Source organism: Meles meles, chromosome 7, assembly GCF_922984935.1.
Source record: "Meles meles chromosome 7, mMelMel3.1 paternal haplotype, whole genome shotgun sequence".
Taxonomy (NCBI): domain Eukaryota; kingdom Metazoa; phylum Chordata; class Mammalia; order Carnivora; family Mustelidae; genus Meles; species Meles meles.
This window is the reverse complement of record NC_060072.1, coordinates 6,063,925-6,125,866: the sequence shown is the minus strand read 5'-3', so window position 1 is coordinate 6,125,866 and position 61,942 is coordinate 6,063,925. Positions and strand designations below refer to the sequence as shown.

At 53.4% G+C, this 61,942-nt stretch overlaps 1 protein-coding gene across 7 annotated transcripts; it reads right to left on the bottom strand.

Moving 5' to 3' along the window:
- Nucleotides 1-33,096: 33,096 nt before the first annotated feature.
- A4GALT (alpha 1,4-galactosyltransferase (P blood group)) lies at nucleotides 33,097-59,024 on the bottom strand. Of its 7 annotated transcripts, none has more exons than XM_046013323.1 (3): nucleotides 57,992-59,024; nucleotides 36,370-36,751; nucleotides 33,097-34,946 (listed from the first exon to the last, which is right to left on the bottom strand). In XM_046013323.1, exon 3 carries the CDS (start codon nucleotides 34,898-34,900, stop codon nucleotides 33,839-33,841), a length of 1,062 nt encoding a protein of 353 aa, XP_045869279.1. In that variant the 5' UTR covers nucleotides 34,901-34,946; nucleotides 36,370-36,751; nucleotides 57,992-59,024; the 3' UTR covers nucleotides 33,097-33,838. The 7 variants fall into 7 exon arrangements, with proteins under 7 accessions (XP_045869279.1, XP_045869274.1, XP_045869278.1 ...); XM_046013318.1 differs by having other exon boundaries at nucleotides 36,610-36,751; nucleotides 57,992-59,022; XM_046013322.1 differs by lacking the exon at nucleotides 57,992-59,024 and adding an exon at nucleotides 55,480-55,568 and having other exon boundaries at nucleotides 36,610-36,751.
- Between the last annotated feature and the right edge of the window lie 2,918 nt (nucleotides 59,025-61,942).

Here is a 61,942-nt window from a genome sequence, read left to right as displayed (position 1 = left end):
GGGTAGGAGTTTGGAAATGAGGCTTTCAGGTTGACTGCGGGGCAGAATTTCAGGGTCCAGGTTGGGGCCCTCTGATCCCCGACAGTGCCCCTGGTCCCTGTGACCTGTGCAGGACCTAGGTTGCCAGATTTAGCAAATAAAAATACAGGATGCCCGATTTATTGTGAATTTCAGCTAAACCATGAATAATGATTTTAGTATAAGAATGTCTTATAATGTATAATACTGTATGTATGTATGTATGTATACTATAATGTAGTATAAGATTTAGTATAAGAATAAAGTGCTTAAAACATATACTAAAAATAATACTAAAACCTCATGATGTCTGGGATGTTTGAACTCACTCAAAGGTTGCCGATTAAGATACATGACACCTGGGATGCCTGGGTGGCTCAGTGGGTTAAGCCTCTGCCTTTGGCTCAGGTCATGATCCTGGGGTCCTGGGATTGAGCCCCGCATCGGCTCGCATCGAGCTCTCTGCTCTGCAGGGAGCCTGCTTCCTCCTCTCTCTCTGCCTGCCTCTCTGCCTGCTTGTGAGCTCTGTCAAATAAATAAAAAAATAAATCTTAAAAAAAAAAAAAGATACATGACACCCAGTTCAATTTTAATTTCAGGGAAACAATCATTTTTAAACTCAGAGGTAGGGAATTAAAACAGGTTTGGCAGGTGTTATCCGATGCAAGAAGTGAGGCCGGTGAAGTTGGGGCCTGCAGGCCCCGGAGGTGTTGTCCTTCTGAGAGTAGATGACAGCCCTGGGGGAAGGGGCTTAAGCTTGGAGAGCCATGGCCAGACAGTTCTAGAAATCTCCCTCTGGGGGCGTCTGGCTGGCTCAGTTGGTAGAGCATGCAATTCTTGACCTCATGGTCATGAGTTCAAGCCCTATGTTGGGCGTGGAGCTTACTTAAAGATTTAAAAAAAAAAAAAAAAAAAAGGAAAGAAAAGCCTCCTCTGGCTATGGGGCAGCGGGAGCTTGGGCAGAGGTGAGCAAGGTTAAAGGTCAAGGACCGATCCAGGGGCCGCGGCGGCGGCCAGTGACATGTCAGGAGGTGTGGGCCAATGGTCAAGGGATGAAAAGAACATTCAGGAGGCAGGACCTATGGGGCCTGAGGCCCAGCGGCTCAGGAAGGTGGGCAGGAGGCTTCTGCACTGGCGTGGGGGAGGGTAAGTTTGGGGCACTGTGGGAGGGGGCAGGGAAGGCCTGAGAGGCAATGGGGTCGGGCACCTGTAGTTCAGCAGGGGCCAGGCCCAAGGAGGAGAGTGTGGCCGTGGGGCAGGGAAGGAGGGACACGGGGCTAGGGCAGGCTGGGGGGCTGCACAGCAGTGTCTGGGAGGCATCGCCGCCCACATTGGGTCCCCCAGTTTGTTCCTGCCTTGGAGGAGCTAGCTGGACTGCAGGGCCCTGGAAAGGGCCTGGGGGAGCCCAAAGCTGCCAGACCACCTGCCTCCTCCCACCCCTAGCTGAGTGTCTGGAGAGGCCCTGAAATGATTTGTTGGGAGCTCATGTATTCCTCTCCTGGGGCGTCTGCAGTGTGGAGAGAGAACTTACGGGGGTTCTGGAGCAGTGGGAGTAGCAGCCGGGACTGGAGCAGCTTCCCGGCCAGAGGCGGAAGCGTTCCTGGTGGAATCTAGGCACCTGCTTGGGTGCTTCGATGGCAGGTGGGGGGGTGCAGTGGGGGCTGCAGGGACAGGAGGTCAGTTCCAGGGTCGCCAGGCCTGTTCTAGAAGCCAAGCAGCCACAGCTCTGGCACAATCTTCATGTGGGCAGTGGGAAGGATGATGACGCAGGAACTGGTGTGGTCAGTGCTCTGTGTGGTAAGCCCGTGAGGAGTATTCAAGGACAGTCCTGGCCTGGGGAGCCCCAAACCCACACAGCCAGTGGAGCGGGGTGGGCCGAGGGGCCACCCGAGCTTGAGAGCAAGTCATCCCTCACCCCGGGCATCCCGTCCCCATCTTATAGAGGAAAGGTGTGGCTCGGGGAGGGAAGAACTTTGTCAGAGGTCACCTGCCACACAGCTGATGGGGGTTTGGGCTGGAGTTTGAACCCCAGGCTATTTGCTTCTGAAATTCAGCTCTCCCCATGACCGCCTGGGCCAGGAATCAGGCATCTGTTTTTTCCTCTTCCTTGTTGGCCCAGGCTGCCTTGAAGCGAAGGGCAGGGACTGAATCCAGGGTGGGGAGGACTCTGGGTTGCTCCCCCTAAAATACTGCTTCCTTTAGACCAGAGATTTTCAAAATCTGCCTCTTGCCATGTGACCCCGGGCAAATCACTTTCCTCTCTGGGCCTGTTTCCTCGCCTCTAAAATACAGGATTCTCTAAAATCTAGACAAAATCTTGATGGAACAAAGGTTGCAAACTGCTGGCCAAGGATGGCATCCAGACCGTGGAAGAATCTGTGCTGGGTTTTGGCATCGTTTGAATTAATTGCCAACAGAAGATCTCCGGCTTCTTGTGACAAATCCACGGTTCTCCTCGGATCAGCTTCTGGTGTGGGGGCCCTTCAGTTACTGGATTTGCAGCCTCTGGGGAAGCTGATTCAAAGATTCTCCCCAAGTGCGCCAACATGCCAGCCATGTGAGCAGGCCATCTTGGAAGCAGATCCTCTGCCCTGCCCCCGAGTTGAGCAGAGCTGAGCCGCTGCCTGCAATGTGTTGTAATTGCACACATGTGAGCCAGTTAGAAATCTTGTTTTGTTTTTTTTTTTAAAAGATTTATTTATTTGACAGATAGAGATTACAAGTAGGCAGAGAGGCAGGCAGAGAGAAAGGAGGAAGCAGGCTCCCAGCTAAGCAGAGAGCCCGATGCGGGGCTCGATCCCAGGACCCTGAGATCATGACCTGAGCCGAAGGCAGAGGCTTTAACCACTGAGCCACCCAGGCGCCCCAGAAATCTTGTTGTTTTATACCACGACGTTTTAGAGGGGCTGGTTACACACTAAGGGTTCCCTGGAACGAACCTCATGAAGACAGTCTCCCCATTCCTGATCACTAAGGAGAGTCAGTGTCCGGCCTTCCCCAAGGAGGTCGACCATACTGCGGCTGCCCTGAGGGACACGCCACACAGGCACCCTCGGGAGAGGCTCCAAGGGTCTCGGTGGGTAGAGCCCAGGGCGTTCCTGATGGAAAAGCGGGAGTTTCTGAGCTCCTCCTGGGTGCCGGCTGCTATTATAACTCAGACCGCACGGTCAGCCAGAGCGGGCTCGGATGGGGAAACTGAGGTCCTGCGCTATTCAGCGACACACCAAAGTTGACAGAGCCCTCGGGTGGGGCCTGGCTTCGGAGTCCTGGTTCTAGCGCCTGTGATGGGCCTCCCGGGCGGAATCAGGATTCAAACCCGCTGGACAGAAGGGATTCACTACTAAAGGAGCAGGTCGCCAGAGTATAGGAGGGACAGCCTGCGGAAAGGCTGGGGAGGACCAAGGCCAGGGCTTCTCTCCTGCACACGTTTGTCTCTCCCTTCCAGGGAGCCTCATCTCTCCGGTACCGCGGGGAACCTTCCCACTCGGATGCACCTCCAGCACCCACACCCGGCTGGTTTGAGGAAAGAAATCCCAGGGAAGGACCCTGATTGGTCCGATTTGTCCTATGTGCATCTTTGGGAGATGGTACTCTCTGATTGGCTCAATTTGGGTCAGGTGCCTCCGCTTAGCCAATCATTCTAGGGAAGGAGACGGAGTCAAGTGGGAGGTGGAGTCAAGTGGGGGTGGAGTCAAGCGGGGGTGGAGTCAAGCAAGAGATGGGGTCAAGTGGGGAGGGGTGGGTTTGGTAACTCCCCCTGGAATCATAGGGCAGGAGAGAGGTGCCTACAGGAGAGTCCCCAGGAGAGGGGTCAGTTCAAGTGCCTCTGACCACTGGGCAGTTGAACTGAGCGCCTGACACCCGGTGGGGGGGGGCACCCCTGGGTCCCGGAGCTGCAAAAGTCTCCATCCCCGACTTGCTGTGTGTGACCTGGGCGAGGAGAAGACGGGGAAGTGCTCTGAAAACCTGGAAGGGTGTGTGATTGGCTGCAGACCGAGGAGGAAGGGAGCCCCCGGGTGCCAGGCGCTTTGCCTCGGTGGGGAGATAGGATCAGAGATCTTGATCTGGGCTCTGTCCTCTCCCTGTTTTCCCTGTATTTTCCTCCTTCCTCTTCCCTGTTCTCGCTGCCCCTGAGGAAGGGCTAGGCAGGGCTCCTGCTTCCAGCACCCTGTCTGGAGCAGAGAGAGGACTCCCGGCACAGACAGCTCCTTGAGAACACACAGAGGGATAAAGGTGTCCAGCCCTGATCAAAGAGGTGGACTCAGGGCTGGGCGAGTGGCGGGATGCTAAGGGAGGTGTGGAGATCCTGGAACCAAGGGGCCTGTCCTCCCCTTCCACCCCCCACACTCGAGCCAAGGGGCCTGTCCTCCCCCCCACCCCCTGCACTCCTGCTAGGCCCATAGGATGCCTTGGTGAGTTAGAGACGGGAGCCCCCTCTGGGAGATGCCCCTGCTCTGGGATCCAGGGCTTAGTGGGTGCCCAGGCCAGCTGTCAAGCTGGGTTTAACACTCCCCCGTCTGCTTGGTTCTTGCACGACAGGCCAAGACGATTCTAACTGCATCTGCTTCCTGAGTGGGCCGCACTGCCAGAGCCAGACCCAGGCCGTCTCTCTAGAAAAGTCCCCGGGCCCCATAGGGTTGAGGAGGCCGCCAGGAGCTGCCCAATTTCAGCCAGCCCGTGCTGATTTGTGAAGACAGGCGTCCCGGCAAAAACCTGTGGACCAGCCCCTCCCAGTCTGCCCTGCCCAAAACTCCTGAGACTCTTAGAGCCAAGCTTGTGTTTTCTGCCAGCTTTGTGTTACACACTGATACTGCCTTTTAGAAAACAGAAACCAGTGTTTCTTGTACCCCCACGTGTGTGGCGTGAGGTTCGTATCCACTGCACACCAGGGACCTCACCTTATCCTCACATCAACCGATGTGGCAGGAAAACCTATCTTCGTCTCAGAGGTGGGGACCCTGGAGACAGACTCAGAGAGGCCCCGGGGCTGCCCAGAGTCACACAGCCCCACGGCAGTGGCTCACGCTACCCAGTCACTCATGCGGTCAGTCAGCCTCTACTTCCGCCCTCTGCCTCTTTCCCCCTTTTGACAGTTTTACTGAGTGCCTGTTATGCCCCTTATCCCCTGTGAGGTCCAAGGGCACATAGCAGGGAACAGGCCAGACGGGGAACAGGCCAAGACTCCCCCGGGGAGCTGAAGCTTCCCCTTGACTAGCTGTATCATCAGAACTTGGCCTCTCTGAGGCTCAGTTTCCTTATCTGTAAAATGGAGACAACATGGGGTGCACCTAAGGGAGATTCAATCACATCATCTATCCTGTGGGAGGAGGCTTCTGGGCACCGCCTAGCTTGAGCAGGAGTTTCACTCATCTCCCTGAATGTGGGCATCTACATAACGTATTTGAAATTATCCTGCCTAGGGTGCCTGGGTGGCTCAGTGGGTTAAGCCTCTGTCTTTGGCTCAGGTCATAATCTCAGGGTCCTGGGATCGAGTCCTGCATCGGGCTCCTTCTCTCTCTCTCTCTCTGCCTGCCTCTCTGCCTACTTGTGATCTCTCTCTGTCAAATAAATAAATAAAATCTTTTTAAAAAAAAGAAAGAAAGAAAGAAAGAAAGAAGTTATCCTGCCTGGGAGATTTGTCCCCTCTCCCCCGTTCATTTATGTGGTCAGTCGTTTATGTATCAATATGGACTCATGGCTATATATATATACATATATATATATATATATTTTAAGATTTTATTTATTTGACAGAGAGAGAGATCACAAGTAGGCAGAGAGGCTGGCAGAGAGAGAGAAGGGGAAGCAGGCTCCCTGCTGAGCAGAAAGCCGGATGCGGGACTCAATCCCAGGACCCTGAGATCATGACCTGAGCAGAAGGCAGAAGCTTTAACCCACTGAGCCACCCAGGCGCCCCTCATGGCTATATTTTAAAAGAGATTTTCCTACTTTTCCTACTCCCTCTGGCCCTCTGCCCCACTCATGTTCCCTCTCACTCTCAAATAAATAAATAAAATCTGTTTTTTTTTTTTCTTAGAGTAATGCTGCTATGCACATCTGTGTGGAGATTTTTGTATGGATGTGTTTTCGTTTCTCTTGGGGATAGACCTAGCGGTAGGATTGCTGGGCCGTGGCGTAATTCTATGTTTACCTTACTGAGAACTACCAAACTGTTTTTCAAGGTGGCTACCCCTTCTCCCACTCTGACCAGCAACGTTGGAGGGCTCCAATCTCCCCACGTGCCTGCCAGCCCTTGTCATTGCATGTCTTTTCGGCAGCCATCCAGTAGCTGGGAGGAGGCGGTATCTGGGTGTGGTTTTGATTTGCATTTGCCTCATGATTTTTTATTTTTTATAAGATTTTATTTATTTATTTGACAGAGAGAGAGAGAGAGACAGCGAGAGAGGGAACATAAGCAGGGGGAGTGGGAGAGGGAGTAGCAGGCCTCCCGCAGAGCACGGAGCCCAAAACAGGGCTGGATCCCAGGACCCTGGGATCATGACCTTAGCTAAAGGCAGAGGCTTTAACCCACTGAGCCACGCAGGCGCCCCTGCTCCATGATTAACGATGTTGAGCATCTTTTCTTGTGCTCGTTGGCCATTTGTGTCTCTTCTTCAAAGAAATGTCTATTCAGACCCTATGCCCACTCTTAATTGGGTGGTTTGCCTGATTCCTGCTTTTGGGCACCCCTCTCCATGAGGGGCTGGAGGAGCGTGCCTCTCTCACGTCAACCAAAGCCCAGCCTTGACTGAAAGAAAAGAATGGGGCTCCATGAAGTTCCGTAATGGGGCATCTCGTGCATCCCCAGAGGTGTTCGTGACCGGGTGCAGGATGAATGGGGCTGAAGCCCAAGGGGCCCTAAGTCTGGGTGGGCGGGTATCCTGTGTCTGAAGGGGAGAGGCCAGCACTGGGCACCAGCAGAGGGGACCTGCCAGGGGTACCTGTTTATGCACAGACCCTGGGGGAAGCAGGGAAGGTTCCATCCCACTGCAGCTATGAAGATGCTCCCAGAGCCCCCACAGCTGACACAAAACCGAGCCAGAACCTGCTCCCGGCCGTGGCACCCCATCTCTCCCTGCTGCAGGGCAGCCAGAGTGCCCCCTGGGCCTCTCTCAAGGCCACCCGACCGGAGCGAGAGCCAGGGTGTTCGTCCCCAGACCAGGTTGTGGCAGTTTATCCTGGAGACTGTAAGCCCTGATGGAATTAAGTGTTATGTAAGCTGTTGCAACTGGAGGGGGAAGCAGAACAAGGGTTGTGGTTTCCGTGAGAATAAACTTGAACCCCACCGGAAAGTGTGACAGAAGCCAGTGGCTGAAAAAACGGAGGTGAGGGAGCGGACTGCTGCATTCAGGAAGGAAGTCTGTGTGCACGTGGCTCGTGGGGTCTCTGGGGGGTCGCGCTCTGCTTTGGGGGCGGCCACGCCTGGATGTCGCAGGTGCTGCCCGGCGGGTGTGGGTCAGCAGGAAGCACGGTCCCATCTCCAGCAGCCGCCCCAGGTTCCAGAAGGGTCCAGGTCCTCGGGAGGGGGTGTCCGCTGGCTTGCACTTGCTCAAGCGAAACGTCGAAGGCGCGTGTGCCCCTTGTTACTCGCGGTGCTCTCATTTAGAGAACTTCCTCAGTAACTGACCATCCACGGTCCTGCTTGCGGAGGTCGTGAGAGCTCAGCTATGTGACGGCGTCCCGCGCTCCAGGTACGGTGTGGGGTGACGGAGCCCCCTCTGTGGAGAAGAGGAAAGCTCATCGTGGGAGGTTCCCAAGAAGTTGGCCTCTAGGATTCAGGAGGATTCAGATTCTTTTTTTTTTTTTTTAAGATTTTATTTATTTACTTGACAGAGAGAGATCACAAGTAGGCAGAGCGGCAGGCAGAGAGAGAGGAGGAAGCAGGTTCCCCAGTGAGCAGAGAGCCCAATGCGGGGCTCGATCCCAGGATCCTGGGATCATGACCCGAGCCGAAGGCAGAGGTTTTAACCCACTGAGCCACCCAGGCGCCCCGGGAGGATTCGGATTCTTGATACAGCTGGAAGCAGGCGAAGGGAAGGACACAGGTTCCAGGCTCGGATGGAGTTGGGTTCAAGGGTCAGACCCCCTACCCACTCGCCGGCTCTGCGACCTCAGACACATCCATTGGCTGGAGTCTGTTTCCCCACCTGCGGTGTAGACATGACGATGTACCCCGCAGCCCGTCTGTGGGGCCGCATTCCCTCCTCCGTGAGGGAGCACCTCGCAGGGTTAAGGAGCACGTGGACCAGTGGTGAGGGGTTCGGAGAGAGAGCTGCCCGCCAGACCCCTGGCTCTCAAGGACCACGCTGTCGGCCAAGGCATGAGTTCCCGGCCCCAGTGAAAGAGCCCAGACTCCAGGAAGCAAGGCGTGGGCATGGCGGGTGAGGATGGCGGGGAGGGGCAGAGTCCCATCCAGTCAAGGGCCTTTCTCTGTTGTGATCGCTTTCCCTCTCGGGACCTGTGTCTCCTCAGCCCGGCAAAGGGGACGATACCCCCGGCTAAGGGCAGCGACTGGGGGGTCGGGAGGGCCAGCGGAGTGCCTTCTCCATTCCCTGAACTCGATGCTTTCCAGAGTATTCCGAGAGGTCTGCTCCATCTGAGCCCCACCTTCTGTCACATCCTTGAACTGATTCACTGTTTTCCTTTAAAAAAGACTCTGTCACCCCAAGTAGACAGCAAGTGTCATTCATCAGGAATAGTCAGTAACCCTGAAGATAAGCACACTGGAAATAACGTGATTAAGTTCTAGCTGGATAGTGTTGCCCCAAGGCCTGCGGGTGGGACCGGGCATCCTGGTCTTCCCTGAAAAGGGTGCTCGCCCAGGAAAGGCCATCCTCCTAATGGGAAGGCTGGGAAGAGACTTGAAAAGGCCGGAACTTTCTCTCCATGGGAGTCCCATTTGGTTTACTGCTGTGTTCACAAAGCACTAGATGGCCCCAGGCCCCCCCAGCCCCAGTGGGACGCACATGCACTTAGGGGAGTGGCAAAGGACCTCCTTGGTGAACCACAACTGCTTTGCACACAGTAGTGTTGGGCTTGTGGCCGAAGGCCCCCCACCCCCCGCCGCGGCTCCCCTGGGCTGGCCAGACCACACAGGTAACCGTCTGTGTGAACTAGTACCTGCCTTCTCTGGGTTCTTGGTCAGGTTTTTTGGAGCCTGGTTAGCAGAAAGCCAAATCCCACGGTCCACTTCCAGTCCCCCTGGGAATGGCAGGGGCAGAGGCCCCAACCACAGATCCCCTGGGGTCCCATCCCCCAGAGGCCCCGTCCTGTCTGGACCACACCACGACCCACAAGGAGACCTTGTGCCGTTTGTGCGCTCAGCACACTGTATGGAGGCCTCCATGGGCTGCGCTCAAGGAGCTGAAGGTCTGGGGGTCTTGGGTCCAGAAACGGGGGGTTAGAGAGTCAGAGATGGGGGGAGCACCAGGGAGGAGGAAAGGCCGAGCATCTCCCGTGATCCTCTGAGTGAAGGTGAGCCCCCAGACCCCTCGCCCTGTCTGGGCCCTAGTTTTAGAGCCAAGGAGGAAAAGGAGGAATTCTGGAAATGGAAGAGGTGCAGGAACACGGCCAAGGGCCCAGCTGGCCAGGTGGGAGGCCAGCGAGGTGGGAGCGCCATAATGCCCAGGTCCAGAAATGCCACCTTGATTAGCACAGGTGTGGCCTCGCACACTCGGGACGGGGGAGAGTGAGCCAAAGATGACACCTGGAGGATTGTCCAGGCTCCTGGGTGGGTGGGGAGGAGCTGCAGGTGAGCAGGCAGCGGGAGGGAATCCTGGGGCCCCCAGGGAGATGTCCTAGGCAGCCAGGGAAGAGAGCTCTGCGAAGCTCAGGTCCCAGCTTTGCTGTCCGGCGCCCCCTGGCGGACAATTTGAGAGTGGCCGGCAACACTGAAGAAGGAGAGAGAAGACTGGTGTTGCCCTTCCTCCCCACCCCCACACCACTTGTTTGCTCTGGTGAGGCTAAGGTGGCAGGGTCACTCTGCAGGTCTCAGAAAATCTGCAGGCCGCTGAAATACGGACGCTGCGGTCGGCTTGACCTCTCTGCCACCCCTCCCCCAGCAACCCAGGGTAAGCTGCTTTCGTCCCTCGGCCTCAATTTCCTCATCTGTAAAATGGGGTGAATGGTCTGTAAAGCACTCAGCACTGAGAAGACTCTGTCTTCTTCCAGGTAGGGTGACTCTGAGGATTTAATTACAGTAAGCTAATTTTTTAAAAGATTATTTGTTTATTTATTTATTTGAGAGAGAGAGCAAAGCTAGCAAGAGAGAACACGCATGGGTTGGGGGACAGGGAGAAGCGGCTGAGCAAGGAGCCCAATGTGGGATTCTTTTTTTTTTTAAAGATTTTATTTTTATTTATTTGGCAGACAGAGATCACAAGTAGGCAGAGAGAGAGAGAGAGAGAGAGAGAGGAGGAAGCAGGCTCCCTGCTGAGCAGAGAGCCCGATGCGGGGCTCCATCCCAGGATGCTGGGATCGTGACCTGAGCCGAAGGTAGAGGCTTTAATCCACTGAGCCACCCAGGCGCCCCCCAATGTGGGATTCTATCCCAGGGCGCTGGGATCATGACCCGAGCCACCCAGGCGTCCCAGTGTGCCTGCTTTAAACCCACCTCGGCCAAGCCATGCCTCCGCCAGGACACAGCCACGTACTCCTTCCTCTTCTATCAAGCCTGGTGGAAAACCCTTTTTCTTCTACTTTCTGTGACCCTGGGGCTGCTCCCTACCTCTGCTCAGCCTAGGCCTGTCTCCTGTGGCTTGAACCTGTGTTCACGGTGAGACGTGGGCGGCTGCTGACCCAGGCCTGCTTCTCCTGCAGGAGATCAGGGATGTGGGGACCACAGAGGCTACACAGACCAGGGAACCAGGGGTGCTGGTGGTGTCCCAGGAGCTACAAGATCACAAGGATCCAGAACAGGCAGCAGCGAGGGGCAGGGATAAAGGGCACGGGCTCAAAGAAGGAGACGCCGGCTCTGCCACTTGTCCACTCTGTGACCCTGGGCAAGCGACTTGCCCTCTCTGAGCCTTCTTTGCCAAATTGTAGAGAATCCTATCTCTCACCAAATGAACTGACTGTAGGAGAAACCCTGCACGAGCATCTCCATAGATGCCGAGGAGGTCCGACATCATAAAATCCAATATCCATTCCAAATTTAAGAGAAATACTTTATTAAAATAGGAATGGGTTTTATGCTTCAACACGATAAAATATGTATAAATACATGACACCAAAAGCCAGCATTCTAGTCTCTCATGAAACACGAGATGCATTGCCATTCACTTCTGGAACAAGGCAAGGACTTCCTGTACTGCACTTTACTGCTGCTCTGGGGGGCGGGGTGCACAGTAAGCCATGCAATTAGACAGGACACATAAATAAGAGGGATAGCTGTTAGAAATGCAGAGGCCAACTTCCACTATTTTTAGATTATTACTTGGAAAAGCTAAGAGAGTCCATTGAAAAAATTACTATTTAAAAACCAAGTGAAACCGGTCTGTGTGATACCATAATGGTGGATATACAGGATTGTGCATTTTGTCCAAACCCATAGAATGTTCGACACCCAGAGGGAACCCTAATGGACTCTGGGTGACAATGACATGTTAATGCAGGCTCATCAATTGTAAAGAATGTCCCACTCTGGTGGGGAAAGTTGATAATGGGGAGACTGTGTATGTTGGGGGGGGGGGTGGCAATGTATGGGAAATCTCTGTATCTCCTGTTCAATTTTTCTGTGAACCTAAAACTACTCCAAAAAATAAAGACTATTAAAAAAAAATCAATGGCCTATATATAGCCTATATATAGATATAGATATATAGTAATTGGTTAAGATATGTATCTGTAGAAAAGACCTGATTTACAATAGCATTTACAAAAACAAACAAACAAACAAACAAAAAAACAGTAAAATACCAGAAAATAAGTTTAGCAAGGATTGTGTTAATTTCTTTTTTTTTTTAAGATTTTATTTATTTATTTGACAGAGGGAGAGATCACAAGTAGGCAGAGCAGCAGGCAGAGAGAGAGGGGGAAGCAGGCTCCCCGCAGAGCAGAGAGCCCGATGCGGGGCTCGATCCCAGGACCCCGAGATCATGACCTGAGCCGAAGGCAGCGGCTTAATCCACTGAGCCACCCAGGCGCCCCTGTCTTAATTTCTATGTGAAGAAAAGGGACATAAAGGGAAGATCTGAAACAAAAGACAAGCTTTATTCTTGGAGAAACCCAACATCCTTTTTTTTTTTTTTTTTAAAGACTCATCCATTTACTGAATGTAAAGATACATCCATTTACAGGAGGGACAGAGGGATAGGGAGAGAATCCCAAGCAGACTCCATGCTGAGTGCCGAGCCCGATGCGAGGCTTGATCCCATGACCCTGAGAGCCTGACCTGAGCCGGTCTCGAGGGAGGCTTAACTGACTGTGCCACCCAGGTACCCCGAGAAACCCAGCATCATTAAAACGTCTTTTTTTTCCTAAATTACTTATGCATCTAATGAAATCCAAACAGGATATTTTAAAAATTAATTAAATGATTCCTCTAGAAGAGTAAATGTGTGAAAAGAGCTAGGAAAAATTCTGTAAAGGAGGCGTAATGAGGAAGGACTGACTCCATTAGCTATTAAAAGATGTAATACTTGTTATTATAATTATCTAAGTTAATTGAGCACTTAATATGCTTCTGGCTCTGTTCCAAGGGCTTTGTAAAGACGAAACCATTTGATCTTCATTCCAACACTTGAGGTCGTAGATATTAGGGCTTTAGGGGCTCAATACATGTACCCTTTTCCCCATGCCCAAGTTCAAGCCCACTGAGAGAAAGACAGGGAAGTCAGGACATATCCTTCTTCCTGGATCAGGAGGTGGCAACAATGAGATAGTTCATATTTTTATTTTATTTTATTTTTTTTTTAAGATTTATTTATTTGACAGATAGAGATTACAAGTAGGCAAGTAGGCAGAGAGGCAGGCAGAGAGAGAGAGAGGAGGAAGCAGACTCCCCGCTGAGCAGAGAGCCCGATGCGGGGCTCGATCCCAGGACCCTGGGATCACGACCTGAGCCGAAGGCAGAGGCTTTAACCCGCTGAGCCACCCAGGCGCCCCTTATTTTATTTTTTTAAGTAAGTTCTATGCCCAGTGTGGGGCTTGAACTCACAATCCCCAGACGTAGGGTCACATGCTCCCCCAAGAGCCAACCAGGTGCCCCAACAATGAGCTTCTTTTTTTTTTAATTCTTTTTTTTTAAGATTTTATTTATTTATTTGACAGAGAGAGATCACAAGTAGACAGAGAGGCAGGCAGAGAGAGAGAGAGGGAAGCAGGCTCCCTGCTGAGCAGAGAGCCCGATGCGGGGCTCGATCCCAGGACCCTGAGATCATGACCTGAGCCGAAGGCAGCGGCTTAACCCACTGAGCCACCCAGGCGCCCGAACAATGAGCTTCTTAAAGCAGAACTCCATCAAGAGATTGAAAAGATAAGTCAGAGACTGGAAAACCCATTTGTAAAATGCATATCTGATAAAGAACTTGTATCCAAAATAGGCCAAGAACCCTTATCACTCAACAGTGAGAAAGCAAATGAACAACCCCATTTAAAAATGGGCAAAAGATCAAAACAGACACCTCCCAGAAGATAAACAGACTGGCAAAGAAGCATCAGAAAAGATGGCCAAGATCATACATATTAGTCAATTGCAAATTAAAACAACAGTGAGATACCGCACACAACTATTAAAATCAAAATGGCCCAGATCCAAAAAGCTCAAATAAACGAGCTCAGATGCTGGTGAACACGTACAGCAAGAGAAACTCTCGCTCAGGGCTGGTGGAAATGCACGATAGCACAGCCCACTTTGGGAGACGGGTGGGTAGTTTCTTACAAAGCAAAACACGGCCTCATCATTTGATCCGGCAGCCACGGGCCTTGGCATTCAACCGACTGATTGAAAACTTATTGTCCACACAAAACCCTGAACATCAATGTTTGTAGCAGATTTATTCCTAATTCCCCAAAACTGAAAGCAACTAAGACGTCCTTCAGGAGATACAGAGATATTGCAATGTATCGCCACACAATGGAATAGTATTCCGTGCTAAAGAAATTTTTTGCTATTAAGCCATGGGAAGGCATGGACTAACTTTAAATGCATATTGCTTAGTCAGAGGCCGGTCTGAGAAGGCTACACAGCTATGATGCCAACTACAGGGCATTCTGGCAAAGGCAAAACTATAGAGACACCACAGACAGAGATGGTTGCCTGGGGTCTGGGGGAGTGGGAAGAAGGATGAACAGGTGGAGTGCGGTGGGTCTTTAGGGCAGTGAGCCTGGTATCCACAGTGTCATACGGGACAGTACGTGTCCACACCATAATTGTGGACACACAACATCATGCATTTTTCATGCATTTTTCCAAACTCACAAAACTATGCACTACAGATAGCGGACCCTAGTGTGAACTACGGACTTTAAGTTAATTGCGGTGTACTGGTATCGGTTCTACGAATAGTCACAAAAAGTTACTAACCATGGCGGGCACCTGGGTGGCTCAGTGGGTTAAGCCTCTGCCTTCGGCTCAGGTCATGAGCTCAGGGTCCTGGGATCGAGTCCCCCATCAGGCTCTTTGCTCTGTGGTGAACCTGCTTCTCCATCTCCCTCTGCCCCCTTCCCCTCCTTGTGCTCTCTCTTTGTCAAATAAAGAAAATCTTAAAAAAGAAAAGAAAAGAAAGAAAAGGAAAACCAAGAAGAAAAAAACAGAAAAAAGAAAGAAAAGGAAAACCAAGAAGAAAAAAAAGAAAGGAAAGGAAAGGAAAAGAAAACCAACCCAGAGAGGGACAGACGTTCCCCATCCCGCACAGGCCGCTGGGAAAGCGGCACCGACCCTCCTCCCCGACAGAGGAGTGGGAGGAGCCTCTCTGGGGACGCGGTGGCGTGGGGGAGGGGTGGGTACTGGCGGTGTATCTAGGTCCTCACCCTAACTCACCGATCCCGTGGGCCTCTCTCCTCACAAGCCAGCGATCTAAGTGTTGGGGGAAATCCCTTCCGGGTGAGGGAGTTCAGAACGTTTTACCCCAGACTCTGCCGCTTGGGTGCATTGGTTATTTCGAGTTGAAGGCACTTGAGAAGCTGCGGTGGCGTCCAGGGTTCTCCACCCTCCCCCTTTCTACCTAAAAGCTGGTCATCACGTTTCCCGAGAGGAAGATGCTCTCCATGCGCCAAGAAGAGAAGATTCTTATGGGGGGGGGGGGGGGGCGCCAATGCCAAATCCGAGTTGTAGGAACAAACCTGCTAAAACAAGCCATCTCTTCCCAGAGTTTCCCTGTATACTCCCCAGTCCCTGCCCCGCGACTTCCTGCCCCAGCCAAAACCCTTCCTTTGGTCACGTCCTTACAAGGTATCTCATTCTTAGATTTTAAAAAAAATGTATTTATTTGAGAGAAAGACAGCATGAGCAGGGGAAAGGGAGAGGGAGGAGCAGACTCCCTGCTGAGCAGGGAACCCCATGTGGGCCTCCATCCTAGGTCTCTGGGACCATGACCTGAGCCTAAGGCAGATGCTTAATGACTGAGCCTCCCAGGCGCCCCAAGGTACCTCATTCTTTATGCAAAAAGATATATAAGCTTTGGGACCCAGTGGCTTCTCTGGGTCACTTTTCTCCTGAAGATTCCTATGTACGCATAGAAACAGGCCATAAATCAGTACGCTTCTCTCCTGTTAACCTGTCTCCTGTCCGCTAATTCTCAGGCCAGCCCCAGAACCAGGAGAGTACTCAAGGTAGGTAGCAGGTTTCCCCTATGCAGGGAAACAGAAAGGGAGCTGGGGAGGGGCTCCCAACCCCACAGAAAATCCTATTATTGTTCCCATATGGGGAAAAGCGGGTCTGTCCAATGCAGAACAGACATCAATGGAACATTCGAGTCGGGTACAAAAGTAGCATTCACATTAGGAAGGGAGAGATGAATTAGTAAGTGAAGTGGGGAGAGCCTGCGGAGAACCCCCCTCCCCCCAGCCTGTCACTGGACCTAAACTTCCAGCATCACAGCCTCTCGCGCTGGGTGCCGGCGTGGTCACACCAGACTTCCTCAACCTTACTCTTCCGCTGTGCCTGCTTATCCCGTCTGGGCTACCCTAGGGCTTGGCGTGCCAGGGGGGGCTACGTGTGAGTTGGCGGTTGAGGGACCTGGCCCAGAAGGTGGGCACCCCCTTCTTGGATGATGGGGGTGGGCGCCGGCAAGCCTGGTGATGAACCGGGTGGAGTGAGCAAAGGGTGAAGCACACGGAAAGGGCCGTGTGTCTGCCGTGTGCGCGCATGCACGTGCAGGTGTATGCGCGCACGACTGTCGTGCGCACAGGTGCGTGAGCGCTTGCGATGGGCCGAGTGTGCGCCCCGGCACGTGCGTGTGTGCCCACGATGTGCGCGTGCCATCCTGTGTGGGGGCGGGGGGATTCGGGGCGGACAGATCTGCTTGGTGGTAGAGCGGGTATCTGCCGGATGGCGGCTCCCCCTCACCTCTCCCGCTCTGCCCCTGGTGTTTCGGGAGGAGGTGCGCACTCTTCACAGACTCCCCACCGATCCTCCCAGCCCGCGAGGAATCTGGGGAGAGGTGGGGGAGGGCAGGGCAGGGGACACCCCGCCTGAGAGCGGCTGGGAGTGGGGGGCGCGGAGCCGTGGTGCGCACCTGCTGGCAGACCCCGGCCACCAGGGGGCGCCCCGGGCGCGGAAAAGGCTCAGGGGCCGGTTTGCCCGCCTGCGGTCCCTTCCACCCCAAATAGCCACCTGGCGGGTGGGCGTGCGTGTCTGCGGGTCCGCGCGCGCTTCTCCACTGCGTGTCCGCGAATCTCCGCTCTGTGCGTGTGCGCGTCTCCACCGCTCCAGGAGATGTTCCTGGTCATTCGACGTCTGTCCCCCACTACAGACTCCTCCACGGAGAGGAGAGGCCGTCGCCCCCCGAGGGCGGTGCAGGACCCTCGCGCTGTGGGGCGCCGGGGAAGCCGGAGGACGAAGCAGAAACTCTGCCCAGGGGAGGGGTGGACGGGCCCGGAGAGGCTGCACGAGACGGCCGGGAGGACGAGCGGGGGCTCAGCGGGTGGAGAAGGTGCTCCGTCCGGCCCAAGGGCGCGGCTCCAACAAAGGCCGCGAGGTGGAGAGCTGGCGCGGCTGGGGAGACCGGCCAGGGCCCCGGTGAGGGCCGGGGTCGCCCTGCGGACAGCTGCGCCCTCACCCCCGCGCTCCGGACCAGGGCGCCCTCAGACTCCCCGGCAGGCCGCGCAGCCTGGAGGCGGCAACCGCCGGTCCCCACCGCTCCCGACAAATTCCCTTCCCTCCCGCCCCCGCCCCCGCCCCCGCCCCTCCCCGGGCCATCTCGGCCCGGGGCTTACTCCCCGCTGCACTCGGCACCTAGTTCTCCCGCGCCCCAGGGCTTCCGGCCTGGGTGGGACGAAGCGCTAGAACCAAGGCCAACAGGCATCAGCGGGGCCGCGGGGCGCAGAGCCCGTCCCTTAGATGTCCCCACCCACCGGACGGGTTCAAGGAGGTCATGCGCTCCGTGCCGAGGACAGAGCACAAAGAAGATGCTTAATAAATGCTCGTCCTTTGTAATAGTTGTCCCCCCGCAGAGCTCCCATAGGTGCCAGTTAACGTCTCCAATTTCACATTCTGGCAAGTTCTGTCCCTTTCCACCTATCTCCTTCCAAAACGGACTCTGCTTCTTCCCGGGCACACCCCATCTCCTTCCATCTGATAGCGCACTGGTGCTGAGCCTAGTTGGAGCGCGGGGAGGGGTGTTCCTGCGCCAGCATTTCCCAGGGGACTTCCTGCACAGCCTGTGCTGGGCGGATTCAGCCGGAGACGACTGCAGGACCAACTGGGCAGTGGCGACGCGGGCCACGGGGGTCCCTCTGTGAAATCCTGCAGAATTCCAAAGACGGGGGATGTTACTGAACGCAAAGGTGGGGCCCTGACCTGACTTTGACACCGACTTTGACCTTGAGCCCATTACTTAACTCCCCGAGCCTCAGTTTCCTGGTCTATAAAATGAGAATAATTGTACCCATTTGGTCTCTGACAAACTTTTTAATGCCTCCGGGCTTCAATTTTCTCATCTGTAAAATGGAACTAATTATAGCCTTTCCTGTCTGCCTTACAGTTTTGCAATGAAATCCATCCACCCACTCAGCAAACAAGGAAGGAAGGAGGGTGCTTGTTAGATGCTCTCTGTGGCACTGTGTGCACACCTCCCCTTCCTCCCAACCAGTCCGGAGGTAGATAGGTTGTATTACCACCATTCTACAGACGGGAAAACGGGCCACTGGCTCCCTCCCCGGCATCAGGCAGCTGAGTGTGATCCAAACTGGGCATTCCCGCCTGGCGGGCCCCTCTCTGGAGCAGCAGAGGCTGCTGTATGGTAGCCCACGATAGACACTGGTTGAGTGGACACTGCGGAAGTCCCCTTCGGACAGAGGGTCTGGCACACCAGAGCCAGCCTGGGGTCCGGGGTCCACACCGCAGCCTGCTCACTGACACGGATGAGCACTGCAGGCTTCTGCACTGTAACAAGCAAAGGATGGGATTTGCCATGTAGTTTCATCCCCGACTGAGATCTGGGATCGTATGGGTCCCCTGGGTAGTCACAGGGCAGGGTCTTTGGGAGAAAGCTCAGGACCCCTTGAAGCTTTGAAGGAGCATGAGTTCTACCCTCAGAGAGACAGGAGTTCAGGTCTTCTCTGTGTGACTGCCTACGTGAGGCCTCAATAGTCTCATCTCTAAAATGGGAATTTCGGGGCGCCTGGGTGGCTCGGTTGGTTAAAGCCTCTGCCTTTGGCTCAGGTCATGATCCCAGGGTCCTGGGATTGGGCCCCGTGTTGGGCTCTCTGCTTGGTGGGGAGCCTGCTTCCTCCTCTCTCTCTCTGCCTGCCTCTCTGTCTACTTGTGATCTCTTTCTGTCAAATAAATAAATAAAATATTTAAAACAAAATAAAATGGGAATCTTTCAGCACCTGGGTGGCTCAGTCAGTTAAGCATCTGCCTTCGGCTCAGGTCATGATCTCAGAGTCCTGGGATCCAGCCCGGCGTGGGACTCCCTGCTTGGCAGGGAACCTGCTTCTCCAGCTTCTGCTCCCCATGCTTGTGCTCTCTTGCTCTCTCTCTCTCTCTTTCTGTCAAATAAATAAATAATTAATTAAAAATGAGAATCTTTGTTACAACGTAGTAAGGGGGTTCTGTGAATTAAACAAGAAAACTGGGCAAGAAATCCTACAAAGTGAGCAGGAACCATGGTGCAGTCCAGTTTCTCAGGGGAACCATGCTGTGGCTGTTGAGGCAGGACCAGGAAAAAATTAACTTGCCTGGAAAATACCTTCTTAGTAGCTTTCCTTCTTCGCAGCTTCCCGGGGAACCCACCCTGCTTGGCGCTGGGGTCACTTGATTTGCTTAATTAAGCTCTTCGTGGAGACAGATCACTTGCAGGTAAAGAACTTGTTGAATCTGGTGCAGGACGGTGGCAGGACAGAGGCCCTGAACTGCATTTGTTCAAAGATTAATTCAGATAAGCACCGTCCCAAGGTTTGTCCCTGGCACAAAGAGAGCCAAGGTTTTGTTCTGTGTTGTTTCTTTAACTTTCATTCTGAGATTAATTTTGTAACAAAAGAAATCAACCCTGTGGCTAAAAAAAAAAGAAATGAAACTACATACTAGCTTAAATGTTTGAAACTAACAAGCCCTGCCTCTGGTGAATTTCCTCTTCATTCTGCTCAAAACCCTAACAGTTGCTTTTTTAGGTCCTTGGTCCTCTCCTATTTCATGACAGGCAGCTAAAAGAAGACAGCTGGCATTTTCAACGTTCTGCCTGGACAGCCTTCAACTGGATTTGCACTTTCCTTACACACCTTTTCTATGTTCTCCATCACTCCATGCAACAACTGGTCTAAGCGTTGTGGTATAAAGACTAAAATTAAAGCCAATATCGGGTACCGAGTTAACTTCCGGTGAAATCAGAAGACCCTCAAATAGCCTAATGGCAAGTCCCCCTAACCCCAACTCTGCTCCCATGGATGGCCAAGGCCCCAGCTAGGGGCACCTGGTTGCTCAGTCAGTTAAGCGTCTGCCTTTGGCTCAGGTTGTGATCTCAGGGTTCTGGGAATGAGCCCTGTGTGGGGCTCCCTACTCATCGGGGAAACTGCTTCTCCCTCTGTACCTCCCCCCAGCCCTGCTCATACTTGTGCGCATGCGCGCTCTCTCTCTCTGAAATAAATTAGTTTAAAAAAAGAAAAAGAAAAAAAGGAAATCATAGCATATCTCGAGCTTTTCCTATGTGCCCAGGACTGTGGCGGGTACCCCTGTGTGCCAGGCCACAGCGATCTTATGAGGCAGGAACAATTATAATCCCATTTTACAGATAGGAAATTGAATCGCAAGAAGGTAAGTAATTTGCCCAAAGCCGTATGGCTTACAGGAAGAGGGTCTAGAGTCACACCTGAGCAATCATACCAGAGCCAAACTCTAGAGCCCAGCCTTAGAACCAGCAGCAAAGTCCAAAAACCATTATATTTTTATCCCGGGACATGGATTTGGCATTAACAATAAAGTGGAACTGTGCCCAAGATGTTAGCAAGTTCCAAATAAAACAAACTTCGACATTCTTCGTGCTTTAGCATGGTGCGTTCTGGAAAACTATGCCATAGAACGGTTTGTATTTTCCCACAGGAACCCTCTGTGGCAGAAATGGCCAGTTTCTCCCAAATAACTATTCTTCTGTCTTAAAGAGCAATAGACTTTTTAGTTGGGCACCTGGCACCCCACCTAACGACTGTTTTCTCCAGTTCACCTTGCAACTACGGGGAGTGAGATTAAGCCAGTGGGATAAGAGCAGAAGGGATGGCCACCATCCCTGGGTTGCGTCTGCTGTCAGAGTGTGGTGCAATGGCAGGAGCTGGAGCAGTGGCTTTGGACCATGAGATGAAAGCTGAGTGTGGAGGGACAGGGACAGAGCAGGTAGCAGGAGCCTGGGGGTTTGGATGACTTCGAGGGACAGCTAAATCTTCAAGCCCTGACTGCCCACCTTTGGCTTCTTGCCTGAGAGAGAAATAAAATTCTACCTTCTTTAAGCCATTGTTAATTTCAGTGTTTGTTTCTGCATTTGGAATCGTATGGTAACTTACCGGCTGTCTTCAGATGGAAAGGTAGTATTTGTGCGGGCTTGAAGCAGCTGCGCCTGTGGTCTATGGTCCCTCAGGGTCCTGAAATTCTGTGGCTTTGTGACGGGAGAGTATTGGTTGGGTTAAGGACTTCCGGTAGTTTCTAGGCTCTGGACTGGATGCTGATCTTTTCCTTTTTTTCATCATGTGAACGATTTTCCCTCAATCTTACTTTGGCCTTCTGCAATTTGAATGCGGGATTGGACTACATTGAAAGCCCAGTGGAAAGTAAGAAGCTGTTTGAGATGAATTTTCCTTTCGGTGTCTTTGGGAAGCTGGGACAGTTTATGATCATTTTCCAATAGCCAGAAATCATTTTGTGAAGTGCTGTGTGTGTGTGTGTGTGTGTGTGTGTGTGTGTGTGTGTGCGCGCGCGCGCGCGCTTGCTCTTTGCTCTACAAAACATCATGGAGTCATTTGGGGTTTTGTGTGTGTGCATGTATGTGTGTTTCCTTTTACGCTGATGAAAAAAAAAGCTTTGCTTCCCCATCATGGCTAGGATGTGGAGTTTCCTGGTGAAAAGATATTCAGCTGATTGAGCCTCTTGGGGCATGTGGGGACTTCCCTGGGACAGGGATCAGGATGGGGAGACTCAGGAGTTGGGGGAGACAAAAACAGAACTGAGAGGAAGGAAGCATTGCCAGGCAGGAGGGTCTGGAGCCCCAGCCATGGCAAGGCTCAGGGAGAACCCAGAAGAAGGAGAGGGTGACAGGGAAGCTTCGGCAAGGACACAGGTCTCAGAGCAGGGAGTCCGGTAGCTGGTTCCAGGGGGACAGCCCCCATGCTTGGAGCCTCTCTCAGATGAGGTGTCCCTGTCCAAGGGGCTATGCCTGACATGCCTTGTCAGAAGAGTCAGGAGTCAGACTGGCCAAACATGGAAGCAGAAAATTGATTAAAGGTCAACAACCAAATGACGTATCTTGAGTTGGACGATGCTTGGAGATCTTGCAAAGTGGAGTCAATATCGCTCCTTCTTTCGGGGCCCCTGGGCGGCTCAGTTGGTTGAGTATCTGACTCTTGATCTCAGCTTTGGTCTCAGTCTTGGTGTCATGAGTTCAGGCCCTGTGCCAGGGGCCTGAAAAGAAAATCGCCTTCTTCCAAGGGTGAGTGTGAGGATAACGAGGTTGAGAACAAGGGCTCGGAAAATGTGAGTGGCCACTGCCATCATCGTCCCGGTTTTCCCTCTTAAATAGTTATTCGCCGGAGGCAGCAGTGGCCTTTTGTGACTAAGAAAGTCTGTCGTTAAGAAAGTTCCGTGTTGCTGTTGAAACAGTGGGTGGCCAAGTAAGAAAGGCAGTGCAATTTCGCTGTGATTTGAAGAATTTTAGGTTTGGGGCTTCTGTCTCTGAAGCACGGTCAGCAATGACACACGTCTGTTGGATGGGGTCAAGTTCAAGGCTTTGCCACAGGGCTTCCTGATCTCATTGCGCACTTCCCATCTCCTGTTGGTTATCGCTGCAAAACATTAACTGCGATAAAACACGCACAAGGCTTATCCTCTCACACGGGGTAAGTGTTACGTTCAGTTGTGCCAGGCACACCCACACAGTTTCAGCTCGTTATCGTTTTAACTTTATTTTGAATACCATCTTGCCCCATCCTGGGGCTCCAAGTTCATCCCTGTCATCAGTCCCTGTTGTTTCCCCAGGCTCTGAGGTTCTAGGAAGATGCCCTCTTCCCCAGTCTCTCGGCTTAGAAGGGGATCCCACTTGAGTCTTCTGGCTTGGAGGGGGAATCCCACCTCGGTTGGGCCTTTAGATCAAGCTGGGGTCAAAACGGCCTCTGCCCGTCTCAGCCCTGCTCTGCTATTCTGGAGAGCAAGGCTGCATGGACTCCATCCACTAGCGAGGTGGGGGGCGGGGGAAACGCTCCAAGGGCGGGGTAGATCATCATGAAGGCTCTGAGATGCCCTGCCACCTAGAAACAGCTGGTGCAGCAGAATGGGGCAGGGCCCGCTGAAGGGCCAAGTTCTATCTGCCCGTGGGAGGCAATGCTTAGAAGTTGGGGACCTGGGGCGCCTGGGTGGCTCAGGAGGTTAAGCTTCTGCCTTCGGCTCAGGTCATGATCTCAGGGTCCTGGGATCGAGCCCCGCATCGGGCTCTCTGCTCAGCAGGGAGGCTGCTTCCCCCTCTCTCTCTGCCTGCCTCTCTGCCTACTTGTGATCTCTGTCTCTCTGTCAAATTAAAAAAAAAAAAAAAAAGAAGTTGGGGACCTGTCTCGGTGGATACAGCGTATGCACAGAGCCCCAGGCCGACATGTGCCATAATCATGACCAGACATCACGACCACACCCAATCATTGCTCATGGAATTATTGTTTCCCATCCCCGAACCTTGGAGCGGGGAATTTTTTTCCACAGCGGTGGGGGTGGGGCAGAACAGTGTTTCCACTGACTTTGGAAGGGCAGACTGCCAAGTCAGGCTCCCTACCCTCTGAACCGTCCCCAAAAAAGCATGTATTACATATTTAAAACAACAACAACAACATTATTGAGATACCGTAACATCTGCCCAGTGGTTTTGTGTTAGCATACACGCAGAGCTGGGCGTCCCTCACCCATTTTAGAACATTTTTGTCATTCCAGAAAGAAACTGTACCCTATGAGCAGCCCTTTCCCCTCATCCCGCTCCCCCCCGCCCCGCCCCCAGCCCCCGGCAGCCACTCGTCTATTTTCTGTTTCCATGGGTTTGCCTATCCTGGACATTTCCCATCAATGGAATCGGGTGGTATGTGTCTGGCTTGTTTTCGGGAGCATGTTTACAAGGCTCATGGGCAGGACAGGATGTGCCCGGTTCCTGAGAAAGAAGCCATAGTAGGGATAGAAGCAGCCATGAGTTAATGGACATTTGGGTCGTCCCCCGCTTTCAGCTGTGATGAGCAGACGCGCTCTGATCCTTCACGTTCACGGTTTCGTGTGGTTGCACGTTTCCAGTTCTCTCGGGTATACACGTCTGAAGGCAACTTCTGGGTCACGTGATAACTCCGTGTTTAACTTTTGGAGGAACTTTCTAGCTGTTTTCCGAAGCGGCTGCACCATCTCAGATGCCCCCAGCGATGTCCAATCTCTGACACCTTTCCCAGCACTTGTTGTCTTTCTGGCGATGGCCATCCTAGTGGGGTCTTGCTATGGCTTTCACCTTTCCTTCCTGATTAACGGTGTTGAGCATCTTTTCATGGGCTTAGTGGGCCGTTTGTGTATGTTCTTTGCAGAAGCGACTTTCGTGCTTCCTGCCTCCTCCCTGTCTGGCCGCGGGAGACTCAGAGGCTCTGTACCCCTGGGAGCTGCTGGAGGAGTAGGGACAGACAGCAGGTGCAGCAGCCCAGCTGCGGTGCCCTGGGGGCTGTCGAGGCATTCTGCTCAAGCCAGACGGTGGGGGGTGCTGGCCATGTTTGCCAACGGGGGAGGGAGCTTTGAGTTCTGCCTACATTCCCCCTTTAGAGAGTCAGTCCCTGGGCTCTGAAAGCCCTGTGGGATTGACCTGACAGTGGGCTGTACCCGCAGGTCTTGTGACCCTTTCTGCATTCCCCCTCTTAATGAGTCAGAACTTCCTGGGTTTCCCTGGAGGACGTCAGAGTCGCATGATTCCTGGGCTCAGGATCAGACAGACCCAGACCAGGTCCTGGCCCTGCCTCCTACTAGCTGTGGACTCTGGGCAAGGCCTTCTCAGGGCATGGGTGTCTCCTCGGTAAGAGTGGGGACAATCCTTGCTTGACAGGAGGAGGGGACGCTTTGTGAAACTTAAGATCCTGCACCCATGAAAAGGACAAGATTCTGTCCTTGATGCTCTCATAGCCTGGAGGGGAGATGAAAGTGCTCTGTGCATGAAGGGCTGGGGTGGGCAGGGAGACAGAGAGGGAGCATGGGGCCAGGCTGGAGGTGGGGGTTTCTGTACTCAAGATTGAGCTGTTCCAGGGGCGCCTGGGTGGCTCAGTGGGTTAAGCATCCGCCTTCGACTCAGGTCATGATCCCAGGGTCCTGGGATCGAGTCCCGCATCTGGCTTCCCGCTCTGCAGGGAGTCTGCTTCTCCCTCGGTCCCTCTGCCCTGCTCATGCTCTCTCTCTTGCAAACATAAATAAATAAAATCTTTTTTAAAAAGATTGAGCCGTTCTGGGGCGGGCAGGAGCCAGCTGTGTGACTGGGAATACACCAGCCCTCTTGGGCACCTGTCTGCTCTTTGACAAGATCACAGTCACAATCCTAGCCCTGAGAGCTAGGTGGGGCGGTGTTCAATGCACTCCCCTGCACTGCGCCCACCATCTGGGGACAGCTCTCAGGCCTTCACTGCCTCTAGGCTTTGAGGCATGTTGTCTCCTGGCATGGAAGCTCTATAATGATTCTGTGGGCTGGATCCAGAAACTTCCTCCCAGGCAATGATACGGGCAGCCCCACCCCCACACCCCGGCACCTGGGTTAGAGCCCCCGTCCCATCGAGGTCTCACCAGGGGCCTGTGGCCACATCCCAGCTCTAGCCCCTGAGATCGCTTGAAGTTTCTCATCGGTTTGGGGATTTTAGAGCCAGAAGCTGCTTAAAGGCTCCTTGGTTTCCTGCCCCCACTTTGCAGATGAGGAAACTGAGGCTCGGAGAGGATGTGATTTTCTCAAGTCCCATAGGAGGTTTGTGGCCCAGGAACACAATTGTTTCCACTGCTCTGCAAAGCAGCCTTCCAAGGGGTTTCTATGTAGTATGATTTGCACACCCCCGAAGGACTCTTTCAACTTCTTTTTTTTTTTTTAATATTTTATTTATTTGAGAGAGAGAGAGAGAATGAGAGCATAAGAAGGGAGAGATCAGAGGGAGAAGCAGACCCCCTGCGGAGCAGAGAGCCCGACGCGGGGCTCGATCTCAGGACCCTGAGATCATGACCTGAGCCGAAGGCAGTTGCTTAACCAAATGAGCCACCCAGGTGCCCCTCAACTTCTTAAGGTACTATTTGGGGTGAATATCCCCAAGGCCCCAAATCCTAGGGGCCAGCCTAGCCCTTCTGCTCCTGGCTGATCTGGACGCTTAGCCCACCACCACCCCTCGGCCCAGCTCCGTCCTCCATACCACGCAGCCTGGGCTGCATCTGGCCGGGCCTGCCTTGGCTCCCTGCCCGTCCTCTGCTCTGAGAGCATGGGCTGGGCAGGCAGGGACCCGGCCAAGTCTCCAGCATCTCCGCCAGCACCTCCTCCGCCTGGGATTCCTGCGAGGCCTCCCTGACTGCTGCCAACCCTCTTCATAAATGGGCAGGTGCGGCCGGCTCCCTGCCTGTGCCCAAAGGGAGAGTGCCTGGCATGCTGGCGGGGGAGGGGGGGACGAGAGGGCCCCAGCTATTAGCACTGTGAGGCTTCCGTGAGCTCCAGAGGGACTCCCCCTTCCCCACCCCAAGCTCACTTCTTGGACACTGCTGGCTTCCAGTCCTCTCTCCGCCTCCTCCAGCGGCTTCTCCAGGACCCACTCTACGGGGGGAGGCATCCCCCCTAAAACCGGTCTTTGGTCTCCAGGCTCCTTATTTGGCACCCTCCTCTGGGGCCAGCTTATTCTTTCTAAGGCATCACTGGCCCTGGCCTTGCGTTGACTCAGTCTGGGCGGTCGTGGAGCCGGAGCCCCATCTCCAGGGGACCCTCACGTTCAAGTCTCATCTGAGCTTCTTGTCAGCTCATTCTCCCATTCCCGGGGCCCGTAGCCAGGCTGCACCCCAGCCCCTCACGTTGTCCCGTGCACTGTGCGGCACAACAGCCTCTCAACCCTCTCCCCTCCCCACTAGCCTCCGTCTTGCTATTTCAGGGAAGCACAGAAACCGTAGTGTAGGATCAGTGGAGGGTCACAAAGTGACACCCCCATGCGGCCAGCACCCGATGAAGAAACAGTAACCAGAGCCCCAAGCCCCTTCCAAGGGCCGCCACGATCCTGACTTCTAACACCATGGATTATTCTGCCTGTCTCTGAGCATCCCATAGCGGAATCTTATAGAACCGGGATGGGTGTTGTGAGGAGCTGCCCAGGTTCCCCTCCTGGAATGAAGAACTCATTCTGCAGCTGCTAGGAGAGCAGCTGAAACATGGTCCTCAGTTCTTGGTCTTTTTTGGGCTAAAAAAGGGCAGTTTTGTCTAAGGTCGTGTCTTCTGTGGCCAATCTGCCTCCAATGACTAATCAGCATGGGCTGTGAAGACCCGGCCCCTGGCCCCAACTCAGGACAACCCTGCAGGGCCATCCCAGCCCCGTGGGTGCCAAGGCTGGAAAGGAATGGCATCGCAGGGCAACTCGTCCTTTGCAGCTAAGTTGTCCTAGGACTAAGTTCTTGCAAATGCTATGGGTGTAAATATCACCTGTCACTCTAGGGTCCTCCCTCTAACCGACAGAGTGTGTCCCGTTTCCATCTTCCTTATTCCTTCCGGCTGGGATGCATATGTGATGCTGGCACTTGGGCAGCCATACTGGGCTGTGAGGCAGAAGCCATGTGATGTGGGTAGTGGAACCTCAAGTTGACGGGAACCTGCCTGGCTCATGGACTCTGTGGCGTGGCCACACCAGCCCTGCGCTGCCCACCTTGGGTTTCTTTGCAAGCGAGAAAGTAACCTCTAACTCATTTAAGCCACATTTACTTTGTTGTCGCTGTTTACAATGGAAATGAACCCTAACGGATTAATTTCCTTCATGATTAATAAATCTTCCAGGGATCTCAACCAGTCATGGAATGAGTGAGACACCAAAAGAGTAAAACTGTGCTTGGCACCTAATAAAACAGATACAAAAAAAAACGATTTTGCAAAGAGCCTTAGGGTACTGTGAAGTGTGCATGCATTCAGTTACAATGTAGACTTCAGCCCGGAGTCTCCCCCCGTTTACATCATCGCAAAATATTTCCCGAGATCTAATTTTGCTGGTCATGGAACTAAGAAGGCCCCGTCACCGGACTTCTGCTGGGCTATCAGGCATTGGGAGGGGCCTGGCTCTAGAGTTCGACATGTTCAAGTCTCCTCTGAGCTTCTCTGTTGGTTCATCCTCCCATTGGGGCTCTGCCACGTATTGGCTGTGTGCCCTGAGGCAGGTCCTGTAACCTCTCTGAGTCTCCATTCCCTCATATATAAATTGCAGCTGGTGTCCTCCTCCCAGGGGTGAGGTGAATGAAATCGGGTGCAGGAAGGTGTCTACTGTGGGGCTTTGGACAGAGCGGGTAGGCAGCAAGTACCAGTTCCCGCAGAGGCTCCTGCCCGACAGCCATACCTCCCCCTCTTCTTTCTTGCAAAGGGAACGCTGACTTTGTTCAGCCCTCAGGTGGCCTTGTGTTAGAAGAGAAGCAGGGCACCCTTCCCAGGCCTTGGGGGTAAATGTCAATGGGTCTAAGCCAGTCCTTGGTCCCATCCAGTTCTGCAAAAAAGGTGACAAGGCGCAGCCCTGGCCAGGGCACAGAGGCCAGGAGGCAGGGAAGAGGGATCTTCATGCTCCCCTGCTCTGTCCTGAGCCTTTGGATTCGGTTTGCTAGTAACTGGGGTAGGAATGGGCATACGCTGCTTAAGTGGCCAATGAGAATTAGGGGAAATCAGCTGGAGGAGGGGGGTTCTGAGAAAGTTTTCACAAACACAAGAGAAGAACATTCTCTTCTCTGCCTTTTTGCTTTAGCGAATAAGGGTGTGAGGCTTGGAGCATTGGCAACCATCTTGAAGCCATGAGGGGACAAGCTTGAGACCAAAAATCAACTCACGAGATCCTTGAAGCTACGAAGATATTGATGAGCTGACTTAACCCTCGAAGCACTCTGCCACCAGCCTGCTGGTTGTGTGTGACAGACACTGCTGACTGTTTCTCTTTGTCCCTCCCCCCCTCCATCGGTTTAGGAGTAGGACTCGCTGGGTTTTAGCTGGGTGTGTGTTCCCGGGCTTCAGACCAGCCTCGGCAGCTGGGTGTGGCCAAGTGATTAAGTCCAGGCCAATGGGATGCGAGCAGGAGTGATGTATGCAAATTTTGGAATTAGAGCCGGTTGCCTTGGGCATTGTCTTCCCTCCTTCCAGCTGGCCGGACAATGGCCGCAGCTGGACCCTTTTAGATGTCCCAGGTTGGGGCGGTGAGTGGGGTGGGGTGGGGGTGGGGCTGGGCGGCCCCAGGGCCTCAGAGTACTCACCGGGAGACTGTGACCTGAGGCAGGAACAATCTTCTGCCTTCTTTAGGCAACTGTCTTTTGGAATCTTTTCATTATAACAGCTTCCTGGGTTTCTTAACCAATACATCACGTGGGACGATAAATGCCTTGTGGTTTCAATCACCCTGAGTTCTTTCTAGCAGCCGGTGGCCCCCTTTCTGGTCTTGTTTCTCTCCTTGGAACTTCGTAGGGCGGCGGGGGGGGTCTGGGTTCTGATCTGTGTTGGTGGTGGCGCAAGGCTGTGACAAACATCTTCCTGTTTGGGGACCCCCCCCCCCACACAATTCAAGTGAAGACTTTGGTTCCTTCCTACTATGGCCCCTTGCCCAGGGAAGTGCCGGCTCCCTCCACCATAGCCCGGACCACCCTTGAGTCCGCTGCTGGTTGTCAGTTCCGAAACCTGTGTCCAGTCTCAAGCCCAGACCGTACAGCGGAATTCCCAGCTTGCCTTGCACTGGACTGGCCCCTGTTGGGACTAGATGTAGGAGTAAGTGAACCATGAAGCCAGACTTCCAGGAACACACTTCGTACTCACTCATCCCCCGTCTCTGTTAGGTCCTCAGATGGAGGGCATTGCAATTTAACGTTTAAACAAGAAGCTGAATATTGCTACAGAGGCAGGGGAAACATTCCCTCACCCCAGCGCGGCTGGGCCGGCTGCCGGCCTCCTTGCCTGTGCTTGGTCAGCTGGGAAGCTTCATTCGATTATTGACAACACACCTGCCTCAGGCCCTGGGGGACCCCTTGCTGACCCCCCATGAAGGAATGGGTCCTCCTCTTCTTCCCCAACTCCCAGGCAAGAACATCTGCAAACACACCCACCACCCGCCAGAAACAAACGGCAGGGTTCCTAGGATCTGATTACTGTCCCTGGGGCAGGCTTCCATGGGAGCCGGCCCCTCCTTTCTCTTTTCCGAGAACTGGAGAACTCAGTTGCCGGGCAAATGTTCCTGCTCCTGCCACGAAGGGGGATAGCCCGAGGCTGCCAGAGAGCATCTAACAAAGCAAGCTTGGGATGGGGCGGCACCAAGCACAGGGTCTCCAGGGAATGGGGAGAGGCAGAGAAGCCAGGAAGGGGTGTGTGCATGGGTGTGTGGGGGGGGAGGGGTACCTGGTCTGGGGATATTGCACAGGGAGGTCAGGAAAAGCCCCCTCAAAAAAAAAAAAAAAAAAAAAAAAAGTAAGAAGCCTCTCTAGCTCCCGGAGCCTGCCTCCTTCCTGCCTGGAGCCTGGGGCTCAGGACGGCTCAGTGGCTGGCCCATGCAATCGCCACAGTCACGCAAGGAGGCTGGTCCCGTCCATTTCTGCACAAGAGGGAACAAGGCACAGCCCTGGCCAAGGCCCAGGGGCCAAAAGGCAGGAAAGGGGATCCTCACGCTCCCTGCTCTGCCCCGTGCATTAAGACGATTCCTCCCGGCCCCAAACCCTCCACCAGGATGGGCACAGGCTGGGGTCCGCAGGGCCAGGTGGTGAGGGTGGTACCTTGTGGCCTCACGGCAGGGCGACGAATCAGCCTTTCCCTCTCCCTCTGTCTGCCCACACCCATCCCCTCGGGCTCTTTTCTCCGGGACGTGGCTGTTATTTCTAGCCAGCGAGATCCTGACGGGTTCTGTCTGCTGCAGTGAGGGCTGGGTGTGGAGCAGGCTCAGCGAGGTCCAGTCCCCCCACCCAACCGGCAGGTTGATGGAAGGACGGTCCTTCGTGGAACGTGGGAGAGGAAAAAATCACCTCTGTGCCCTCTGCCTTCCCCTGCCTGCCCGCTTCCTTGGAGAAAGGATGCCAGGAACATCTGAGAGTTCTCCCATTCTTGGCCCTGCCTGGCATGATGCGAGGAGAGTCTGGGGCCAAGGCTCCCTCCTGGGCCCCATTTCCAGAACGAGGTCCTCCTCTGAGAAGGTCTGTAAACATTTGGCCAAGCTGTGTTCCTTCAGAACTGGCTTCAGCTCCTCCCGACCGGCCCGGGCCCCTGGGTTAGGAGATGTCAGGGATGGCCAAAGGCCCAGCGATCTTACTGATGCTCCTGGAGAAAGGGGATCCAGAGTTGGTCCCTCAGCTCTGCATGGACTGCTGGGAACTCTTTGAGCCCCCCCCCCCCCCCGCAATGACATGGAGGTGCCCCGCTGGGAGCCTCAGACCAAACCCAAATCCAAGAATAGCCCTGAGAGGGCTCTGGCATGGCTCTGCCCTTCAAGATCTCTGGGGGAACAGGCCAGAACCCCACAGTAAAGGAGGTGCTTGGGGGCTGTGGGGCTGTAGGGAGGGCAGTCAGAGAGGGCTCCCTGGAGGGGACATCAGCCATATGGGAAGGAACAATAAGAGTTTGTTGGTGAAGATGGTTGGGAAGTTCATTGCAGGCAGCCACACAGGCACGGAGGATCAACATGTGGCCACTGGGGGAGGGTCAAGAATGTGCAGTTTAGGGCGCCGGGTGGCTCAGTCCGCTGAGCGTCTGCCTTCGGCTCAGATCATGATCTCAGAGTCCTGGGATCGAGACTTGCTTTGGGCTGTCTGCTCCGCGGGAGTCAGCTTCTTACTCTGCCCCTACGCCAACAGTTTGTCTCAAATAAATTAAAAAAACAAACAAAAAAAAACAACACAAAAAGGCTATGCAGTTCAGCGTGCGTGGAGGGCAGTGCACAAGGCTGGAGAGGGAGGACCACAGCGGGCCTGTAATGCAGCCCGAGCTAGGCTTTGTTCCATGGGCAACAGACACCCACAGAGGCACCGAGGGTGAGCGGGTGACGTTGTTGGCCGCATCTCTAAGTACTGGCGCCTAGTAGGCACGAGTGACTGATTACACAGGGCTCGAGCCTAAGAGGGTGTCTGTCTGTCTTGCTTATGTATATATAGTTAGGGCGCCTGCGAGGCTCGTTAACGTCTGTTAAGGGTCGTTAACCGTCTGCCTTCTGCTCAGGTCATGATCTATGATCCAGAGTCCTAGGATCAAGCCCTGTGTTGGGCTCCCTGCTCAGCATGGAGCATGGGTCTCCCTCCCCCTCTACCCCTCCCCCTGCTTGTGTGTGCACTCTCTCTCTCTCTCTTTCTAATTAGTAAAATCTTTAAAAAAATAGGCGAATGATGCTCTGATTGGAGATATAACTGACGTGTAATCCAATGTTGTCATTAAAATATCACCTGTTCTTGAATACCGCTAGAGCCAGGGAGTTCACTTCCTAACCAGGCTGCCAAGACAGTCTATAGGCATAATTCAGAGGTCTCTGAACATCTCCCTCTGGGCTGCCAAAGAGCAACCTGCCAGGCCCCCGAGTTCCTAGCAGCACCCCTGGTCCCGCACGGAAGTGCTTCTCCAGCCTGGCTGGAGCACTGAGCTCTCACACGGGGCTTCCTCAGTGCAAACCAGCGGGGCCAGGGCTGCACCTGGCAGAGAGCATTTTCCTCTGGCCCAGGCCTGGGGCTGCCAGCAGGGAGCCTCTGGTCTCTCCCAGGATCTGAGCCAGGCATCCACACGAGGCAGGGGGGACCCCACAGTCCCCAACACCTTCCCCCTCTAGGCCTGGGGACAGTACGCACCTACTGGCATAATGGGCTCCTGGGGTGTCTTGTTCGCCTCCCCCACCCCCACCCTCCAGGGTCCCAGAACTCTGCTCTCCAGGCAGGGCTGAGTGACCTCAAGCACATCATGACCATCTCTGGCCCCAGCTGCTTCCCATCTGCAGAACGGGGCTACTGTGGGCCCTGGCAGTGAATTCCTTTTATCAACCACCAAGCACTCAGGTGTCAGGGAGCCGCTTTTATTATGTTTATTACCCTGTGTTTTTGTAGGCAGGATGGGGGTTGGTTTTCTTAAAACCCGCCCCCTCGCCCTGGAGTAGCCAGTGGGTGCCCGGTCACCCTTGCCAGATCTCTGGAAAGAGAATGGGGTGAGCAGGCAGGGCTCCCCAGGCCGGCTCAGCGCCTCTGACAAAGAAAGCAAAGGCAGGAAAGAGCAATGCCCCTGCCAGCCCCAACCCCCAACCCAGGCTCAGGAGGCTGGGTGTGCACCCCTGCTGCCTCCCCCATCCCCTCCCCTTCCTTCCCCTGTTCTGGGGTTTTCCCATCCATGCTCTCATTGTGGGCACCACGGCCCCCACTGGCCTGGCTGCCCTGAGATGCCCAGAAGCCGCTTTAATGCGCACAGCTCTGGTGTGCTGTCAGAAGACCCGGACGCTCACGCCGGCGGATTCTGGGCTGGGGCCCTCCCCACCTCCCACTCGTTGCCTGCACCCTGAGAAAGCACACAGGCCGGGCGGGGGGGGGGGGGTCCCACCGGCCTCGCCCTGGAGGGAGCGGACCCGGGGAGCCTGTGGCGTGTCCTCCAAGCACACCTCTGGGGCTGACGGCTGCCCACCGTCCCCTGAGCCCGCCCTGAACCCTAGGCTGTGGCCACTCAGGCCTCCCTGTCCCGGGCCCTCCCATCTCGCCCCCCACGCCATGCCCAGGAAAGGTGGCCGGGAGCCCTCCTCTATCAGGATGCCCAGTGGTGCAGGGAGCGTGCCCCGGGCAGGCCGGTCACAAGTACATCTTCATGGCCTCATGCGTCGTGGGGCAGTAGCGGGCTTGCAGCTGGGCCAGCAGCGCCCGGGACGTGGCCTCCAAGCGCGTGCCCTGGCTCTTCTTGTTCCACACGTGGACGGCGTACGTGGCATTGAGCAGCCGCTGCAGCTCCTCGGGGGTGACCTCCTGGAAGTACCTCCGCCAGTCCTGCCAGGGCACGGGGTAGAAGGCCTCGCTGGGCAGGGTGGTGACGCCGCGGCAGGCGTGGCTGTCGTCCAGGCTGCGGATGGAGCACCACTTCTTGAACACCCGCGTGAGCAGCTGCGGGCCCTGGTGGCCCCAGATCCAGCCGTTGTAGTGGGCCACGAAGTCGCGCATGCACAGCGCCATGAACTCGTGGTGGCGCTCGAAGGCCAGGAAGGCGCCGTTGAGGACGTAGCGGGACTGAGTGCCCAGCGTGTTGGTCAGATTCTGCAGGTTCCTGAGGACGATGAAGTCCGTGTCCAGGTAGATGCCGCCGAACTTCCACATGAGCGCGATGCGGGAGGCGTCGGAGAGCACGGGCAGCACGTACGGCTCCCAGCGGCGCCGCCGGGCCGCGTACCAGGCCGCCAGGGGCGTGTCCCGGAACAGCTCCTCCAGGTCCAGTGGCAGCAGGTGCACGTTGGGGAAGCAGCCCAGGAGCGAGAGGCCCAGGTGCCGGGGCAGGGAGGCGTTCCCGCCGGGCAGCCCCTTCATCAGGACCACCACCCGGGACTCGGGGTGGGCCCTGGCGGCCGACTCCACCGAGCACATGAACAGGAAGTTGGGGTTGGTCCGGTCTGAGGTCTCCAGGAAGAAGATGTTCCCCGGGGGCGGGGTGCTGGACAGCAGTGTAGGGGGCACCAGTCGGGGACAGGGGACCTCGGCAGGCAAGTGAGAGAACTCTCTCTGGCCTCTGGGCTCTCCCACGATGTGCCAGTAGATCATGACGGAGACGAAAAACGTGAACTTGAAGCTGATGATAAACAGGGTGCAGACCCGCTGTCTCGGGGCGCCCCGAAGCAGCCGCAGCAGGCACTCAGGGGGCCCGGGCATGTTCTCCCCAGATGACGCCGAGCGCCCGCGGCAGGAACTGGCCGGTCTGGAAGAGACGAGCGTCACATTCGGGCAGACGGCTGGCATCCCCGGCCCCAAGAACACTTCCCACAAGCACCAGTGATGGCCAGTGCTAGCTTCCAAACGCCCACGGACCTGCTGGCTCCGAGCGCCACCTCCTTCCTCACCTGCAACGCGGAATGGCAGGCCAGAGGCCGCAGGCTGGGAAGAGTCCCCTCGGCTCTCTGTGACACACCAGGGAGCTTCCCGGGAACTGAGCCGGTGCTACCTACAACACGCGGCCATCATGCCCCAGGCCAGGGTCTGGCACAGACGAGGGTTGTCAGAAGGGACGCCTCTGCCACGTGGCACTCGGGCCTCTCTGTCCAGTGAGGCCTGGGCCCCTCGGGCCACTGGCAGCCCGTGATTTGACGCCCAGCACAGGGATCCCTCAGCCCCATTCAATTCCACAAGTCGGCCTGGAGCTGCTCCAAGAGGGCACACCGCCAAGTAGCCTTGGGGGGCGCCTGGGTGGCTCAGTGGGTTAAAGCCTCTGCCTTCAGCTCAGGTCATGATCCCAGGGTTCTGACATCGAGCCCCACGTCGGGCTCTCGGCTCAGCGTGGAGCCTGCTTCCTCCTCTCTCTCTGCCTGCCTCTCTGCCTACTTGTGATCTCTGTCTGTCAAATAAATAAATAAAATCTTAAAAGAAAAAAAAAAAGAAAAGAAAGTGCCTGGCTTTCCCAGTCCCTCCCCTGGGCGGTCCTTCCTACAGGCACAGGTCCGGAGGGAGAGGGGCAGGGAGATTGTGCTGTAAGCTGGTAACCCTGCCTAGGACTGCGCCCTTCAACCCTTACCCTTTTGGTGATGTCCACCTGGCCGGCAGCCAAGAACATCCTGGGGGCCTTACAAGCGGCTGCGGGAAATGAAACAGGCCTGGGTTCTGTCCCCAAGGGCAGGGCTACGGGAACACCTGGGAGGCAGGGAACCTTAAGTCTGCCCAAACCAGCTAAGATGTGGGGCAATTCACTGAGGTCACGCTTCCCACCTGCAGGCAATACCGGAACCCACTGAAGGGTGACCATCACCACACATGTGCCAGGTGGCCGCTCGGGGTGTCACACACATGGAACTTTCTAAACCCTCCCAGCTGCTCTATGCAGTGGGGATCACTGTCCCCACATCACAGGTGAGGACCACGAGGCACCGAGAAGTCTGGTCATTCACATGCCGTCCCGCGGCAGGCAAGTGGTGGTGCGGGGGCTTGAAGCCAGGCCACCTGGCTCCTGAGTCCACTCCCGCAACACTGCACCGGCCAGCCTGGGAGAGAAGTGGCATGGAGGGGCGTGGGAATGCACCTGGTACTTCGGGGACTCAGCCGGGCTCTTCTCACTATTCACGGAATCCCGGTCACCGTTTACCCAGCGCCTTCTAAATTCCTGGGGCCCATGTGCACCCTCTCTGGCTCACCGTAGCCCCGAGGGTGGTTGGACAGTTTCTTCTTTAGAGGCCAGGAAACGTGGACACACAGAGGGATGCAGGGACCGGGCGCGCAGCCTGGGAGTTAACGGGGGCTGGAGTCAGCCCCTCCCCAGGACAGAAGGGTCTCATAGCCTGAGGGCAGTGCCAGGAGGCTGGGACTTGAGCCTCTGGCTTGCCCTCCTGGTGGAAGGCTGGGACCCGCGGTGACGTCACTGGCTGGTAACTCACCAGCCTGGGTGGCCCATGGCGGCGAGGTAGGGATCCGGGCAGCTAGGCAGCTCTCCGGGGGACACGCCCTGGCTCAGCAGCCACACTCCTCTGCCGACAGGAACACGGCCCTTCCACAATCGCTCTGCACACACAGATCCATCTGCAAAAGATGGCGAGACACAGAGTGAGGAGGGCAGCGGGCTCACGGAGGCCTCACGCCCCAGCCACACAGGGTCACTGGCTCATTGATCTCTCTTGGCCTCACAGGGTGCTTGGGAGGAAGGAAGAGATATTGGTGCAGCTCTGCCCCTGGGGAACTCTCAGTGGGGTAGGGGGGGGACCATCTGGAAACAGACACGGACAAGGCTGGTGACCGCTGAAATGCAGCAAAGGGTCCAGCGGAACCAGGGGAAGGTGGCTTCCTGGAGAGGGACACCGACGGAAGGGCCTTAGCCAGGTGGGCCTCCAGAAGCGCTACGGGGCCCTGCACACCTTTCCCCTGCCAGAGCCCGGCTCAGAGCCCGACACACAGTAGGCACACACAGACGGACTCGCCCTCTCGCTGATTGCTCATTCATGGACTCACTCCCCTGGCGGCCAGAGGGACACTCCGAGTACACTAGCCAGGCCATGTCACTTGTCTGCTGAGATCCTCAGTGATGTGGGAGGCCCGGGTCCACCAGGTCCTGCATGGCCCCCACCCCGGGCCTCAGACCCCACGTCCCTCCCGGTCGCCGGCTCTCCCCCAGCCACGCCGGGCCTGCTCACTCTTTCTCAAACCCCTGCCCCCCATATTGCCATCTCAGGGCCTGTGTGTACGCTGTCCCCTCTGTTTGGAATCCTCTTCCCACAGCTGTTCACCTGGCTCGGTCCCTTACCTCCCTCTCGTCCTCACTCAGAAATCATCTGCCTGGGGTCCCTGGGGGGCTCAGCCGGTGAAGCGTCTGCCTTCGGCTCAGGTCATGATCCCGGGGTCCTGGGATCGAGCCCCGCATCGGGCTCCCTGCTAGCGGAGAGTCTGCTTCTCCCTCTTACTCCTCTTCCCTCCTCCCCCTCATGCTCTCTCTCCCTTACTCTCACTCTCAATAAATAAAATCTTAAAAAAAAAAACACATCTTTTTCCTGTGGGGCCTCCCAGGCCCCAAAACTCCACCTCCCCGGTCCCTTCACGGCCTCCTCTGGAGTCTACCATCGCCGGTACTTCCTCTGCCGTACGGGACATTTCGTTCTCATTTGTGTGGGTTACTGATGTGGAACGTCACCCCACGGGGACGGGTCTTTTTCGGTTTTCCTCTCAGCATCTAGAGTAGAGGGCCCCAGGGATGCAGTTCGCAGCCACCGAGAAAGACTCAGTGTGTGGGTGAGTGAGTGAGTCAAGGAAGGAGCAAATCAACGAGGGCAGGAATCAACGAACGATCAGTGAACGAATGAATGAGCGAATTAGTGAGCGGGCTGGTCAGCGAGTCAGCAAATCGGCGAATGACAAAAGCAGTCCTGAGCGTGTGAGCAAGGGAAGGGGGCTGGAGGGCCGGGGAGCGGCCTGGGATCCCCCGGCTGGTCATGAGCAGCAGCACCACTAGAAATCAAGAACCTCCTGTTCCCCTGCGAGGAGAGGCTATTTTGGTCCTGAGTATTTTTAACCCCATGTGAACCACACTGAGGAGTGAGCAGAGAGTTGGACGGATCGAGGCCCCGGCCTCCCGGGGCCCCGCAGCCCTGGGGTGATCTGGCTCTTCCGTGGGGTGGGGTGGGGTCTGGGCCCGTTGGGGAGGCCAGATGTGCCCCTGGAGCCCGCCCCCGCCCCCATGGAGAGTGCCAGTCCCAACCAGTGTCGTATTTGGTCCCGGAGCCCAAGACCCAGGAATAGAAACTGTGCACGGGGCCAAGTTGGCCGCAGCCCAATCCCCGTGTGACCTCAGGTCCAAAGCATGCTCCTGGCCCCCCCGGGATGGGCCTCACAGCTGCAGCCCAAGTCCTGGCCCTCATCAGCAGAGCCTGGCACGTGGCCACTGCCTCCTCCTGCCTCCCTGCCCCAGGGAGATGTTTCCAGTTAGCTTGCTGACTGCGGCCCCCACCCTGCTCTGAGCTCCTCTGTGGCTTCCCATCATGGGGACCCCCGTGATCCAGCTCCGGCAGGAAGTGAGGGTGAGAAGCACACACAGCTGGCGGGTCAAAGGCCCAAAGGCCTGACCGCTCCCTGCTCGCTGGGCCCTCAGCACCAGCTTCCTGGGCCCCCAAGTCAGGACCATCGGCGTCAGGGACCAGGTCTAAGTGCCTAGAGATGGCTTCTCTGCCTGGTAACTGTCCCTCCTTCATGGCCCACAGTAGGGGCCACCCTACCTCTGACTTACCCTCGGCTCCCGTGTCCATCCAGCTCAGCCTGGTGCTGGTGGACCGTGACCGGAACAGAGTCACGGTGACGGTCAGACACGGTCCATGCCGAACCGCGGGCTGCTGGGATGGGTGCTGACTGGCTCCCAGAGGTCCAGAGAGGGACAGGGATTCCACCAGGGTCACACAGCCGTGGAGGGTGGAGCTGGTGCCCTCAGGGAGCCCTTCCTGCCCCACCCCCAGGTCTCCCTGGAGCTGCTTCAGGAGGCAGACAGCCCAGCAGAAGTCACGAACCACAAAACCAAGGAAACAGAAGAGGGACCCGACTCTGATCCGCTCCCTGTATTGGTTTCCTGTAGCTGCTGAGACCAATGACCACAACAGGGGCCTACTTTTTTCACAGCTCCAGAGAGCAGAAGTCTGAAACCAAGGTGTCTGCCAGACCCGACTCCCTCTCGAGCTCTAGGGGAGAACTGTTCCTTGCTCCTTCCAGTTTCTGGTGCCCCCCGCCCAAGCTTGGGGCTGCTGCCTCTAGCCTCTGCCCCTGTGCTCATATGGACTTTTCCCATGTATGTTCTTCTCCTCCTCTGTCTGTTGTAAGGACGCTTGTCACTGGACTACGGCCCATACTTGGCTAAGCCAGGATGGTTTCCTCATCTCAAGATCCTTAACACCTGCAAAGACCCTTTTTCCAAAGGAGGTCACAGTCACATGTCGCAGGGGGTAGACATGACATATCTCCTCTGAGGCCACTATCCCAAAACACCGCTTTCTATGTCCCCCGTGTCCTGGAGTCTCAGAACCACCCTCTGGTCACACACTGCCTGGAACATCACTGGAATGGACCCCAGGTGGGCCTCGCTGCGTGGCCAGAGAAAAGGGGTAGATGTTACCTGCGCTGGTGATTCCCAGTACAGATGGGGTGGCTGTCTGCTGGCTTTGCCTGCCCAGCATCCATTCTGATAACAGTATCCTGATTTCTTTTGAGGAACCCCCTCTACCTCACAGACCTCACTCTCTAGTTCTTGGGGTGGGCACACGATTCAAGTCTGCCTAATGACTATGCCATGTTCTCCAGGCCACAGTGAGCAGCTCGGGGAGGGCACATAACCCAATCCAGGCCAAGCAGAGGAGGCGCTAAGATGGAGCCATGAGCCAGGAGGGCAAGCCTGCCTGCCTGCCATAGAATGAAGCTGGTCCAGAGGCCGGCAGAGACAAGAAATAGAGAGAAAGAGATGCGTGATGATGTCATCATTACACCTAGATGCTGCTATGCCCGAAGCTGGTACATGCTGGACTTCCTGTTATGTCAACCAACCAACACACACACACAGGGGAAAAAGAAAGAAAGAGATGAAGGAAAAGTCTACCAAGCTGAAAGTAGGGATACTTTTGGAGACAGGACAGGATCAGGAACTCAGACCCTCCTTGGTGGGAACAACCAAAACTTAGATCTTGAAAATCCTGCTTGAAGAGTTCGCAGTCCTGGCCCTGTACCCCTCTCCCATCTTTCGAGTCATAAGTAAATATTTCTACATAAGAAGTAGGAGTTAGGGGCGCCTGGGTGGCTCAGTGGGTTAAGCCTCTGCCTTCAGCTCAGGTCATGATCCCAGGGTCCTGGGATCGAGCCCCACATCGGGGTCTCTGCTCAGTAGGGAGCCTGCTTCCTCCTCTCTCTCTCTGCCTGCCTCTCTACTTGTGATCTCTGTCAAATAAATAAATAAAATCTTGAAAAAAAAAAAAAAAAGAAGTAGGAGTTACAGTTACTAGAAGGTGATTTTTATAAAACAGCTGTGTTCAGAGCAGAACTTATACAATGTTTCTTCTCTGAAGCCCCTAAGATGTTCTAAAGCCAGAATCAGGTCCACAGTGGCTTGCTCTTTGGGCAAGGTTACCAACAAAATGAGGGGGGTAGAGGCTTGTTTTTCCAAAAGGAACAGGGCAGATTCTTGGTTCTGAATCTTTCCTCCTCTGCTGATGTCATACAGAGCACAGGAAACAGAAAATAAACCACAAGCTTCAGCTTTAGGGAAACTAGGGGCACGGAAAACCCATAAACCCCAACTCACATGTAAATGAGGCCCAAAGCTCCTGAGTCCACCAGATACAGCAGTGAGCTGGGGCGGAACAGGGTGCAGAGGGGACCCGAAGTGGAAGCCTGCAGAAATTAGCACTTCTAAGAGGAACACCAGTAAGTCAGAAGAGTGAGCTGTAGTCCAAGTGAACCGGGAGAGTTCAAGTTTAGAGGCAGGTGGCCCATTCAAGCCAGCTGTGTTCTGTGAGGCCAAAGCATAGTGGATCCAGAAAAGGGTCATATGTTATTTTATTTTTTATTATTTTTAAAAGATTTATTTATTTGAGAGAGAGCACAGAGCAGGAGGGACAGGGAGAGAGAGTGAGAATCCCAAGCTGACTCCACGCTAAGCCCTGAGCCTAATAGAAGGCTCGATCTGGGGACCCCTTAGATTATGACGTAAGCTGAAACCAGAGTCAGAAACTTAACCAAATGCATCATCCAGGCACCCCAAGGAAGGTCGTATTTTAAAGGAATAATCAATTTCCATAAAAATGGAGAAACTTCGAGAACTAGCCTGGTCTCTCTCCCAATTTCCACCAAAACCTCCTACTAAATGCTGATCCAGGAAAATTCAACCAATTTGATTATTTTAAAAAAAATTGTTAAAGGAATAAAAAAAAATAAACAGTGTCCATACAAAGATACTCCAAGAATGAAAAGGGAAAGGAATACTAATGTTCTCTTACGTACAAAGAAAAATCACCATAAAAATATTCCCACAAAATGATAAAAATTCTAATACAAAATTATGGCATGAATTAAAAAAGAATAAACAGGGGTACCTGGGTGACTCAGTTGTTAAGCATCTGCCTTAGGCTCAGGTCATGATCCCAGAGTCCTGGGATTGAGCCCCACATGGGACTGACTCCCTGTTCAGAGGCAAGCCTGCTTCTCCCTCTCCCACTCCTCCTGCTTGTGTTCCCTCTCTCGCTATGTCTCTGTCAAATAAATAAGTAAAACCTTAAAAAAACAAAGAAAAGAAACGAAACACACACACACAACTTTAAAAAGTAATTCCAGGGATGCCTGGGTGGCTCAGTCAGTTAAGTATCTGCCTTCAGCTTAGGTCATGATCCCAGGGTCCTGGAATCGAGCCCCACATCAGGCTCCCTGCTCAGCGGGTAGCCTGCTTCTCCCTCTGGCCCTCTCCCATCTCGTTCTCTCACTCTCTCTCAAATAGATAGATAAAAATTTTTAAAAAGGGCACCTGGGTGGCTCAGTGGGTTAAGCTTCTGCCTTCGGCTCAGGTCATGATCTCAGGGTCCTGGGATGGAGCCCCACACCGGGCTCTCTGCTCAGCAGGGAGCCTGCTCCCCCCACCCCACCTGCCTCTTTGCCTACTTTTAATCTCTCTGTCAAATAAATAAAGTAAAATCTTAAAAAAAAATCTTTTTAAAAGAAAGATTTTATTGGGGCACCTGGATGGCTCAGTGGGTTTAAAGTCTCTGCCTTCGGCTCAGGTCATGGTCCCAGACTCCTGGGACTGAGTCCCACATTGGGCTCGCAGCTCCATGGGGAGTCTGCTTCTCCCTCTGACCTCCCCTCTCATGCTCTCTCTCACTCTCTCTCTCTCTCAAAATAAATAAATAAAAATCTTTAAAAATAAAAAAAATAAAAATAAATTAAATAAAACAAAAATCTTTAAAAAAAGATTTTATTTTATTTATTTGACAGAGAGAGATCACAAGTAGGCAGAGAATCAGGTAGAGAGAGAGGGGAAGGGAAGTAGGCTCCCTGCTGAGCAGAGAGCCCGATGCAGGGTTCGATGCCAGGACCCTGGGATCATGACCTGAGCTGAAGGCAGAGGCTTAACCCACTGAGCCACTCAGGTGTCCCTAAAAATATATATATAAATAAATAAAAGTAGTCCCAGCTATGCAGGCAGACCAAAAAGCAGAGATACAAGAGCTGGAGAAGAAATGGTCAAAGTGACAGCAAGAAATGAGAGAGTAGGGCGCCTGGGTGGCTCAGTGGTTTAAGCCGCTGCCTTCAGCTCAGGTCATGATCTCGGGGTCCTGGGATCGAGTCCCGCATCGGGCTCTCTGCTCGGCAGGGAGCCTGCTTCCCTCTCACTCTCTCTGCCTGCCTCTCTGCCTACTTGTGATCCCTCTCTGTCAAATAAATAAATAAAAAATCTTAAAAAAAAAAAAAGAAATGAGAGAGTATGTGATGTGAGAATTAACAGACCTCAGAAACAAATTAGAAAAATACAAGACTATTTCAGAAACGAAGACTCGATGGCAAGAAATACCCAGGAGAACAGATTCCAGACAAAGTACAGGAAGAGCTACGAAGATTAAAATGAGAAAAAGTCACAAAATTCAGCAGAAATAATCAAAGAGATCAAAGAACCAAAACAAGATGAAACAGACTGCAGAGGAGATCCAACACACGTACAACCGACCTCCCAAAGAAGAAACTGACAGACAGATAGAATAAATTGCTGCAATTATAATTCAGGAAAACCTTCCAGAAATAGGGGAAGGCTTATTTTCACAGCCCCAACTGAAAGAGCACACCATGTGCTAGAGAACAGTGACCCAGAACAGTAAATCCCAAGACACAGGACAGTAAAATCACTGGGCTTTAAAGGCACAAAGGTAAATCTCTGGGGAGCTACATACAGAGCTCAAGGCACGGACAAAGGACAGAGAATCTGGCTGGCATCTGATTTCTCTGCAGCAGCATTTAAAGACAGAAGACCGTGGAACAACACCTACAGGGTCATCAGAGAAAGGAAGCTTGAGCCAAGATTAACCTAGTGTCACAGTGTTCTTTAAATATAAAGGTTATAGGACGCCCGGGTGGCTCAGTCGGCTAAGTGTCTGCCTTCAGCTCAGGTCATGATCCCAGGGTCCTGGGATCGAGCCCCACATCGGGTTTGGGAATTCTGCTTCTCCCTCTTAGTCTGTCCCTCTGTCCCTCTCGTTCTCTCTCTCTAATGAATATATACAATCTTTTTTAAAAAGTAAATATATGTAAAGATTACATGCCAAGAGTTTCAAAGCATAAGGACTTAGGCAAGATAGCTCCTCTGAGGAAAATCAAAGAATCAACTTCAGCCAACCAAGCTGGTGCCTGAAAGAACTGTAGTAAGAGGAGTGAATGTATTTAACGGCGGCACCCTCTCTCTCCCAAGAAAGGGGAGGAATAAAGAGGACAGATGGAGCGAAAATGTTATCTAGCCAGACAACACGAAAATGATACAACTACCCCACACTTGGCAGGCCAGGGGGAAAGGAGGCTGAAAGTGAAGCGCTCTGTGGTTACTTCATCTTTAATCCCGAGCAGTTAAGAGCTAAAAAATCCAACAGTTTAAGCACATTTAAAGCACAAAGGCAGCAACAAGAGGGTAACATTGCCGATTTTACCGCATCTAATAAGATGCATGGTTATGTGCCCGCTTTAAAAAACTAAAATGCTGGGAGCGCCTGGGTGGCTCAGTGGTTAAAGCCTCTGCCTTCGGCTCAGGTCATGATCCCAGGGTCCTGGGATCGAGCCCCACATCGGGCTCTCTGCTCTGCGGGGAGCCTGCTTCCTCCTCTCTCTCTATGCCTGCCTCTCTGCCTAGTTGTGATTTCTCTCTGTCAAATAAATAAAATATTAAAAAAAAAAATGAAAATGCTGCCCATTAAACAATGTCAGTCTGCTTTTTTTTTTTTTTAAGATTTTATTTATTTATTTGACAGACAGAGATCACAAGTAGGCAGAGAGAGAGGAGGAGAAGCAGGCTCCCCACTGAGCAGAGAGCCCCACGCAGGGCTCGATCCCAGGACCCTGAGATCATGACCCGAGCCGAAGGCAGAGGCTTCAACCCACTGAGCCGCCCAGGCGCCCCGTCAGTCTGCTTTCTTATCATGCAGAATTTTTATCTTGAAAAAAAAAATGGTTTCGTCAGATTTTACAATCACCTGACCCAGGCGCCCTGGCTGGCTCAGTCAGAAGAGCACGTCACTCTCGGTCTTGGGGTTTCCCCACACAGGATCACCTCCTGGACCCATCACGTGTGGGCCATGTGGCATTTCTCAAAAGGGCTTCACTGTTCTCTCCAGAATGTTCTCCCTAGCTGCTGACAACGTCTTCAGGTTTTCGTGGCAATGACAACTGTCGTGAGGGTCACCTGACCACGAGCCGCTGGGAGCATTAGCACGGGCAGAAGATACGCCTTCGTCACTCAGTACAGTGTCAGCTGAAATGGGGCAGCAACAAGGGCAAGGGAAACAAAAGAGAGGAAACAAGTTTGTTGTTCCTGGAAGAGAAACAACACTGTCTACAGAAAGAAGAAACTAAGTAGTATATCAAGGTGTAAATATAAAGGTAGCCACTATAACAAAAACACAAGCTTTCCCAGATATCAGGGGGACTTTCTTTTTTTTTTTTAAACACAGTGAAAGAGCAAAGAATATAGCCCTTCTACATGGATGAAGACATATTTTCATACGTGCACACAAAATGACATTGAAATGAGAAATGTGCGCTAACAATATATGTAAACAGGCTTAACTCACTTATCTTTATGAAAAGAAATATTTTTGATTGATATCCCAAGCAAAAACCCAACTCTATCCTGTATCTGAGAGATTGAGATATACATCAAAAGGATTCTGAACAGTTGAAAGTAAAAGAAAGAGCAAAGGTAGAAAGACAAATACGAACAAAACCAAAGCTGAGGCCATGATCTTGAAACAAGACTGAGAATTCAAGCCAACCATCACTAAATGAGCCCAAGAAGGGCCACACAGAATATAAAGGTATAATTTACAATGTACCAAGTAACACTGCAGCGATTTCCAGGAATTATAAAGTACAAAATGCTAGGGTAAATAGGTTGAAACACACTAATAAGAGATCTTAATTCCCTTCTCTTAGCCCAAAAAATAAATAGATCAAATATAAACAAGAATTCAGAAGATGTAGATAAAATGAGTAAGTTTCTATACCACGTAAAACTCTATCCTAGACTTTCTTTTTAAGAGCAATGAATCATTCATAAAAATCGAAAACAAAATTGATAAACCTTTAGCTAGATTCATCAAGAAAAAAAGAGGAAGGACTCAAATAAATAAAATCAGAAATGAAGGAGGAGAAATAATTGATTGATACTCCCGAAATACAAAGGATTATGTGAGAATGCTATGGAAAATTATACACCAACAAATCAGACAACCTAGAAAAAGTGGACACATTCCTAGAAACATATAACCTTCCAAAACTGAATCAGGAAAAATAGAAAATTTGCAAAGACTAATTACTAGTAATGAAACTGAATTAGTAAGCAAAAAGCCCCCCAAAAACAAAAGTCCAGGACCAGATAGCTTCACAGGCAAATTCTGCCAAATAGTTAAAGAAGAGTAAATACCTATATTTCTTTTTTTTTTTAAGATTTAAAAAAATTTATTTACTTGAAAGAGAGAGTGTGAGCACAGAGAGAGAGAGAAGCAGACCCCTGCTGAGCAGGGTGCCCGATGCAGGGCTCCATTCCAGGACTCCGGGATCATGACCAGAGCTGAAAGCAGACGCCTAACTGACTGAACCACCTAGGAAACCCAATACCTAGTCTTCTTAAACTATTCCAAAAATAGAAGAAGGAAAGCTTCCAAATTCATTTTATGAGGCCAGCATTACCGTGGTACCAAAACCAAATAAAGATACCACAACATGTGTGTGATGAACACAGATGTAATAATTCTCAGCAAAATATTAGCAAACTAAATCCAACAACATATTTTTCAAAATCATTGTCCGGGGTGGGGAGGGGAAATAATTCACCACCATCAAGTGGGATTTATTCCCCGGATGCAAGGGTGGTTCCATATTCACAAATCAATCAACATGATATATTAACAAGAGAAAGGATAAAAACTGTATGATCATCTCAATAGATGTAGAAAAAGCATCTGACAAAGTGCAACATTCATTCGTGATAAAAACTATCAACAAAATAGATTTAGAGGGGGGGCGCCTGGGTGGCTCAGTGGGTTAAAGCCTCTGCCTTCGGCTCAGGTCACAATCCCAGGGTCTTGGGATTGAGCCCCGCATCGGGCTCTCTGCTCTGCAGGGAGCCTGCTTCCTCCTCTCTCTCTGCCTGCCTCTCTGCCTAGTTGTGATTTCTCTCTGTCAAATAAATAAAATATTTAAAAAAAATAGATTTAGAGGGAATATGCCTCCATCCATTATGAATATTTTAAAAATTATGAATTTTTAAAATATTTAAAAAAATAGATTTAGAGGGAATATGCCTCAATCCATTATGAAAAACCCACAGCTGACGTCACACTCAATAGGGAAGAACTGACAGCTTTTCTTCTACAATCAGGAACAAGATAAGGACGTCCACTCTCACCATGTTCATCCAACATAGCACTGGAAGTCCTAGCCACAGCAATCAGACAAGGAAAAGAAAAGGCATCCACATAGGTAAGAAATGAAGCGAAACTCTATTTGCCGATGAAATGATACTATACAAAGAAAACCCTAAAGACTCCACCAAAAAATGACTCTATCTAATAAATCAATTCAGTAAAGTCACAGGATATACAGAAATTAATATACAGAAATCTGTTGTGTTTCTACACACTAATAATGCAGTAGCAGAAAGAGAAATTAAAATGATCTCGTTAACAATTGCATCAAAAGGACTAAAATACCTAGGAGTAAACTTAACCAAGGAGGTGAAAGACTGGTACTCTGAAGACTTTAAAATATTGATTAAAAAAATGAAAGATGACACACACAAATGGAAGGATAGTCCATGTTCATGGATTGGAAGAACCAATACTGTTAAAATGTCCATACTACTCAAAGCAACTTACAGATTTAATGCAATTCTTACCAATATATCAATAGCATTTTTCACAGAACTAGAACAGATATTACTAAAATGTGTACGGAACCACCAAGACCCTGAACACCCAAAGCAGTCTTGAGAAAGAAGAACAAAGATGGCGGGATCACAATCCCAGATTTCAGGAAATACAACAAAGCTGTCGTCATCAAAATAGTATGGAAACAGGCGCAAAAACAGGCACATAAATCAATGGAACAGAACAGTCCAGAAACAAACCCATGCTTTCATGGTCAATTCATCTCCAACAAAGGAGGCAAGAATATGCAATGGGGAAAAGACAGTCTCTTCAGTAAATCACGTTGGGAAACCTGGACAGCTACAAACAAAAGAATGAAACCGGACCACTTTCTTACACCATCCACAGAAATAAATTCAAAGGGATTAAATACCGAGCTGTGAGACACGGAACCCTAAAATTTCTAGAAAAGAGCACAGACGGTCCTTTCTTTGACCTCAGTGGTAGAAACGTATTTCTCAATATGTCTTCTCCCACAAAGGAAACAAAAGCAAAAATACCTATGTGATTCTGGAACTTGCCAGGTGGATTCTGAAGTTCATGTGCCAAAATAAACAAGCAAAGACATCTAGGAAAACTCTGACAAGGAAGGAAAAATGAGGAAGGGCTGGAAGCTCTTTAGATATTAAAACATGCTGTGAAGTTTCCATACTTGAAACAAGGCAGTCTTTAGAAAACACAAAAACCAGAAAACAAAAACAATGCAGTCTTAGCATCTGAACAAACAGGGCAAAGAAACAAAAGCTATCACAGCCATGGTCAAGTCCCAATATCCAATGAAGGTAGGATCTCCAGTTAGTAAACTAAACTAAGGTGCTGGGAAACGGGAGTAGAGGCTGCGTTCACATCTCAGAACACGCCCCAGGATCAAGTCCAAATGTAAAATAACAGACCCCATAAACATTTAGAACCAAAACAACATGGGCAAATTCCTTTATAACCTCAGAGTTGGGAAAGTGTTGTTAATTACGTACGAAATCCATCCAGAAGCCATAAAAGAAAAGATGAATACATCTGACTCCTTGAAAAACCCCGACTGCTCCATGTCATCCCCCAAAATCCCATCAGTGGAGTCAAAATGGAAGTGACAACTTGGGGTAAGTTTTGTCCCCCTCGGATGCCAAAAGTCCGATCTTTCCGAACCTCTAAAGAGCTCCCAGGAATCAAGGAGCTCTTGATTTTTGTGTCCCTGGTTTTCAGGGACACAAAAGAAAAGGGGCAAAGTCAGTACATACACACATAAAACATGCCCCTTAATATGTAAGCAAGAGTGAGGATCTTTCTTAAGAGAAAGGCAAATCCAAACACTTGGTGCAGCATGTCTCACCTGTCAGATGGGCAAAATCCAAAACTTGGACAGCACATTCTTCTGGCTGGGCTGTGAGGAGACAGGCACCTTGCCCAAGGCTCGTAGGCTTGCCAAATGGTACGAACTCCAGTGACCGAGGACAAGTAAACAACATCTCTCAAAATTACACAAATGCTTAACCTCTCTCCGTGTAACAGTGTGAATTTATCTGTAGATAAGCGAATTCGCAGAGGTCAGAGATTTCCAATTGCCAATGGCTGAAAACAACCCAAGGTCTTTTTGAAGGGACTGATTAAATACACAAAGATACACTGATTCGATGTAAATGTCGGCTTCCAGAGGGCAGGGAGGAAGGCTGTTTTTACTCATTGTTGCATTTCCTGTGGCCAGTACAGGCCCTCGGACATAGTAGGGGCCCAAAGTATAATTTCTGAACAAATAGTCAATGATCTCTAAACTGCCCACAAAGCCAAGATCAGACAGGGTAACTAACCTCGGCGGATGCCATTTGCAAACGGTGCAGATGACTGTTAGAAAGTGTAACTGACAGATCCTGCCTCACCATCTGAGGGTACAAAATAAGGTCACATACTTTTTTTTTTTAAAGATTTTATTTATTTATTTGGCAGACAGAGATAACAAGTAGGCAGAGAGGCAGGCAGAGAGAGGAGGAAGCAGGTTCCTGCTGAGCAGACAGGGCCAGATTCGGGCTTGATCCCAGGATGCTGGGATCCTGACCTGAGCCAAAGGCAGAGGCTTTAACCCACTGAGCCACCAAGGTGCCCCAAGGTTACAGACTTTTGAATTTTCATATTTAAATACCTGAGTCTTTCCTGGTCCCAAGAGAAAGGTGACTTTCCCAAAGGGGCAGGGCTAGTAAGCACGGGCGATGGGATTTGCACCCAGGATTATCAGGCGCAGACCTCTCCTCGAAGACCTCTCCTCTTTCCCGGTGGCCATCCCTTCCTCCAGGGTCACTCCAGCTCTGCCCTGGAGGCTGCCTGGAATTGGCTTCTCAGGAGCAGGGAGAAGTCATCCCCCCTGAGCTCTGTGCTCAGTCCAGGCGGCATAAGCCACCATGAATCCTGACTCCTGCACATCTGTGGTCTTGGTACATGCACACACCCGCTCACCGGGACGTCTGCAGGGCCAGGACGGCTGGGAATGGATGAGTTTTCTGTGCTGGTCATCTGCTATGCCCAGCGGTCACAGAGGCACAAGGAGCAGGGGAAAATTCTTCATCAGATAAGATCATGCCTGGCAAATGAAATGCCCGCGGAAAAGGCATCTGTAAATTCCAACCTGAGTTAAGAGTCCTGAACTCACTGTATTTGGAAGAAAGCTCCCGGGTTGCTTCACTTTTTCCTTTTTTTTTTTTACTATATTAAAGATTACAAATAATCGGCAGCAAAAGAGAGCGTTAACCCTGCCCCGCACAATATGCGCACACAGACCACACTGACCGTACTGGGTCTGCTTAGTCCTAACTGCCTTCGCTAACGGTATATTGTCTGGGGAAGGGAACTGCTTTCTATCTTGTACACACTTGCTCTGTGATCTTGGAGTCTGACCTCTCTCTTGCCAATGCTGAGCCTCAACTTCTTCATCTGTAAAATAAAGAGCTGGGAAAGACAATCTCCAAGGACCCCTCTAGAAAGACCTTCCAAAGCTGGTGTCTCCGGTACCAGTTCTGTTCATTCCAGCAGAAGTGGCCCTCACTGACTTCTCTAGGCAGTGTATTTCAGGGTCACCTGCCCCTTGGTGCCAGGCCAAGAGCACAGGCAGATAATAAGACCAAAAGGATGACAATTCACAGATAAGAGAGTTCCAGCTCAACCTGATTACAAAAGTCTTCTTGGAAAGAAACCCAGCAAGCCCCCGGCATCACACACAGTCCCCTGGTCCTTCATTCAACAAATGCCTGAACACCTAGTATGGGCCAGGCCCCACTCCACCATCTGGAAACAGACAGCAGTGAACAAAGCCAATTGTCTTTTGCTTCCTGGAGCTGAAATTCCAGTGGGAGAAAATTAACAAGTAAAGAAATACATCAGGTGGATGACATGTGCTCTGTGGAAAAACGCAGCAGGGAGCGCGGACTGGGAGGCCTACCCTTCACACAGACGGGTGAAGACGGCCTCTCCGAAAAGCTGAAACGCTGACTGAAACGCTGACATTTGTGCGGGAGAGCTGAAGTGAGGAAATGAGGGGACGAGCCTTAGGGCTATCTGAGGGAAGTGTGTCCCAGGAGGGAAATTGGTGAGTGCAAAGGCCCTGGGGCATGTGTGCCTAAGGTGTTGGACTAGCAGAGTAAGTAAAATGGGAGGGAGAAGGCACCAGGAGAGCAAGTCAGAGGTAACGAGACCAGGTCATAGGGGGCCTTGAGGGCCCCTGGAAGAATCTGTCTCTCTGATTGGGAGGGTTGCCGTTGGGAGCTTCTGAGGAGGAAAGGGCTATTGTGTGCCATAGGTCTTAAACAGTTCTTTGGGATCTGGCTGCTTTTTGAGACTAAACCACTGGGAATGTGTGGCAACAAGAAAGCAGTTATGAGCTTCTTGCAACAGTCCAGAGGAAGGGGGGTGGAGGAGAAATTCCTCCCCTGGGAAACAGGGGGAGAGCCCCTCTCGGAACACTTTTCTGACACGTCTCTCCTTCCCACGTCAGCCCCATGACCGCAGCCCAGCTCAGGACTCTGTCCTCTGCCTCGGGACCCACCACCCCAGCCTCTCCCTGGCTTCCTGCCTCTGCTCCAAGCAGGTCTCCAGGCCTCGTGGGCACTTCCCCTGCAGCCCCTGCACCGCCCCCCCGACCCCCCTCACCCCAGGCCCACAACCTCCGGACCAGCCAGGCTGACCTCTGCCAGATTGCTCAAGCCATCAGCCTCTGGGAATTCCAGATTTCTGCAATATGCTCTTTCCTTTCCCTTAAGACATCCCTCGGTCCTCCCCAGCCCCGCAACCTCTCAACCATTATATGTGAGAAGAGCTGCCGCTTGCCAAGAAGGAGCCACGTGTCAGGCATCCTGCCAAGCACTGATCACTTTCTTACGTCATCATGCCTACCAGTATGGCCCCATTTCACATGCCAGAAAATGAAGGTACAGAGAGGAGAGGCAACCTTCCCACCGCAGAAGGGCTAGTAAGCCTAGGAGGCAGGATTTGCACCTAGGGATGTCTGCTCTGAGTCCTCTGACGGTCCTTCCTCCCTGAATCTCTCCTGACCTAGGTGAGTGGAGCACGCCGCCTCCAGGAAGCTGCCTGGATTTCAGCACACCTCCCACTGTGGGCCGTGGCCTGGGTCCCCACTGCACGTACTGGCACTCATGGCTACCTTCCAAACGGGTGGGCATGTGAGCAGCCCTGAACCCCAAATCCCAGGCCTAGTCCACAGCCTAGACCACGGGCAGACCCTCAGGGCCCTGGGTGAGTCCCGCCGCAAACGACCAGGTGCATTTGGCCGTGGAGGATACTGGGAGCCGAGAAACGTGGGCACTGAGCCACACACAGCCCACTCTCCTGAGGCTGTAAATGACAGTAACCGAGGGAGGGCACCATCAATGCGTGAGGACCAAGGTGTGAAGGAAAACCATGCTGATACTCCAGGTGCCCTTGAACATGACGCTAAAAACGTGAAAGGAAAACCAACTCCAGGGCTTTCCACCAGGCTCTGGGAACTCCACGTTTCTGTAGCACATGCGTCCCATTTCTCAAGACGTCCCCCCATTCCGTCCCCTGCTTGGCAGCCTCCTAACCAGAACAGGTACGAGGAGCTGCCATTTGCTACTGGGTCCACCAAAATCCTGTTCCCGGCTGCCCGGGCGGCACGGGATGACAGTCGTGGCTTCATGCCTTCGCGTACTGTCCCCATCTGCACTGACTGTCCAGTCAGTACCCCGCAGTGACACCTGCTTCACCCCACCCTGAAGACGGTGTAAGGCCACTTAAGACCCACGGCAAAAGCACGAGGCCAAGATTCTTCCCCGTCCCTTCTCGATGGTTCCATGTGGCCGGGGACCTGGCACTGTTGCGGGCATGGAGCGGAGTTTACGCAGAGCCGTGTGCACGCAGAGGGCGGTCCTATCCGACCGACTCTTCTACACCTTGCTTTATTTTTATTTAAAAACATGCTGGGCCCCTCTGTTGTAAAACTAGAGAGTGGCACAACCATACACATTTCCTAAAACTCATCAGGCTGTGTGCTTGCGACGAAGCATAGATTGTACGGGGATAAGCCTGCTTGGAAGTGTACGCTACGCCCCCATGTCATGTCCACGAACACAGCTCTGTACCCCAATCTTGCAGGGGTATAGAGTATCTCCCATGGCGGATCCATCCCTCACTTTGCCTATTTCCTGTCCTGACTCCTGGAAGCGTGGTTTCCATCTCTCTGCTTTTATGGACAACACGGTGGTGAATATCTCCGCGCTCGGTCTTTGAGCACATCCTTAATTACTTCTCTAGGACTGGTTCCTAGAAATGAGCCTCCTGGGTCACAGGAAACATCATTTAAAGCTGTGTATACGGATCACTATCTTGTCTCCAGAAAGGTTTTGAAAACTCCACGATCTCTGGGCGCCTGGGTGGCTCAGTGGGTTAAGCATGTGACTTCGGCTCAGGTCACGGTCTCAGGGTCCTGAGATTGAGCCCCGACTTCTCCCCTTCCCTCTGCTCCTCCCCCCACCTCATGCGCGTGCGCACGCGCGCACACACACACTCTCTCTCTCTTTTTCTAACAAGTAAGCTTTAAAAAAAAATTAAAAGTCCATATTCTCTCCAGTATCAGGACTCAACCACCTTCCCATGGGGAGTGGGGAGTTGCTTGAGCGGACATTTCTGAAAGGCTCCCCATCAGGCCTTGAGCTGGAGCTCGTGGTTAATAGTAACAACAGTCCACGTTGCCTGAGGGCTTACTGAGCACAGACACTGGTCAAAGCGGTTTTCCTGGAGGAACTCATTTAATGCTCCCGACAGCCCTGTGAGGCAAGTGCTCATGTTATCAACTACGGTTTAAGAGTTGGGGGAACCAAGGCACAGCTGGGATTCCAACGCCCCTTGCCAGGTGGAAGGAGTCTGCCTGTGGCCCAGCCATGTTCACCTGGGACAGCTCTGGCGCTGGAAGCTCAAACTCACCACCATAAAGGAAAGGTGCTTAACCCCGAGCCTCAGTTTCCTCATCTGTAAAATGGGCCGAATAGCACAGGATGGCAGAGTGTTGTGTTTTTTCATTGTTGTTTTGGTTTTTTTTTTTTAAAGATTTTATTCATTTATTTTGAGAGAGGGCACAAGGGGGGAAAGGCAGGCAGAGGGAGAGGGAGAAGCAGACCAGACGACTAGACGGAGGGATCACGACCTGAGGTGAGGGAAGGCAGACACTCAACGGACCGTGCCACGCCAGCGCCCCTGCAGAGGGGATTAAATAACAAAGTGTCTGGCACCTGGTAAGGGCTCAGTCCAGGGCTGGCTGACCCCCCACCTCAGGAGGCTGCTTTGGAGACCCTGTAGGAAGGTACAAATGAAGACCTCAGACCGCCGGATAGTGGGCGGTGTGTCTGGGCTCTGAGTCTTCACCTGGGATGAGGGATTCTGCCGTTTCAAATCAAGACTGTTGGGGGAATGTGAAAACCACTTCTCCTGCTTCACTCTCAGGCTCCCCACTGGCCAAGTCAGACTTTGCACAGGTCTGACTTCCAGAATGTGCAGTGTGTTCCCGCTGGAGAGTGTGGGCACAGGGCACAGGGCACGGTGGGTGGGCACCAGGCAGAAGGGAAGGGCTCTTCCTGTCCTGTGGCCAACTTGGCTTCCACTGAAGCTTCTGGAGCCACTGAGGTCTGTCCAGAGGGAAAACAGAGACAGACGGGAGAGGAAGGGACTCTCACTCACTAAGATGGGTGCAGTTTCCTGATATCTACTAGAAACAGACACGCCAAGAGGAGAGCGAGTCTCAAGGGCACATGGTTAATGCCTGGAGAGCCAACTCTGGGTGCATCCCGGCTACTCTGCAGCTGACTGGACCCGAACAAGGCACCTTCCCTCCCTGGGGAGTCTGTCCATTGGGGAGGGGGGCGGGGAGGTGGCAACACCTGCTACCTCCCAGGGAAGCAGGGAGGACCCCTGGGGACGAGGCTGGCAAACAGCACTGGGAGCTGGGGGCCCGAGGACCAGAACCTTTTCTCTCCACTGAACTTTTCCACCTCCCTCTGCATGCAGATCAAAGCCAGTTCATAAGGTGTCAGCCTGGCCATTTTCCCTTTTGCTCAGAAGTTCCCTCGACCAATGCCGGACACCCCCCACTCCTGCATCTTCTGGGACCTCAATCCAGGAGACGAGCCTCTCCGCCGGGACTCAGTCACTCCGACTTCTGGCTTCTTCCCATCAGCTCATAAATGCAGCCAAGCCTCCTTGATCGAAAAGCACCCACACAGATGAATTAAAGTAGAAATAAAAAATGTGCTCTTCCAAAACACACACCAGCAGCAGCAAAAAAAAGAAAAAAAAAAAAGCCAAATGATAATCTGGGAGGTCTTTGCCACCAAGAGACCAGACAAAGGGCAATTACCTCGCTGCTGAGCTCAAACAAATGAATCAGAAGCTCAGATATTGTCATTTCACAAGGCACGTATATGTCAGATCACACTGTCCACCTTCAGCTACCTGGTGCTGCTTGTCAGTTACAGCTCCATGAAAAGGGGTGGGGTGGGGGAGGGGTGGGGGGACCCACACAAAGATCCTAGACGCTCACACTCTTTGACTCGGTGATTTCACTTCTAGTAAATAACAAGAAATGCACACTCGCAGCCTGAGGAAGCGTGAAATGGTACAGGCCCTCTGGAGAACCAGCTGATCCAGGTAGGGCTCTTGTAGAGACTCAAATGCAGTGACGACTAAGAGATGCTCTTTCCAGGAAAAATCGGGCAATGGACACGTGCACAAGTTCAATGCAACGTTACCCCAAAGCGCCTAAATTTCAAACGCGATCCATTAACTAACACAATGTAACCCAAGTAACCAGTGGGGAAAAGGTTTGAGAAGGTGAGGAATTTGAAAAAATTTCTATAGACAAGATATATTCAAATATGTTAAAAAGTATTTTTATAAAAGTTCAGCAAACGTGGTGAATTTTCACAACAGGATTCTCCAGGGCGCAAATAAGGTATCTTCCCCTTACTTCTACAGGTAATTCATCCAAGTCCCATCTAGGGAGCACTAACTATGCACTGGGCTGGGCACTGGGGTTTCAAGTACGGTTCCTTTCATCCAGAAGTTTCCAGTTCGGAGAGGAGTGGAACAATGAAAACACAGGGCGTTTAGCAGGACTTGTGAGCTCACCTAGGAGGTCCAAGGGGTGGGAGGAAGTGCGTTTGGGAGGGAAAGCGGTGCGCATGCAGAGCTCGGGGCGACTAGGTGGCTGCTGGAGCCCTACACCCCACCTGCCTGGGGGAGAACCCGGAGGGGCAGGAGCCGGTGGGGAGGGAGGAGTTGGGGGAAGAAAGAGCTGTTTCCACATTTCAAGTTCCCTTTCTCCTGTGCCAGTCCTGTCCCAAATGTCCCAGGCAGCCCCCTCCTTACTCTGCCTCCTATCCCAGTTGGGACCTTTAACCTAGACAGCTAGAAGGGCTTCCATCGGTATAAGGAAAGGCGACGTATTTCAGAATTTCTATTTGGGAGTCTGTCTGTCCTCTAATACCGTGCTGTCCTAGCAGACAGGTGCCTGAGGCACTAGGAACAAGTTTGGGAGGAAGAGGAACAGGATTCCATCTTGCCTCTCCCTTTCTTTTGTATTTGTGCCGCCTGGGGAGTCCCGCCTAGGGGATCTCTGAGTAGGAACACCCAGCAAAGACCTAGGTATGGAGGGTACAGTCCTGGCCAGCCCGGGTCCTGCTTCTGTCAACCCCCGCCTGCGAGTAGCAGGCAATCACTCAGCATCTCCCGGGCACGGGAGGCGGAAACGGTGTCCTCCTGAGGGAAGGGTGGATGGGGCGGGGGGGGGGGGGGGGGGGGGGGGGAGATGGCTTTTAACCCTCTCAGAGCCAGAGGCTCAGCTGAGTCTGCCCAGGAGGTGGGAACTTCTATTGCAGGGTGTCAGATGAGGAAACTGAGGCAAGCTCCCCCGCTCCCCAGCAGCGAAGGGCAATGGACGCGGAGACGCCTGCCAGAGCCTCTCCCAAGCAGTCCCCACTCCCACTCCGGGGTTTCCATCTGGACCAGAGGGAGGGAGCGATGCGAGCTGGAAGGAGGGGTAGTCTGCGGGTCGGGATCCCAGAGGACCGGTGCTCCGACCCGGGCCCTTCCCTCCACCTGCAGGGCCCTGCTCCCGCCCCGGCACTTCCGAAGCCTCGGCATCCCCTCCGGGCCGGGGGCCGACGCCTCCCGCGCCTCTCCAGCCGGCCGCCCCCCGGCGCTCTCCCAGCCGCACCCCCTCCGGGGCCAGGCCTCCCGAGACGACTCCGCGCCCCGGAGCGAGCCGCGCGCCTCCCCACCCGGCTTGGCCCCGGGCCTCCAGCCCCTGCGGCCCCTCTCCGCCGGCGCGGGACCCGGGCCCGGGCGGGGCCGCTCCTCCCCTCGGCGGCCGGGCTCCGGGTCCCGCCGCCGCGCTCAACTTCGGGGCGCAGTTGGCCGGGGACCGCCGCGCCCAGTCGGCGCGCACGCAGATGTCCCTCCGGAACAGGTGGCCCGGGCGGCGGCCGAGCCCTCCCCGCCGCCTCCGCAGCCCACCCTCGCCCCCGCCTTCTCGCAGCGCCCCTTCCCACCCGCGCCCCGGGCGTCCCCAGGGCCGCACCCCGGAGCCCCCGCCCGCCGCCCCCTGCGCGCGGTCCCCGGGTACCTCCGGCTCCCGCGGCGGCGGCGGACGAGCTGGCCCCGCTGGCCGGCGGGCGGCGCGGCGGCGGGAGGCAGTGCCCCGAGTCCGGCGGCGAGAGCACCGCCCCTCCGGCCCGGGCGTGGTCAGCGCCGCCCCGCCCGCCGGCCCCGCTGGGTCCCCGCGGCTCCCCGCGCCGGCGCTGGACCACCGTCCACAGGTACGGAGCGCTCCCCGGGCCTCCCTGTCGCCGACTGTGCGGGCTTAGAGTCGGATTTCCCCATTTAACAGATGAGAAAACTGAGGCTCGGCCCCCTAAGTCACTTGAAGGTCATGCGGCTGAGAAGGGGCAGTTGTCAGTGCTGGGACCCGGGCCTGATGCCACCGCCTAGAATATATTCAGGAACGTCCCCACCCCGCGCCCCAGCTGTGACTGGTGCTAACCGCTTGGCCCGCATGGCTGTGTTTTACTGAATTTCACCGATGTGCTTGAACCGCCCCAACTTCCGAGGGTCCTTGCTGCTGCTGCTGCGTCCTGGGCCCGCCCACTCTCCTCCGGGTCCCCTGGGGGCTGGCTGTGTCGTCCTCACTCCTCCGGGCTCCCCCACCCCCTCAGCCAATCCCTGGCGCCCAGGCCACCTTGGAGAACATGGAAACTCTCCATCCCAGCCCTGGAACAGTCGGGCACTTAGTAGGGCCTGTGAATGAAGGCATCAGGAAGATCCGCGTGGGCTCCCATCACCCATCTGCAGCCTCCCGGCCTGGTCCTTACGCGCAGCCTTCCCTCCCAGGACCCACGGGACCCCAGCACCCCGTCCCGGCCCACAAGCTGCCACCCTTCAAGCCCACACTGACTCAGCACCTCTGTCCTCTCACCCCCGCCCCGCTCATCCTGCACCCCTCACACTGGTACTCTCCCCATCTTAAAACCGAAAGAAGAAAACCAGAACCCCTTAGGGTCCTCCAACCCGCTCCCTTCCCTACTGCCTCACGTTTGTCCTTCCCTTTGTAGCAAAAGTCCTCCAAGAGTTGCCTTTCTTGGCTGTCTCCCGCTTCTCCCCTCCTTTGTCCCTTAAACCCCTCCCCCAATAGCCCACGAAATCTGTCATTTTGGGTCCCCAGCTCTGCCCATGTTCCTAGGTGCCCGCGGAGCCCGGTCCTCGTCTCGCTGGTCCCTCCAGCAGCACCTGTCCCTGCTGCCCCCTTCCTGTCCTCTGAAGCACCTTCCTCTTTTGGCTTCTCAGACGTCACACGTGACCACTTCTCCTCTGTGGCTGCCCCCATCCTCCTTTGCTGACCCCTTTCTCTCCCCAGCCTCTAGAAGTTTCCACAGGCTGTGCTCAGCTCTTGATCTTCTGTTCCTTTCCCCACTCTTTACCTTGATGCTGCCACCCAGACCCGCGGCTTTGGAGGCATCTCTCTGCCCATGACGCCCCAGTGTGGCCTGCAGCCCGGACCTCTCCCTAAAGTCACGTTCCCAAACCGTGCTCCCTCACAGGGCTCCAGCCGGCAGTCTGATCTCTCTCCACGCTGGCCTGGATCTCCCTCTCCTGCCGCGACGGCCCCAAACCGTGCCTCCTCTCTGCCCACCACCCGCCTTCCCCACACCCACTCCAGCGGCAATCCTGTCAGATCCGCCTTGAAAATACGTCCAGAATCTGACACTTCTCACCCCTCCCCCATCCAACCACTAGCCCCTCCCCAGGGACCTCATCTGGCCTGTGCTCCCGCCTCCTGGACTCCCCTGTCCAAACAGTGGCCAGAGGGAGGTGGGAGGAGGTCACACCACGTCCCTCCACATCCCTCCCCTGCCCAAGCCCTTCCAGGGGCTCCTCACTGTACTCGGAAGAAAAACCCCTGCCTCGCTCTAGCCTCTTCCCTTATCTGCCCAGCCTCTCTGGCCTCCTTGCTGGTGCTCACCCCCTCCTTGCTCTCGCTGGAACAGACTGTCTGCCTGGAACCGTCTTGCCCAGATACCCACATGGCTGTCTCCCTCGCCTCCTTCAGGTCCGAGCTTCCTTGTCAGCTTCTGAGTGAAGCGCTGACCTCCCCCCCCCCGCCCCCCGACTCAGATTGGACATGCATATCCTGAGCTCCCAATGCTCTCTCGCCTTCCTGCTCCCCCAAACACCCATCACCACACGACACGCTCTGTTTCACTTACACGTTTATTTTAATGCCAGTCCTCTGGGGTTGTGAGTTCCCCGGAACGGGGGTTCCTACAGACTTGTTCACTGTTATGTCTCCCGCCCGGAACAGTGTTTCGAACAGAGTGACTGGACGCTCAGCACACATGTGTAGAATGAATAAACCTGTAGGATTTCACCACTGCTAATATTCACAATGCTTTTTCTTTGTGTTGGCCTTTTCATTTCAATAAAAGTATTTTTAAAAGGAAACTTTATATTATTGCCCTAGATAGGACACCACTATTAGTAGCCTAGAAGAGAAGACAACAGGAAAAATGACAGTGTTCTTCAGGGGCACCTGGGTGGCTCAGTTGGTTAAGGGTCTGCCTTCAGCTCAGGTCATGATCTCAGGATCCTGGGATCGAGCCCCACGTCAGGCTCCCTGCTCAGCATGGAGTCTGCTTCTCCCTCTCCCCTTATCATGCTCCCATCTCATGTTCTCTCTCTCATAAGTAAATAAAATTTAAAAAAAAAGTTCTACTACTCTGGGGACCCCTTTGCCCTCCTACCCTCTCCTCATTAAAGTGTGAGATGTACAAGGTGTAGCAAGGTATCGAAGATAGGCCAGCACCTAGAACAGATTGGCTCCTAGACCTAAGCAGAAGAATTGAAAGAGAATTGAATGGAAATGGCTTTCTTGGGGGAGCCCTCTCCTGGGCTGTGGCCCAGCCCCACAACCCTATCCCTTCTAGCCATCCCTCATAGCGGCTGGTTTAACTCACAGACCTCTGAGTCATGCTGTCACCATTCCCATTTTACAGAGGAGAAAACTGAGGCTGAGTTGAAACTCGCCCAGTTCACAGAGCATGTCAGGGTGGACAGAGATTGAAATTGGAGATGGCCTGCCCCCAAGCCTTTGGAAGACTCTGAGGTCAGCCCCCCTTATCTGCCTGGGTGTTGGGGGAAACTGAGGGGGAGGGCACGGAGGAAGTGGGTGGGGATGGAGAGCCCACAAGTCAGCCCTGCTCTGGCCTCAGTTTACCCATGTGTAAAGTGCTGCCGGGGATGCACCATCTGGCCGTCTTGAGTCTTTTGTAGAAGTCGGGAGAAAGTTGTGTCCTCTTTCTTCTGCATGGGCTCTGGGTGTGTTTTTCTTCTGGATGAGGAGTAGGGAGTGTGTAGACTGGGGTTCGGTGACGTCTGGCCACCACACGAGGGGAAGGCCCATCTCAGAACAGAGCCCACCTCCTGGGGAGGCTGAGCCATGAGACACAGGCAGGGCAACGGGGCATCACTAGAGCCTCTGTGTCCCCATGACCTGGCCTGCGTGGCCCACGGGCGTCCCCATTTTACACTTTGGTTTAACCAGATCAGCTAGATTCTTTTTTCCTTATACACAGAGGAATCAGATTGATTCAGCCTTTCACTGACACTTTCTGCTCTGCCCATAAGCAAGCTGGACCATTGCCCATCTTAATAAAAAGGACAAGAAATCAAAAAGCAAAACAACACCCTCCTTTACCTTGTGACCTCCGACTCTCTCCTACCTTCAGTCATGTTTCTCAAGACTCATCCCGGCTCCGTTGTGACCCTTCCCTTCCTGGTCCCCTATGCCCATTCTCATCTGCTTCCTGTCCCCCTCTGGGGTTGGGGGCTCCTGCCAGAGTCACAGTGACACTGTCAATCCCATTAATATTGGATTAACAACAATATGTCAACCTTTGTTAACACAACCACAGACGACAGGAATTTACTAAAAACATATGACCTTACAAACACAGAATTATTTCTGGCTTCATTTCTGACCAGAATGTCCTAAGCCACAGGAGTTTCTGACCACTGTCCCCAT

Coding starts and splice junctions, on each gene's coding strand:
- A4GALT (XM_046013317.1), bottom strand. CDS start 34,987: ATGCCAGCCGTCTGCCCGAATGTGACGCTCGTCTCTTCCAGACCGGCC.